The sequence below is a fragment of the Magnolia sinica genome, chromosome 10 (genome assembly GCF_029962835.1).
Source record: "Magnolia sinica isolate HGM2019 chromosome 10, MsV1, whole genome shotgun sequence".
In the NCBI taxonomy this organism is placed as follows: Eukaryota; Viridiplantae; Streptophyta; class Magnoliopsida; order Magnoliales; family Magnoliaceae; genus Magnolia; species Magnolia sinica.
The window spans coordinates 29,065,015-29,137,103 of NC_080582.1; the positions used below are offsets into that span (position 1 = coordinate 29,065,015).

The 72,089-nt window shown below is 38.3% G+C and overlaps 2 protein-coding genes and 3 long non-coding RNA genes across 11 annotated transcripts; 4 read left to right on the top strand and 1 right to left on the bottom strand.

The window, feature by feature from the left end:
* The first annotated feature begins 8,508 nt into the window (after positions 1-8,508).
* LOC131257418 (uncharacterized) lies at positions 8,509-9,864 on the top strand. Of its 2 annotated transcripts, none has more exons than XM_058258279.1 (4): positions 8,509-8,594; positions 8,670-9,134; positions 9,236-9,517; positions 9,628-9,864. In XM_058258279.1, the coding sequence occupies exons 1-4, from the start codon at positions 8,529-8,531 to the stop codon at positions 9,646-9,648; spliced, it is 834 nt and encodes a 277-aa protein (XP_058114262.1). In that variant the 5' UTR covers positions 8,509-8,528; the 3' UTR covers positions 9,649-9,864. The 2 variants fall into 2 exon arrangements, with proteins under 2 accessions (XP_058114262.1, XP_058114261.1); XM_058258278.1 differs by having other exon boundaries at positions 9,236-9,512.
* A 4,977-nt stretch (positions 9,865-14,841) lies between these two features.
* Positions 14,842-17,591, top strand: LOC131257419 (uncharacterized). The gene is made up of 5 exons (XM_058258280.1): positions 14,842-15,153; positions 15,247-15,273; positions 16,786-16,836; positions 16,928-16,986; positions 17,376-17,591. The coding sequence occupies exons 1-5, from the start codon at positions 14,998-15,000 to the stop codon at positions 17,410-17,412; spliced, it is 330 nt and encodes a 109-aa protein (XP_058114263.1). The 5' UTR covers positions 14,842-14,997; the 3' UTR covers positions 17,413-17,591.
* A 2,306-nt stretch (positions 17,592-19,897) lies between these two features.
* On the top strand, positions 19,898-21,765 carry LOC131257420 (uncharacterized). 2 transcript variants are annotated; one of them, XR_009177382.1, is made up of 3 exons: positions 19,898-19,996; positions 20,128-20,217; positions 21,433-21,765. It is a non-coding gene; the product is annotated as an uncharacterized LOC131257420 (long non-coding RNA). The 2 variants fall into 2 exon arrangements; XR_009177381.1 differs by lacking the exon at positions 21,433-21,765 and having other exon boundaries at positions 20,128-20,382.
* Positions 21,766-24,242: 2,477 nt separating this feature from the next.
* LOC131257421 (uncharacterized) lies at positions 24,243-26,085 on the top strand. Of its 2 annotated transcripts, XR_009177384.1 has the most exons (4): positions 24,243-24,330; positions 25,205-25,316; positions 25,399-25,639; positions 25,734-26,085. It is a non-coding gene; the product is annotated as an uncharacterized LOC131257421 (long non-coding RNA). The 2 variants fall into 2 exon arrangements; XR_009177383.1 differs by lacking the exon at positions 24,243-24,330 and having other exon boundaries at positions 24,814-25,316.
* A 28,307-nt stretch (positions 26,086-54,392) lies between these two features.
* LOC131257422 (uncharacterized) lies at positions 54,393-59,606 on the bottom strand. 4 transcript variants are annotated; one of them, XR_009177388.1, is made up of 6 exons: positions 59,407-59,606; positions 59,005-59,158; positions 56,202-56,333; positions 55,857-55,946; positions 55,117-55,185; positions 54,393-54,928 (listed from the first exon to the last, which is right to left on the bottom strand). It is a non-coding gene; the product is annotated as an uncharacterized LOC131257422 (long non-coding RNA). The 4 variants fall into 4 exon arrangements; XR_009177387.1 differs by having other exon boundaries at positions 55,818-55,946; XR_009177386.1 differs by having other exon boundaries at positions 55,857-56,333.
* Between the last annotated feature and the right edge of the window lie 12,483 nt (positions 59,607-72,089).

The window sequence follows — 72,089 nt, forward strand, 5'->3', positions numbered from 1 at the left end:
GACACATTATTTCATCGAAAGGAATCGAGGTGGATAAGGCAAAGATCGATCTTATCTCTAACCTACCTCCACCCAAGAACATAAGGGACATGCGATCCTTCCTAGCACACCGGGTTTTACAGAAGATTCATAAAGGACTTTAGTCTCATCTCTCGTCCTCTATGTAATCTACTTCAAAAGGATGCACCATACGAGTGGACTGAACCATGTCAGAAAGCTTTCACTAAGCTTAAGGGCATATTGACTAGTGCACCCATCATACAGCCACCTGACTGGAGCATTCCTTTTGAACTTATGTGCAACGCGTCTGATTATGCTCTTGGGGCAGTTCTAGGCCAGAGAAAAGATAAGAAACCCTACGTTATTCATTATGCAAGTAAGACTCTAAATCCTGCCCAAGTGAACTACTCGACTACGGAAAAGGAACTCTTAACCGTAGTGTTCGCCTTCGACAAATTTAGGTCCTACTTGATTGGATCCAAGATCATTATTTACACTGATCACGCAGTGCTTAAGTATCTTCTGTCTAAGAATGATGCTAAGCCCCGCCTGATACGATGGATCCTCCTACTCCAGGAATTTGACCTAGAGATAAAAGATAAAAAGGGAGTAGAGAACATAGTGGCTGACCATCTTTCTCGCCTTAATCCCTCTGATTCCCTTGAAACAACACATATCAATAACATGTTCCCCGATGAACAATTGTTCAGAGTCTCCTATTCACCTTGGTTTGCTGATATTGCTAATTATCTTGTCACAGGTTCCATACCGACACATTGGACTGCGCAAGATAAGAAGAAATTTTTCACCAAGGTACATAACTTTTTCTGGGATGATCCGTATTTGTTTAAATATTGCCCAGACCAAATCCTAAGGAGATGTGTGCCAGATGATGAGCATCAAAGTATCATCTCCTTTTGTCACTCACAGGCCTGTGGTGGTCACTTTTCTGCTAAAAAGACCACGGCCAAGATTTTGCAGTGTGGCTTTTACTGGCCCACTATGTTCAGGGACACTCACGAGTTTTGCAAAGCTTGTGAGCGTTGTCAAAAATTGGGAGCATTGTCCTGTCGAAATATGATGCCTTTGAATCCCATTCTTATCATCGAGGCATTTGATTGCTGGGGCATCGATTTCATGGGGCCATTCCCCCAATCTTTTAGGAATTTATATATTTTGCTTGCCGTAGACTATGTCACTAAATGGGTCGAAGCGATTCCATGTCGAACTAATGACCATCGCACGGTCATTAAATTCCTGAAAGAAAACATCCTTTCCCGATTTGGAACGCCTCGAGCTATCATTAGTGATGGGGGCTCACACTTTTGTAATAGACCATTTGAGAGTTTAATGAAGAAATACAGTATCTCTCATAAGGTGAGCACCCCATACCACCCACAGACAAGCGGGCAAGTTGAGATTTCCAATAGGGAGATCAAACACATTTTGGAAAAAACGGTTAACCCTGACCGTAAGGATTGGTCAATTCGATTGACCGATGCCTTATGGGCGTACCGTACTGCTTTTAAAACCCCTATTGGAATGTCTCCCTTTAGACTTGTCTATGGGAAAGCTTGCCACTTGCCTGTGGAGTTGGAACATAGAGCTTACTGGGCGATCAAAAGTTTGAATTTCAATTTGGACAACGCTGGCTCGCTATGCAAACTTCAGTTAAATGAACTCGAAGAAATCCGGAATGACGCTTATGAGAACTCGAGAATTTACAAGGACAAGATGAAGGCATTTCATGACCAACATATTTTATGAAAATCATTCACGCCAGGCCAGAAAGTCCTCTTGTATAACTCTCGAATACATCTCTTTCCGGGTAAGCTTCGATCTCGTTGGACTGGCCCTTTTACTGTTATCACTGCGTATCCTCATGGGGCCGTTGAGATAAGAGATCCGGACAATGGCAAGGAGTTTAAAGTAAATGGACATCGCTTAAAGCCATTTGTCGAGAAATTTGATTCAGAGGACATGTCCATACTTCTGACTGATCCTGTTTACCAGGATTGATCTCCTAGTCTGATGGAGGTATAGGTAGGTTTCCTGTTTTCATAGGAATAGGATAGTTTCCTTTATTCTGTTTTAGGATAGACGGTGAACTTCGCGCTCCTGGGAGGCAACTTAGCTTTTCTTTCTGTTTCATTTTCCTAGTTAGTTAGTTCAATGTTTGTGGGTAACATTACTGCAAACCCTCACGAGACTACAACTCGTCCACTAGGGGCAACCTAGGGGTTTAAAGGCTTGTTGCATACGCTAAATGCAATCGAGAGTACCTGCGAAAGTGGTGTAGGTAGGATTTCATTTTTGTTATTTTTATTTTACTTTTGTTGATTTCTCTCTTGTGCTGACTCGCTTTTACGTTGATGTTTTTGAGAAAGCCTTTTGATTCTTTCGTCCAGGTACTATCTTTCCATCACTCCTCTTATATTTTTGTTGTCCCATGTGCATTGCATGCTTATTTCTTTTACATTGATGATCCATCATATGTTAGGGACAATAGATTACATAATGTTATTGTTGAACATCCTGTTGATGTTAATCATATTGCACCTTTTGACATCCTTCCTATGCTTGAAGCTGTAGGTTGGGTTAACTTATTACATTGGGGTGGGCCTGCATACCGGTCCATTGCCCAATCCATGTTTACATGTATTAGTGCTTTCTCACAGGATAATTTAACTTTTAAAATATCTACTAGAGAAGGGCCTTTTGACATTGATCGTCATTTAATTTCAGCCTTTATGGACATTCCTGTGAATGATGAGGGTATTCTTATCCATAACTTAACTGATAAACCCTCAATGTCTGAAAAACGCATGCTCACTAGAGACTTGTGCAACATGGATGTTCAATGGACACAAAAAGGGAATGCGCTTCCCGCAAGGTATTTGTTACCCAAGTACAGAATTCTCCACAAAATCTTTGTGTTTAACCTGTATCCTCGTTCGGGTAATAAATCTGACTTGACTTCGTTTATGGTTCGTGTTATCCATACTATTTCCAATAGTACTCAGATTTGTTTACCATCCTTAATCTGTCATTTCATTCTTTAGTTTAGACTCCATCCTGGTCATAGTGACATTCCTTTTGCCTATTTAATGACTATATTGGCTACACATATGTTAGTCGATATGCCGATTGATGAGGCACCAATCCATCATCTGATTTTCAACAATACTAATATCAATAAGATGAAGCTGGATCTACTTCCTGAACAAGGTGGTGGTGGTGGTGGTGGTCATGAAGAAGCTGGTGATGACATTAATATGGATGACATTTTTGAGGAACTGGATTCTGACTAAACAAATGTTCCAGATTTTGAACCATCTGATGTTGATGCTCGTCTTAGTGTATTAGAGGATAAAGTTGAGAATATAAATGTAAAGATGGAAAACATGTCTGTTGTTCATGCTTTACAATTAAAGTACATGCGCAAATATCTTAGGCGATTGAACAAAGGCATGCACCAACTTGATCCCTCTATTCCTGCTCCATCATCAAGTTCTGGTTCTGACAAGTTTATATGAGACTTCTGGTCTGTAATAACTTTATAACTTAGCACTTGGTTGACTGATTTTGAGTTGGATACTATCTATATTTTATGCTGGATATTTATTCTATGTGACGCTATGCTGAGTTTCTCTATCACTGTTTTGCTATACTCTCATAACTTCTCATGTTTACTCTCATATATCCCTTTATTTAGTTCTCCTTTATTGTTATTTCCTTTGTCATATTGTGACAAAAGGGGGGAGAATGGTTTGTTCTTAACGATGTGATTGTGAGAGGAGTAGCATTGGTTATGTTACTCAGGGGGAGTATGTTTTAACTAGTTGAATGAAACTGGTTGAATGTTGAATGTTGAATATTGAATATTGATTTGCAGGTAAGCCAGTTGATATGACCTGGTTCATAACTCTTTAACCAGTTGTTTTACTTTATGTTTATCTTGGTTTTATCTTAGTTATGTGTTTTGTCACTAATTTGACAAAGGGGGAGATTGTAAGTGCTATAGTTTATATCCCTGTCTATTGTCAAATTTGTAGTGTCAAAATCACTGTTATATATAACTTGCATTAGTGAAGCTCTCTCAAGGATCAACATTTATGAACAAGCTAAGCTCACAACAAGCAAAGCTCACAAGTACAAGGATCAATCTTGAATGCAAGAACTGCTCACAAGACAAGACTTAAGCTGCAAGACTTCAAGAAGAGTACAAGGCAGTTTGTAAAGAACTCAAGACACTTTCAAGAGTGAGCTACATCAAGATTTCAAGATTGAGCTACATCAAGACTTCAAGGCTCATACTTCAAGGTCACTAGTTCCGAATGTTTCAATGTCCTTACTTCATGGTTGAGGTTTGACTGACCATAGGTTGACCTTAGAAGTAGGTCATTTTGGATACATAAATCGAATGTTTATTTTACATGAGTTTGGTCTGTTCTTCGACTAGTCCTAGGCCTTCTTCGACTAGTCCTAGAGTTGCTTCGACCAGTCTAAGAAATTCCTCGATCAGTCGTGAGTTTGTTACAAATTTCGGATAAAATCTGTTAGGCTTCGACTAGTCCAGGAATCTGTTCGACCAGTCGAAGGAACAGTGTCGACTGCATCTTCGACCAGTCGAAAATCTTTGACTCGAAATCCAGCGTTGTATTTCAGGTTCTTCGACCAGTCGAAGGTGACCTACGACCAGTCGAAGGAGACCTTCGACCAGTCGTAGAACGGTCAAAGCTTATCCCGCCTGATCTTTCAAATATCTGTTATTGCTTCGACAAGTCGAAGAGCTCCCTAGACCAGTCGAAGACGCGATCTGCTCACCTGTAAATAGTACACGAATCTCAGAAGAAATCATCGAATTAATTTATCCATTCAAGCCAATCTTCGTCGAACTTCTGAGAGATAATTCTGTGCTCCATCTAAGCTAAGTGTGCTTATTTAATATTCTCTTTCCTTAGCTTTATTTAATTGATTTTGTTTCTACTATTCCAATCTAATTTGATAAGAGGAATTGTTATTCCCTTTCTTTGGAATCAAAATCAATTAACGCAAGCCCTATTTGGTTTAATTTAAAATCTATTAGAATTAGAACCATTGTAATTGAGTACTGGACATTGAACTTGGACATTCAATCATCTACTCTGATTTGGTTCTACCGAGCTGCTACAACAAAGGAGATAATCAGGTATTTTACATTTAATTGTAAATTCCTTTCTGTTTTGGTTTCTTTCAAGATTTGCCAGAAAAATTTTGTTGTATTGGTTATCTGAGGAGAGCCAAGAAAACTCAGAAGTGGGGTTTTTTTAATTGTGTAAGCCCACAGACAAAGACACAATTATAAAGGTTTTGGGTGAACCTGGGAAAACCTATTTTGTTAGTGAACGCTAATATCCCCTGTGTGAGGATATTAGGAGTGGAGTAGCATTCTGTGTGGTTGTTGTTTAACAGTTGGTGAACACACAAGCAAACCACTATAATCCCTTGTGTTGTGATTGAATGATTTATTCTTCTGATCTTTAATTATTCTTTTGTGGGATGTATGTATGGTGGTGAATGTTGTAATCATTTAATTCAAGCATTGTGAGAATTTTGTAATAGTTTAGAATTTATTTTCTGCTATTCCTTTATCAGCTTGATATTCAATTTCCTTTAAAAGTTGTTCCAGCAAGGTTGCCCTGCCATTTTTATGGTGTATGGCTGTCCCTAGAACAATACATTTGTGATTACAATTTATTTTAATTCAGTTTGTATTTATTTCTGTATTCCTCTTCGGTTTGAGATTTGATACAAAGATCTTTCTAGAAATAAGGTTGTCCTACCATAAACTCTGGTTTTTGGTGTAAGGTTGTCCTTAGAACAACATTTGTATCAACCTCTCAAGATCTGAATTTTGAGGTTATTTTACCTTCTTGCATTGTGATTTATTTTGGCTATCATATTCTTTTTAATTCCATTGTTATAAGTTTTATTGGTATTGTCCTATTCACCCCCCCTCTAGGACATATAGCTAGGCCTTTTCAGTTACCAGTGATATCCTGAAATAAAGAAGTGAATTTTAATGATGATAAGCTGAGATTATACTGTATGCTTATAGATCTCAATGATTAGAATTTTTTCTAATTAATGGAATAATACTTTGAACTTGATTAGGAAGTTTACCGTGCGCTTGAGTCTAGGAGAAAGTAATATCCAACATTCATGAATCTGGGAATTCTCATATCTGGATTATTCTACAAAAATCACTCGAGTTTATAGAAATTGTTCTGAAATTCTCAACTTACTTTTCGCATATTTTGCTCGGGACTAGCAAAATGCTGGTTGGGGGTTGTGTTGAGGGTCAAATATTGCATATCAGACCCAGTTATTGCATGGATTTACAATCATTAATACCGTTTAATAGCCTGATTTAATCGTGTTTGTGATACAGAGTGTATTTACAAGCATGAACTGAAAAATGGTGCTTAAACCATGGATTTGACGCTCTGATGACACCCAAGGCAAGGGACGGACTCCAGGGGACCAAGATCGATGGAATTACATACCAGGGATCCGAGACAATCAAGCCATTCACGTTAAAGAGGCCCGAAATTGGTGAAAAATGCAAGATCACATAGTTCTCGCCATCTGATTGGCTCAAAACTTCATAGATGGCCTGAGGACCATAAATTAACCATACATATAAAATTTCAGCCCTCGGATCACTATGAAAGTACCCCAACTGACAGATCAGCCCATAAACCATTGATTCTGGCCCGCCTGATATCTGGATATACTCCAATTTTGGTCTCAACCCATTAAATTAGATGGGAAACCAGATGGACGTTGTGGATTTACCAAAAGAAGTAAGGTGGGTCCCACTCTACGCGCGTGCATGTGCACAGCACACGTAGACTCACGGCGCACTGAATCAACTAAAGCGGGTCAGCGCTGCTTACCCGCGTCTTCTTCATTAAAATGGCAACTGCCGTTTCATGTTGTATAACGGACGGACGCTGTCCGTTTTGCAGACGCCAGTGGGCCCCACACATTGTCCCAGTGGACAATCCAAACCGTCCATCGTGTAGAGGGCCTCGACTACTACAAAATCTTGCTGAACTTTTGGACCCATGCAAGCACACGTGCGCGATACAGAGGCCACAAACAGGCAGTCCTGCGACGTTCAAAATGATTTTTGGGGTGATTTCTTCTCTGGGCCGCGTCAATGGACGTTCAAAACCACCCATTCTTGACTGAAATTTCATCCTAAATCTAATGGACGGGGTGGATTTCCCTGAAAATACCTCTGTGGGGCCCACCGATCACGTCAGCGCCTGACGTGCGAAAGGCTACGCACGTCCGTGAAATCAAATTTTCCAGGCAGTTGTGGCCCACCATCTTTGATCATATGACAGATTTGAACCGTCCATCGTGTAGGCCAGGCAAAATACTTCCAAAAGACGTTGATTTTACAGAAATAATGCAAGGAACGCGAGAGTTATGAAGCCCCGAACTTGGCTGCTAAAAGGCTTTTGCTGCGCGTGCGATAGCTTCCCAAATCTGATTTTCACCACTCCAAAAGCTATAAAAAGAGTTCCAAACGTGGAGAAGAGGGTATGCTTGAATAGGGGACGTCAGATAGAGAGAGAGAGGCACAGAGAAGTGTTTGGAATTTTTATGTATTTTTTCTTTATTTTTCTTCTTTTTCCTATGATTATGTTAGGCTAAATCCCTTAGCTAGGGCTAAGAGGTGAAGCTTGTGGCGTGATGGGAACTTCTACAGGTTTGATTGAACTGAACTGATTGACTTTGTTTTGATTTAAGAAATTCTTTTAGTCATTAATGGTTTGTTGTGATTTAAATTACAGTAGATCTGTGATGGCTTGAATAATTCCTTTCCTTTTATTTTGATGTTCGGAAACCCTGTTGTTCGCCATCGTCTCATAGACATGGTTGGATGATGGAATCCTTCCTAACACTCATACATCTTTTAGTTGGTTATGGATTGGTCTAAGTTCTGTTGTTTACCTTGTCTCTCAAGCATGGATTTGTGATGGAATCATACTAAATTCTTATACCTTTCATCTCTTGAAAAATATATCAAGTAAGTTCAGTATAATATCCATGAAGCAGGCATAAGATCTCCCTGATCTCTACAAGTGGATCCTCTGAATCCCTAGTTCCCTTTCTCTGAATTCTTTAAGTTTAGATTAATATTTCACCATTATTCCTCAAATCACAATTGATTTAGATTTCATCTTAGCCTAGTTCTAGATCTGGTTATTTTCAGATAACGTACAGGTTTCAGTCCCTGTGGATTCGACCTCGGTCTTACCGAGTTTATTACTACATCACAACCCTGCACTTGGGGTGTGAACAAGTTTTTAGGCGCCAAGAAGGGGAATCAAATCCTCACCTACAGGGAGCAAACCTATGATGAAGACTGTACACCCAAATTTTTCACATATCATTCATAGGGAATTAAATCTACACCTATAGGGAGCAAACCTATGGTGTAGACCAGGGAGGATTTGACCCGAGTAGATATGTTCTTGTTGACACATAGACGCAAGAATGGGATGCCTGTGGATGAGGCCTCAACAAGAGCAATGGTATGTATATGTATCTTCTTATTTTGTTTAATCTTTTAGCAATATCAAATCTAAATTGGTGATTTTTAATTATAGGAACAATTAAATGAACGAACTTCGCAGCAGCCAGAGGCTTCACATAACAGCACTGCGAGGAAAGATATATTCTCAGAAGTCATGGGTGACGAACGACATGGCCGTGTCCACACTTACGAGTTCGGTCCCTCTCCTTCTGATATTTGGGGCACAACATCCCACAGTGTCCAGTCCCAAGGGATGACCTCCAATGCTCAGAAGATAGATGAACAATATGAGGAATTGCATGCTGAAATATCTTCCCTAAGAGAAACTATGGCTGATAGAGATGCTCAAATATCTTCACTAAGAGAAACTATGGCTGATAGAGATGTTCAAATATCTTCACTAAGAGAAACTATGACAACATTGATGGCTGCTATAACGAATCCAAGCATTAATCTATCTACATTATTAGGTGTTTCAGCTAATCCCAACTTAAACCAACCCTCCTCATCATCAAGCCACTTGGTTCCAACCCCTCAGGTAATTATAATATATACATGTATATTTTTATGTGTAATATATTTTCAATTATACATAGTTCGAGCTATATACAAGAATTGACATTGATTTATCATTTGTAGAGAGACTTGGCGAATAAGGGGAATTCTACGAGTTGCACTAATGTGACTCAAGTTCTTCTTAAGAGTATTGTAAGGCCTGGGGATACTGTAGCTAAAGGAATCATTTTGAGCACGGATCCATTGACAAAAGTAGGGGGGCAAAAACTTGGAGTTGGTTTCTGGGAAGTATCTATTCAAGTGGCAATGGTACGTGATGAGGATTTGATAAGGACCCATGGACGATATAAAACAATTGGGGATGCAATTGGAACGAGTATTGCTTGGCCCACTACTTTATGTATGGTAAGTTTTTATTTTTTATTTTTTATTTTATTATTATTATTATTTAAGCAATAGAACTTATTGTATGAGATTATGAATAGTAATTGATTTATTTTTGTTATTTTTTATAGGTTGCAGACAAAAATGGATGATAACTACATGAGAGAAGTTTTTATTAAGTATTTGGAACTGTAAACATCTTTTGTAAGTGGGGGTAGTAGGGAGCTGTGGTTTCAGACTTTTGGATTGAGTTAGACACATCTAAATAGTTTATTTTTATCTTAGTTTAATTATAGAGGGCACATCTAAACTCATCTAATCTCTTTAATTTAATCTTAGTTTTATAAGATTATGATTTGTGATTTGAATTTTGCATTTGCATGTCTTTAATTTAATCTCTTCTATTTCTTTTTTTTCTTTTTCTTTTTTTTTTACATGTGGTCACTTAGTCATCATATTTGTAGGGTAAGAGTTCCTATCATACCTTTTAGTGAATTTGCATATAAGTCTTAGGCTCCATTTGGTCATCACATCAATCTTTATGAATATAATTTTTTCTCAAACCAAATGGAGCTTAAGCCCTTTTTTAACTCCGCCAATGCAACTTCTTGCATTGCCAATCCCAAGCCCGGGTAAAGGAGGAGGGAAAAGGGCGTCAAGGTGAGTTGTGTCATTTTCTTCCATTTTATGTCTTTTGTGATAGTATTCAATTAAGTTTAAGTTTAATACACTCATAAAATGTTTCTTTATGGCAGCCTTACGTTGACTTCGCGAATAGCTATGGCACTGGAAAAATGTCGGAATTAGAGAGTTGTCTTGAGACAAACATGGAGAAGTTTAAAACTGTGAGTTCTCTATCTTGAATTATTTTTCCTTACTTTTTGCTAAAGCTTGGTAATCAACATGTTGCTGAGCTTCTCTTTGTATAACCTGCCATAGTCATGTGAGATTTAGAGGGTTGCTTTCCATTGCCAACATGTTAAGGCTTGTTTTCCTAAAGTTAATGTTTGCCACTTGCCTAAGGCATTGTGCACTCTTAGTATTGATGGAAAAATATCAATGCAAGAAGTGCCCCTTGGGGCCTGTTTGGTTGCCAGGGAATTCATTCCCTGGTTTTTATGTTTCTTGGGAATGGTAGAATTGGTATTTCTCTCCATTATTGTACACATTTAAGTTGTAAAATGAGGTCCTTGACATCTGATTTTATAATCCCCTTCAGTTTGCAGTATCCACTCTTTAGTTTGCCTTTACCTAGAAAACATGCCTATATGATCGCTACAAGGAGTTCATATTATCAACTTTCAGTAGGTGAAAGCGTTTTCCATGGGCGATGATGTGAACAAGCTTTGGTCCACGTGAATAACTTCTGCATACAGTGTTGTAGAGATGGCCCACATATGGTGTCTATCATGGAGATGTGGCTTGTTTAGTGACCCAATCACCAGTCAGCTAGCTGGTGTCAAAGCTCCATGGACCCTACCATAATTTATGTGTTTTTATCTAGGCAGTCCATCAATTTTGCCAGCTTATTTTAAGGCATGAGCCTAAAAATGAAGCAGATCCAAACCTGAAGTGGGCCACACCACAGGAAATAGTGGGGATTGAATTATATGACATCCAAACTGTTCATACAGTTTCAATTATACCAGTAGGGATGAACAGAAAACACAAATATTAGACTGATACAAAACTTCAGTGACCCTAGGGAAGGTTTCAATGATAAGCGTTCAATCATCACTTTTTCCTGTGGCATGGCCCACTTCAGTCTAGGGTCTGTCACATTTTTGGGTGAGCTGGCCAAAGTCTTGGCCCACTAAGATGGCTTCTATAAAGGAACGGATGATACAACTTCAAGATGCACAAAAAGGAGCAGAGGTCACCAAGCTACATACACATTTCTTTTTTCTTTTTCTTTTCCTGGTAAGCCCAATTGAAGGAAAGAAGAAGGAAAGAAAAAGAGTAGAAAACTAGACCCTAACACTACTGACCAACTTTTGCTTCAAAGTGCTTGTTAACATTCCCTTTCTATGAAATTTTGCTTAATGTCAATCTCATGAAAGTAACAAGATTTCTATGTAGGCACATAGAAATCTTGTTACAACATTCCTATACATGCAATAAATTCCTGTCTGACGGAGCTCACAGTCATGGCGGAATGCAATAAATTCCAGGTTAGTTTGAACATTATTGCTGGCCATTAAAATAGGCCTGTCATTTTTTATTTTCCCATTTATCGGTTGGTAAGTTGGCACAGAAAATGCTTCATTTAATTGTTCATTTGTCGTTGGTTTGATATCAATCTGTCAAGGTCTACGAAAGATCCCTAAGAGATGAATTTCTTTTGCTTTTGTTTGGCAGTCACCACCGTTCTTCACCTTTGCCAATCAAGCAGGCCTAGACATGCTGGAGACAACACTGTTGGCTTTACAGGACATAGCACTGGTTAAGATATTTGATGAGTCTGGACAGAAAGCTCTATGCTCCAAATTTGCCAAAAGAATGCAACAGGTAATGTCAAGCTCCCCTTTTTCTCTAGAATTCCCCCCCAAATCTGCATCTTCATTCCTCTGTTAGATGAGCTTAGGGAGCTTTTGGGATGCTTAACTGAACTGAATGGCTAGCCACACTTATACCATTGGTGGGCATCCTATAATGACATGATGTTTAGGTTACTAAAAGGCAGGACACACTTATACCATTAGTGGGCAGAACAAGACATGATGTTTCTTCTGTTGATCATCCTATAATGCCTATTTGTATTCGTGTGTATATAATTTTATTCTGCTTTAATGGTTATTAGTTTAGAGTACATTTGGTTGCCACTAAAGTGATTTTTCTTCATATTTCATAATTTACAAAAACCTACTAAGAGCCTAAGAGTAGAAATTCCAAAGTCATAAATTTGTTTTTCTATGCCTGTGAAATGCTCATGAGCCAAATGCAGCCTGAATGACTTTCTGATGTAAGATGTTAGAAACTATTCATGAAATGTAGGTTCCAGGGTGTGTTTAGCAGTTCAAAGAGTGGTTGATGGGTGCATATATATGTTGATTTCACTGTACAGGTTCTGATTTCAATATCGAAAACCAATCCCATTCTCCAACCATCCAGCTAAGATATTGTAGCATGGCAACAGTTATTGGACTGTGTCTGCGAGTTAAGCTGATGCGCTATTTCCCTCTAATTGTTGCCTTGGTCCCTTGTTGGCACTAGCAGTCTAGTCCCCATAAATAAATAAATGCGGCTGCTGTCTCAGCTGCTCTCTCAAAACATTTAATTGGCCTAAATAATGTGGCTGCTGTAAATGGGACTTAAACATTCAAAGAGTGAAACAGATAACGACAGGAAGAATCAAGAACTGCTTTATATGGAGGACTTACTGAACTAGGAACTGCTGTAAATGGCGTACTGATTCTTCTTGAAGTTAACTTTGCACAAAAGTATTTCCTTCATCGATTCCCATGAAGAGTTGTAGCTCTGACAAGAATCAAGAACTGCTTTATATGCAGGATTTGATACTGCAGTAGCAGCTAATACACCAACCAGTTCACCAGCAAGAGAACTTCAGGACTATTTTCGTCCACCTATCCATACTCAAATTGAATTATAGAATTACTGCAAAGGTTTCTCACCGTCCCATCATAACAGATAACGACATCTCTAAGTGTGGCCATTAGATTTTTAAACAAAGTTCCTGGTTCAGTAAGTCCTCTGGAAGAACGGTCAACACTTCCCTGGATGATATGGAATGGACCAACTCTTCATAGGGGTCAGACCTTGAAAAAAGGAGCTCTTAACTAACCCAAATGCCTCAGAAGGATAGTCAACACCATTAACAGAATACTTATTTTAGAAGTGGAAACTCATATCCTCAACCAAACGCCTTGACTAAAACTTCCCTCAGTCATAAAGTTGAAGCCCCAAAAAGCCAAGTTGTTTAATAACCTTACTGATAGCTGAATCATTTTTAGAATCTATCAAATTACCCAAAGCAGATAACTTTAGAATACGAGTCACGATAGGCAGTTTTACAGTTTTCGGGTAGCTTTCCACTTGCAACTCTACAAGTTCATTGTAATTTGATCTCAAGTGAAGCAGTAAAGGTAATATGTCTTGAATCTTCTTCTTTATATCTTCAGTAACAGCCTTGGGAATGTCAAAATCATTCAAGCCAGCACTATATCCTTCTAAAAAGAGAATCTCCATCAGTAATGGCTGCAACATATTAAAGAACTTAACAACCTCTTTTGTTCCCTTCTTGTCAAGAACAGAAGTAACAATCTCTGTGAATGATGACTGCGGTAAATCTCTATTGGAATCAATCCTCACCATTTCACTTTTACTGATTAAATGCCTCTCCCCAAAGTAGCAAAAAAATGCAGGTAAAGCACTATGTACTATTTGCAAAACAGTCCACAGAGGACCTATACGGTGAGCCTTAAGCAAAGCAGGTTCTGGTAAAACTGGTGAAACACACATAGCCAATTGTTGCGTAGTCACTTTGTTCAAGAAAAAAGTCCTAAACATGAGTTTAAGTGACAATAAACGATCATGCACCAGTTGTAAATTCAGACTACCACTATGAGAACTACGGATTTGCTTTTCAACACTAAACAACTCCAAAACTTCTGCCTTTGCTGTAAGGTGGACACCACATGTTCATCAACAGGAATTGGAGGCGAAGCCCATGAATGTATTCATCATCAACAAAAATTAGGAAGCGAACCCACTTTTTCTTCATTGACATTTCAGAGCAAACCCTTGCAGATCCTCTTTGTCAACAAAAGCTAGAAGCACGCCCACACACGTATCTTCTTCATCAGCAATTTCTTCTTCATCAACAAAAAGTAGGAAAAGACCCTTCAACATGTTTTTCCATCAGAAAAAGCTCACATTATTAGTATTGACATGCTTGAACAGTAACTACTTACATCTGAAGTGTACGTCCTCACAAAAATAATACAACCCTTCTCTGTGAAGGGGAAATTTGATGACAATGGATGCTCACATGTGCGTGTGTGTGCATTGCACATCTTCATCTCAATGCTTAATTCTCATTGTGAATTTTTACTACATTCAAGGAGTAGTTGCAGAAATAATTTTCAAATGGATACAAAAAAGGTTGTTGATACTCGTGCGAAAGAGGAAGCAGTGAGAAGGTCACTCACCATGGATTCCTTGTTGCCTCTCCCTTAATGTTGTTTTGTTCTCACCCTTTTCTCTCTCTTTATAAAGCTTTGGTTATCTTTAAAAGATGGGGAAAAAAAAAGGAAAAAGAAAGAAAGAAAGGAAAAGAAAAAGAAGAGATTTTTTTTTTTTAAAATGCAAGCTGAATCTTCTTTTGGTAATTAAAAGATAAAATGTCTTCTTTACATAGCCAGGCAAGGAAAAGCAGATTGCAAGCATTATAATATTGTATTAGGTTATAACTTTTTTCAACATGTTAATGGTCACATACCTTGTTGGTTCTGTTTATTATATGCAGTTTCTTAGATGACTTGATGCTCGTTTGTTCCTATAGAAGATCTCATGTGCTTGTTAGCCTAAAGCTGCAAATATTATTTTCCATAGTCGATGCACCAGCATCGCATGGGTTCCTGAAAGTGAAGGCACTTTTGTCGTTGCTCATGCCGATGGAAACTTATGTGTATGAAAGAGTAAGTCCTAACACTAGCCAATATCTGGCTTTCTTTTAACAGTTTGTGAATCTGCATGGACTGCATGATACTTAAGTTTCTTATTTGTCTTAGAACAAGGATTGCATTGGCGATTCTTCATTCCCTGTCATCAACGACCAATCTTAGTTTTCTGTAGCACATGCACGGTCCAACAAGGTAATTTGGCCCTGATCTTTTCCAGCCATTTTGAGTTGTCAAAATTTATCATCAGCCCTGGTGCATCAAGTCAAATGAGTGTCAGTCAGACAATTGTTTTTGCACCATGCATCTAGGTACTAATATCTTTTGACCTTTCAAAAAACAAGCCTAGATTTTGTTCTAACTGAATATTAAGATGCATGTTTGCATATTTAGGAATAATAAATTTTCCCTTAATGGGGCCTAAAAGCACATATCGTTGACTCAGGGAAACATGGAGAAAATTGTGGATCCATCCATCCATCATGATGCGTGCATACACACACTCACAAACACACCTCATCCATCCATCTGTGCAAGCATACATACATCCATCCATACTCCATCCATTCATGCATGCATATACACACATAAAAACATGGATTTCATCATACAACCATGCACCCATTAAAAATTGTAGTGCACTTTGCATTTTGCACATGCGCAGAGTAGTCGCCCCCTCGTGACCTTACGCACTGAGAATTTATTCCTCATTGTGGCAGGCATACACGAACAAGCTGGAGAACAAGGTTTCACGTCTGGAAGAAGAGAATGAAAGGCTCAAGAAGCAGAAGGTGGGCATTTCATCTCTCCTTGCAATTTTTTTTTTCTAAATGGGGTTGCAGGACCATGCAGACTTGGTTATATCTAAGTTTTGGTCGGATATTGCCTGAGAATTAGATTGTGTTTGTTTTCCTTTCGATTACACTTTAAGGCATCTTATGTTAAAAAAGCTAGGATTCAGTGGCCTTATTGTTGTTTTTTATTTATTTTTCATTAGTTTCTCATAGCAAGTTGCGATTTTGGTTCGTTTCCTTTTGCTATTGAAATGCTAGGAATTTACTTAGCATTTAGAAACTGCAGGTTGCTCCTTGTTTATTTTTCTTTGTTGGATAGACTTGGTAGAAGAGAAGTATCTTGTCCCAGCTTCTTAGGGTCTGCTTCAAGGATCTTTTTTTTTCTTGGTTGCCAAAATTATATTCCTATCTAGGACCCTATCTTGTGCGAGTGAAAAAGCCATCTTGTCCATTATCACCACCTCTATCATGGTCTTGTTAGAGTATCTAAGGGCTCGTTTGGCCGGGTGGATAGGAAGGGATTAAATGGTATTAGGATGGATGGTATGGATTTCTAGGTAATGATGGTGTTGTCAGTGGATTATCTTGAGATCCATGGGATTGCTATATCCCTGGATTGCTATATCCAGTCTGTTTGGCACGCCTGGCCAATCTGGGGATTAAACCTTCCCATCCCTTCCAATCCCATGAAGCGAACATGTCCCAGGCAAATTTGAATGGATTAGGGTGGATTGGATGGGATTTAAAGGTAATGATGGTGTTGTCAGTGGATTGTCTTAAGATCCATGGGATTGGGATCAGATCACCGACTCTGTTTGGCACGCCCGGCCAATCCCGGGATTTAACTTCCAATCCCTTCCAATACCATCCAATCCCTTCCAATCCGACCGGCCAAACGGGCCCTAAGGTAAATTAATGGAATCTTATGAATATAAAGGAACTGAATCAATCATATTTATCATCTACATTCTGACTGTTGAGTTTTCTTATTTCTTCAGGTTTTGGATGCTTCTTGTATATGCCTAACTAGCAATGAAATCCACTTCAAGAATATCAGGTGATGACTTTTGTTTGCTTTTTCTTTCTAAACTTTTTCATACTTTGTGTGTTTTTCTTACTGGTTTTCTTTTACAAGGCCAATTTTTGTTTCCTTTGTTGCTTACGATTTGCAATACCTCCCAGCAAGCAATTGAGTAGGGGTTCTATTGTGGTGCTTGTAAGCCTTGTAGCACCGTATAGTTTGATACAATGACAATTTATTAATGTGATTGAAGTTCCAATTGAAGCCAAATCATTAAGAAAAAAGAAAGAAAAGAGAAGAAAAGTTCCAATTGATACAATGATAATTTTTTTTTACTATGACACTTTCCCAACTATAGAGGTGACTTGTGAAGCTAATTGTCCTTTTATTTTCTTGTTTATCATGGGCCTTGATTGTTTATAAAGGTTCAAGTCTTCAACAAATAGAGGCCTAGTTCTGTAGCACTCTCCAACTCCAAGCAGTATAATCTCAATGTTGTGCCACTTACCAAATCAGCTATGCTTCTCAGCCAATTGCAGGGAAACTTCCAAGGGAGGAATTTAGGCTCATTGCAAGAAAAGGGCTTACATCACACATAGTGGACACGTGATCATGGCCAGTGAGGATTGATGCTGTAGACATTTGGGAGAAGATGTGGCTAGGAAAGGAAGACATTTATAGTTTGTTTTGAAAACTTTAAATAGACTGTTAATTGTTTTGTTGATATTGTGCTAATTGTTATCTTGATGAATGTTAGATTTTTGGGTAATTCAAATTCTTGTCATTTAATCAAAGGTTTTTGATAGTTAGATCGATAGAGATTTGATTGTAGGACAGCAATTATAGGAAAGGATTAGTCAGAATCAACAAGAATTTATGTGAAAGGATTAGTAAAGAATCAGTAGGAATTTCTATTATCGCACTTTTAGCGGCATTTTTTAAAGCTTATACCGGCGTTTCTCAAAGGATTGTAAAGGATCAGTTACATCTTTTAGCGGCGTTTGTAGTATTAGCGGCATTTCTCACAAAATTTACATGCGTTTCAAATACTTCTACCGGCGTTTTTAAATTTTTATCGGCGTTTTCTCAGCGTTTGTAGGAGTTTTTAGCGGCGCTTCGTGGAGTTTTAGCGGCGCTTTTATATTTTGGCAGTCACAGAAGAGCCGGTAAAGTCGAATGTTGGCGGCGGCCGTATTAGAGACCGCCGGTGAAAGATATAGCGAGGCCCCTGTTAGTGGCACGTGCCGACCGCCGGTGATTCTTATACCAGCGGTTTTTTGACTTTTAGGGGCGGTTTTGGCCGCCGGTAACGGTCATTTTTCTTGTTTTATGTACTCATTGATAGCCTTATTGGATTAAACTTAATTCTGATTTTGGTAGGCACCCAACTCTCTAGTCGATTTATGTTAATTAGCTATTCTTTCTAACACATAATATCAGTTTTTAGCTGATTATTTGTTCATAACTTACAAAATTGTGATTATATGGAGGAAATATCTGCTTTACGGACAAGAATCTGATACGGAGGGTGTCAAATAGCCCAACCTGCTTTTGAGGTGGGCTCAGGCCAACCTAGAAAGATAGTGAGTGGTTCGCGCTGGCTAGAAATGGGACACTTGAAGTGAATAGATCAGTCTTGGGTTAACCCTACCCGACCTGCCTGCCCATATAGGTTATCAATGGATTGGGCAAGAGGACCTGACCCAACCAGACCTAAAATTTGATACAATAGTATATATATTTTTCCCACTGTCTGGGCTAGGTTGTTCATAGCCTTAGTATTGCATTCCATTCTTAAACCTAAGATGGGTCGTGGTGGGTTAGTTTGGACCAATCTAAGTTAAATGGGTTGGGTCAGGTCGAGTCGGGTCGGGTCAGGCTTGATGAATTTTTAAGTGAGTCGGGTGGGGTAAGAGGGGGTACAGGATCAAGGGTGGGTCATGGTTGTGCCAAAATTCTTGGCCCATTTAAGGTTTGGGCCGACCCTGAACCCAATCCATTACCACTCCTAAATGGAATAGCTTAGGAATTCAAATTGCAACTATGCTAAGTTTCTGTAGAAATGAGAATGTGCTAAAAATTGGTTTGCATTAGTAACATCTCGACAGGTTTATGGCTTTTATTGGGTCCCAAACGTCCAATTATCTAAACTGCGACCCCATAATTAGATAGGTGGTTTACAAATAGATGGTTAAGACAAAACATGCCTTATATTCTCCTCAATCATCTAATCCCAAGGCAACGGTGGAGTGGTTAGGATTGTATGATTGGTGTGATTTATGGCAACATGGGCCATTGGATTTTGGCTTTCCTAGGTGAACAACAATAGGCATCATATGGTTGAGTTGCTGCACGTGTAGATCCACTGCAAAGCTTTGTGACCTAGGCTTAATAGAAAACACTATTTGTGGGGCCCACCAGAATGTGTGCATGACATCCAATTCTTCCATAATGTGTGCGTGTTCTTATGTTCTACTTGGAACCCAAAAAGCAGGCCAATTTAAAAACTTACATGGGCCACACCATTTAAAGTCAAGCCAAAAACCTCTAAAATCACATGGTGCTGCCACTACAACAAAATAGGGCTTAGCCGACTGATGGGCTTACCCTTTGCCTGCAGCCCATTTTAACGGCTGTGGGTAAAGGGTCCCTTTCTATTAAAAAAAAAAACATAAAGCCTATCTATTTGCGCCGTATCTCCCTCTCTCTGCCTCTCCCTCTCCCTCTCCACTGCCTCTCGCTCTCCTTCCCTCTCCCTCTCCCTATCACACGCTGTCCTTCTCCCTCTCTCTCTCTCCCTCTCCCTCTCACTCTCGCGTGCTCTCCCTCTCCATCTCCCTCCTTCTCTCTGCCTCTCCGGCCCTCTCCTCTCCCTCTCCCTCTCCCTCTCCACTCGCTCTCCTCTCATTCTTTGAAGTTTCAAGTATTCCTTCATCTCCACGGCGGAGATCGGAGGAGTTGGTAAAATAATTTTTAAAAAAAACCTAGCTCTCTTTTGCTCGCTTTCTGTGAGATCTCGATCTTCCTTCGATTCCATCATAAGCAGGTGATTTTCCCATCTCTGCCCTAATTTTTCTGTTTTCTGCACTGGATCTTCTGTAGATGCATTTTCTTGCTGTGATTTTCAACTTGAGGCTATTTTCTGTGCACTGAGGGTTTCTGTATTTGATTTTGCAGAATTGACAACTGGAAACATGAACATATACGGCAGTTCCTGAGAGAGAAGGTGAAGCCTGGTGCATCAGCAAGCTAAGATTTGAATCTCAGGTTCTGTTTCTCCTCTCTTAATTGCTATATAGGAGTCTCTGTCCTATTTGATTTAGTTTCAATAATTAGATTTACTCAAAATTTCAAATTTGCAATTATGATGTTGGGGTGTAGCATCTTAGCTTTCCATTTCATTATGGAATATAATTGCACAGATTTTCTACTTAGGATGATGCCACTCTTGCTTCAAACCGCTCTGATTTCTCCAAGGTCATTAATGTCTTTTCCTGTTTCCTACTTCGTTTCCAACTCTCCTGCTTGCTGCTTTTGGTAGGCTAACGATGCAGAAATTAGCCAAAGAAAGATGAGTACCATGTTCTTTAGGGGAAAAAAAAAAAACGAATTGTAGTTCAAAGGTTTCAAAGGTTTGATGTCTCTACAGTTTCTAAGAAATAGTGAGAATTCTCAATCTCTCCCAATGCAAACACTTCAAGCTTTTATTTGTAGAGATCTCAAGTACTTGAGTATCATCACATGTTAACCGTTGAAGGGCTGTCAAACACCATTTGGTTAAAGTTGCACAAGGGACTTGAAATTTCAGTTGGAGATTTTGCTGTCATCCATGGGACGTTGAAACGAGCATGATAAAAAATTGATCGTCCTTTGCCTTTTTTTTTTTTTTTTGTAATGTGATCTACAGTTATTCATTTATATAATTAGAAACACACTATCCAAACATAGTACAAAATATTGGCTGTTATGGTAATTGAGTGATAAAATATCCACCAGTTTGTGATGTTCCTCTTATGCTAGATACAAACAATAGCAGTGTTCGATGGTCTTGGTATCATTATAAATGTATGGTAATTGAGTGATCAAATGAGAATTCTTCTCTAAAAATTGAAATTTTTTTAAGGCATGGAACTCAACAGAAATTTAACTAGAATTCTAAAAACTCAACAAAAATTAAACTGGAATTCTAAAAACTCAACAAAAATGTTTCAAAGAGAAAAGGCCATTGACAAAATGGAAATGACTCTTACCAAGTGTTTGCCTCACCGTCATCTCATGCACATGCCAGTCCTCCTGACTAAGATAATCCAAAGTCCTTTGATTGAACGAACTCCTTCATCCCATGTCCATTATAGGTAATGCACCCTGATGTTTGTAAACATTTCAACGACAGTAACAGTCACATAGTTTTTTCTTTTCTTTTCTTTTCTTTTAAGAGAACAACTGTGAAACAAATTTGACATGGTTGTTGCTGCCAAACAGGGATATGAGGTGCTGGACAGAGTTCCATGACAAATCTAAATCGGCAAAAAGTTTTTGAATAGGTAAGCTGGGCTTGAATTAGAGGCCTAATACCTCTCCACAGTACACACAAACATTTAAATGCAGCACAAATGCATATGGGGACATCATAGTTGTACAAAAAGGTAAGAACATCAGTCTGATCCATTCATTAGATGGGCCACACATGTAAGATTGCTGATTATTTTAAACAGATAATTGTTTTTGTGCGTGTGGCTGCCAGATGAATGAACCTACCTAACTTTTATCCCGGGTGATCTTCACAAATGGATCCAACCTGATTCACAGCTCAAATCTCGAGTTTGTCCTTACAGGCATTTGCATGTATTTATCTTTTAATTATTCCTCTACTTATTTATGTTTCTTTGTTGATTGTGCTAAGCTTATATTATAAATCAACAAAATCAGTATTTTAGCCTTTTATTTTAATATTTTTTATCCATGATTATACATGATTACACTATTTGAAGGCCATCAATTGAGGGTTAGGATTGTCATACACCCCTTACATTTATCTTCTTCTTTTTTTCTTTTTTTTAATCTTTTCTTCTTTATGAGAATTCACAAAAATCAATAGTATCAGCAAGAGAAAAGAAAACATAGAAAATGAAATTACTAATTCTAGCAAAATCCAATGAGAGAGAGAGAGAGAGAGAGAGAGAGAGAGAGAGAGAGAGAGAGAGAGAAATGGATATTTTAAAAAAACAAAAAAAACAAAAAACAAAAGGAAAGGCATCAATTTCTAAGAATTGGGAAAAAAACTAAAACTAAGTAAAAAAAAAAAAAAAAGTCATTTCTAAGAATCCAATTAAATAATCAAACACAACCCACAAGAAGGGGATATTCAAGAAAAGCATCAATCAAGGCAAACAAATGGAAAAGAGAAAAATGAAGGGGGAAAAAACACCCTAAAAGAATCCAATAAAATAACCAAGCACACACACACAAAAGATATACAAGGAAGCTATCAAAAACATGAAGCTTCAAATTAACAACCATAAAAGAAAAATGAAAAGCAAAAGAAACAGAAATTTAAAGAGGGAAAAAAATCCAAACAGCAGAAAAATGAGAACCACAGGAATCAATCAACTCAAAATACAAGTACCCATATACAAACTCTAGTCAATGTATACAATATATGTACACATACACATACATACCAAAAGCAAAAACAAAAAAATTGGCTGAAGAATGGAGTTTATGGATACATATATGTACCCATCATATATACATAAATGTGAAGGCAACGCAAGAAACAGGGTCTTGTCAAGAATGGTGTATTATAACTCATACGTATGCATACACATCACACATACATACATACATGTCAAAAACAAAAATAGGAAACTGGGTTTGGTGAATAATGATGTTTTACACATACATACATGTACATATCATTCATAGTTACATGTCCAAAGCAAAACAGGAAACTAGTTTTGTGTAGAATAGTGTTTTACTCATACATATATGTACACATCATGCATATATATCCCAAAGCAAAAACAGGAAACTAGGTTCTGTGAAGAATGGTGTTTTACACATACATACATGTACACATCATACATACATATGTCAATTCCTTTTAACAATCTTAAATGCCTTTAAATTATAAATATTAAATATTGAAAGGAGGGTTTTGCTAAAGGTTGGAGAAGAGTCAAAGTTTTGGTTGTAGCAATTTTTCATAACATTCATGTTTTATTGTCATTAGTTATCTGACCCAATGCCTGATTCCTACTTGTTGTAGCTTGGTGGTCATTGGTTGGATCCTTGTCGCGGTCACATTTGTCTTGTGTGATGTATTTCTTCTTCCTCACAAGTGAGTGATATTGGGTTATGCTAATTATCTATAGACAATATTGGCATTTACAATTTATTCAGAGTTGTTATATATGAGAATGAAGTTGCTAATTTTGATAACCATATGATGTATGCTTTGTATGTTTATTGAGTTGACTTATATTGCAAGGTCATATCAAAATTTATGCAAATCCAGTGCTCACGTGAGTCACAATAGGAAAATACAAATTTGGGCAGTATGCTTTATATGTATTACATTTTTTTTCTTAAATTATTATTGTGACTTATGATTGTGATTTGTAAGTTAGATAATTAGTTACCCGTTTGAGGATTTCTATGTGGCCATATATAGATATGGTGTGTTTTTGGTGGCATAGAAATCACTTAAATTGTCCTATTTTGGACAGTTCAAGGTTAGATGGATAGTATACTTTCGTATAATATATTTAAATGTTCATGCCTGATCCGCAGTCCATCTCCTCGTTTCTCTCTGGATATGTTTCTTCTGTTCCGTATCCAATGCCAAATATCTTTACATTACTTTAGATATTTGGCATCAGAAAGAAATGTAAGATCAACTTATCTGGAGAGGCATGAGAGATGCTGCCGAATTTTCGGCATAGATGTTTAAATGGGAATATGAAAGTATTACAATTTATCCAACCTTGGATGGGTAAATAATTTAGGATTTAAGTGAGCGGTGGTCCCTGAAAGGTGGGAACCACTATTATGACCATGACGAAGCTGTCTATTTCTTATGGACAACAATATGGGTGGCCTAGCCATTTGGACAGGTCCGTGTTTATGTATTAGCTTGAAATTAATGGAGCAGACCCGGATGTGCGTCGAAGCTATCCAGATGTTGAGAAGGGGTCCCTGGAAGGTGGGAACCGCTGTTATGACTATCTAAATCTTTGACAATAGTGAATCATCAAGTGAGTCATTCTAGTTAATCTTTCGTAGGAAGCTTTGTCAGGCCCACATTGTATTTCCATCAACTTGTCTTTTGAAGTGGCTGAGGAACATAGTGATGGATAAGAGTTGGATTTGTATGTCAAGGTACCTCAATAACTTTTAGTTGTTATGACCCATTGGTTAAGATGCATTTTTTTAACATGTCTTCCAATTTCATTGGATGGTTTAGGGTGAGCAACGAATACTTAAGTGGAACTATGAAATTCCTATATTTTGCATTTGCAAATACAAGCAATAGAAGGAGGATCCTTACTATTGCAGGAGATGTAACTTACTATGCTGTCTTGACAGACATCATTGAACTGGAATATTGTGGTGATCGAAAGGTTGTATTATTTAAGTATGATTAGGTTGATGTTCTATCTCAGCGTAAGGGTGTGAAAAAGGATAAGTTTGGGTTCACTCTTGTGAATTTAAAATGGCTATGCCATACTGGTCAACAGTTGTTTAATGAACCATTTGTGTTCACATCTCAAGTTGAGCAGGTGTTCTATGTGCAAGACTCCGTCGAGAAAGATTGGCATGTTGTAGTGAGGACGAAACATAGGGATTTGTCTGAGATGCGTGGTGAAGAGTCTGCAGATGATGTTGACACCAACTTAGAGAGTTCATCATTCAATGATCAAAGTTTGGAGGAATCAAGTGATGACATTATTAATTGGGAAAGGATAGATATCGATGGTACAACAATTGTCACACCTTTACTACCTGCCCAAAAGATGGTAGAGGACCAAACAGATGATACCGATTTTTCTAATCCCAATGGAGATGACATTATGTATAATAATTTATTTCTTATGTACCATATTGCCCTGGTATATGAAAAAGAAATTCAAATGTTTTTTTTCATGTGATTTTGTTATTATTATTACTATTTTTTGAAATTTAAATGTCTTTTCATTAACTAAAGATGAAGAATATTTTATTGTCATACTGTCATATTGCTAGACATATACAGGTGTTAGACATGAGGCGCATTAATCGTACGGCTAGGCGATCGATAGGTCCTATGACTGATGCGAGACCTAGCCAGCCTCAAGTGACCCAGGCTACAAAGGGTCCCTCTAGTGGTATGTTATGCATTGATTATTTCATGTGTTTTTATGCTAAGGAACTATACGAGTATCCATATTAATGTTGTTGTTTTAACAGATTCATAGGGTGCGATAAAAAAGAGAGGCCACACACGATGCCTCGAAGTTTGCAAGATGCGTGAAGGACAACGAATTCATATTCCCATCAACACCAAAGGACAACCTGTTGGTGACAATGTTAACAAGTTGACAAACTTCCTAGGGACTATAGCACGCAATGGGGAATATGCACCCCTTACATTTACTGATTGGAGGGCAATGTGAATGAGAAGAAGGATGATATGTTGCGACTTGTTATGGTAATGGTAACAATGCCTTCTTTTTTTCATTTTTCAATTTTTTTTTCTATTTTTTGTTCATTATGTGATTGTTTAGTTTTAACATGTGATGCAGTCCAAGTTTGAGTTTGACGCGGATGCAAAGAAGTGGGTGTTACAATCAATTGGTAGAAAATGGAAGGATTGGAAAGGTGAATTGAAAAACTCCACTATTCTCCTCATGAGACTGATGAGGAGCGGCTCGCGGACCTTGATGAGCGGGTTAAAGAGGATTAGTGGAAGGCACTCATTCAGTTTGGAACTCTGAAGAGGGGAAGGTATGTGATAAGTAACTATTGATTGCTTTATATTTTAGAATTACACAATAATCTTTTATTGATATCTTATAATTTACTCTATCGGTGTGTTGACATATATGCTCGTACTAAGACAAGTTTAGAGAATCGAAAAAGATAATTAATCGGCCACGCTGCAGGCTCAAAGAGCTTTGCATGGATACATGCGGAAGAGGTAAATTTTCTTAATCACTCAATCAACCATGTTGGTCTATTTCTTATATATAACTTACTTTGTTTTGTAGGTTGTGACAGCTATGCATTGAGCTAATTAGAGGGATCTCTCTCTCTCTCTCTCTCTCTCTCTCTCTCTCTCTCTCTCTCTCTCTCTCTCTCTCTCTCTCTTTGTTATTTCTGAAAAATTAATTGATTAGAGAAGCTATGATGTTTTTAGAGAAGCTATGTTGTTTTTAGAGAAGCTATGCTGCTTTTATTTTCCATATACACACATACGTAACACACGCACACACATCAATTGCCTGATGGTACTGATAATGGCTTACCTGATTAGCAAACCCATAATTTTCTCCACTTTACTTTTAGAAAGTAGCTCACGTGATGCTAGTAACCACAATAAAAAAAAATGCTAAAAAGACTTCAGCTACAAAAATCTCATAAGAGCTCTCGGTTTCTGACATTTTTCGACGCGTGCCTAAATGATCATGTATTGTCTTTTTTGCATATACAGGTACTCATAAGAGCTTTGTGAGGAATCTGCTGAGAATCCTAAAAATACAACTCTTTACATATTTGTAGTGGGATTCCATTGCTATGTTCTTGAATTATTTAGTAGTTTTTCTTGACTAATCTACAGAGATTTATGTTCTGATTTGTTTCAGCTTTTCATCTTCTTATGCGTAACAAAATGTACACATATTTCTATTATGATTTGTTTTGATTTTTTCTCTGTTTATGTGTAAAATATTTTGATTTAAATATTAAGAACTATTTAGTGGCTTGATCTCAATCTTCCGAACATTGGGTACGTAGGCAGCCATTCATATTAGACTGTATCGGTGTAGCCACAATTTTTTTTTCTCCCTTCTTGTAGTGTAGATGCATTTTCATCAGGACTACTTGGCGGTAAGAGAGGTGGATGTAAGTTCTCGAAACCTTAAATTAATCTTGAATCATCTATATCTTTATCGCTTCATTTATATGTTGTCGTAAGAGTCAACTTATGTCGTAAGGGTCAACTTATGTCGTAAGGGTCAACATATAACTAGGATGCCCTCCATCTACATGGTGGAGACAACTTATGTATGGTTTGGATTTCATAGTTGACAAGGTGTATATGACCCCTTGTAGGACTGCATGTGGGCTTAGAAAAGCGCCTGTTTATTGTTACCAGTGGAGAAGACATTTTACTCTGGGTCTAGCCTGGACTTTCTTGTTGACAGTGCAATTAATATTGTCAACTCAGCCACTAGTATGCGAGAGTGCAGCTGCCACGGTCTTCTGCATGGTATGGTTGTGAGATTAGAACTGCTTATGAAGGATGAAGCTCTGCAAGGCTACAAAGCTCTACAAGGCTTTAAATAAACCTAAAATGCCAGCTGGAATAAATCTGTGAAGTTGTTGATAGCTCTATAAGGCTGTTACCAAACAAGCCATCTCTGTTACAACTAGCTTCATTGGCTCCTTATTACAGTGCCTACCATGAAACTAAAATGCATACCTGGTTAGACCCAATTTTTATCTTTTTATTTTTTTAGCCCTGATTTCTAGTGAATACTTTTTTCATTGGCTTGTTGATTTTACTCAGCCTATGTAATTGATTATTACATAGTAGCTGTGGGAGTTTTGTGCTCACATTGCCAGTCTTAGGCCTCGATAAAGGAGAAGGGTTGCATCAGGTTGGCAGCCAGCGTGAAACTTTTTCCACAACTTTATCATTGATTAAGTAGTGGCACTATATTCAAATGATCGTACTGTTGTTTAATTTGTTGCTATGGGAATTATCAGCAACTGAAATTTCTCTTGAGAGTGTGGTCTCTTTACTGATTGAATCTTGACATTTTCTTATTCTAGGTGTCATTTACCAAATTTATATATTGGAATGGAATACATGCGGACACAGTTTTAAACTTGCTGGACAGGTGAAATTCATGCTTCTGGACATCATGCAGTTGTGATTTTATAATGGTAACAGATTCATAAATTTGTTTAGTTAATTCACTGTTCACTTATTTTGTGGATTATGGTCCTTGTACAAGTTGATGGGGAAGGGAGATGCCTAAAGGCCTTAATATATATGTTAAAATCTTTAGTACACAATGAGTTGAGATATGTGGTGAGTCAACTTATCCCAGGCTCATGAAATGCATGTCAAATGTTAGTTTCATTCGAGTAAAGGCGAATCAGGGGATTGCCTAGTGCATATTATATTCTTTCGTGTATTTGAAGGATGAGAAATAAGTAGCTTCGGTGAGCTGTTTGTGTTCTAATTTCTAAATGAAGTGAGGGTGGTATGTTTATGAGTTGGACCTGAAGTTGTGGATGTTGGACTGCAAAAACAGGTTGACTGGGCTAGTGCCTGGTTGAGTCATGCTGAATTGTACAGAGTCGGTTAAGTTTTTTAGCTGAATTGACACTACTCATCAAGTCATGACTGAGTCAAGCTGGCCAGTGAGTTTCTGTGAAACCTGGCTCTTGGAATCTCTTTGAACTGAGTCCACTCAACATGGTTGAGTTGACCCACCAAGTTTTAGTACTATGATCTCTAGATGGATGGCTCTGATTGATGCATCACCTGCTAAGTGTGCCATGGATGGAAAGAGCAGTGTATGTTCTTTTAACAAATTTTTTTTTCTCCACATGGAGTGCCCGATGCACACAGAACAAGGAAACACCTAGGTATAGAAGCAAAGAAAAACCACCAGCATCTAGATCTATAAAAGACTCTAGTTGTGGTTAGATATTTTAGCCCCCACAATTAGGTTCTGAGGTTCTTATATTCAAAGGATGTGGGGGAATCTCTTTTAAATTAAGGTTAGGGTTATATTAGGAAAGTGAAAATGTGGCTGCTGCTTAAGGGTCAACTCTGATTTCACCCGGAATTGCCAACCAATGGCTCTGCTTTCACCGACGAAAGCCAACGTAGGCTTACGTTTTACCCACAAGCAACCTCTCCATTCTAGTTTTTTCTTGTACCCTGGTGGTCCTTTTGACTATTAGTAGTTCACTACTTGGGAAATAATTCAAATCATAAATGAATGTTCCCTCTTTTTCTTTTTTTTTTCTTTTTTTCCTACTGCCATTTATTTTGTATATTCATGCCTATTACTTATTTTGGAGCTAATTTGTTCAATCTCCATTCGATAAATGGTTGTCATGGCTTTTCATGGAATGCATGTGTCATATCATTATTCGGGATTGTCCCAGCTATGTTGGCTATTGAATGCGTCTGTTTCTTTGTGCTTGTGGTGGTGAGTATCTTCTTTGTTACATCTCATATATGACGAGTGAACTGTGACATTTTGTTTGAAGCTCAACTTTAGGGAACTATTTAGGACCACCTACAAATATTCAACATTGAGACGAAGGCAAAAATTTATTAGGTTGTTTCATTTCTCAATTAGTTTCCATGCCTGAGCAGGTGATAATGTCATCCACTTTAAACTTTATTAGCTCACTTTTCTATTTGTTTCATAGGTTGTTTCATTTCTTAATTAGTTTCCATGCTATATTGTTATATTCACAGGTTGTGTTTTGGAAGTGGATTACGCCAAAGATGTTAGGGCTGGTCACACAAACATCAGTGTATCATTGGTCAATAGAAGGTAATATTGCATTTTTCTTTTCATACAAGGGTTCTTTTGAACTACATTCAGTTTCTCGCTTTTCTTTTTTGATAGATCAATTTATATTTCAGTTAGGAACTTCCATTACATTGTTGAATTGCTGGCTTTAAAATTTACAAAACTTATTTGTAGGTGATTCAGAGTGTATAAAGATTTGTTTCAAATATTTTGATACGTAACCATGTGCTAATATTTGTTATATGTTCTGTACTTTAATTCACAGAAACTATTCAATTAAGGTTTGATTTATTCACTATAGGCATTGTCTGCCTATAACATGTTAGTTAAAAACTGAAATAGGAAGAAATTTCTTTTACAGTATATGCCTAGGAGGGCTTCCATGAATTTTATTTATTGCCTATCATATACCTAAAATAACTAAGAGTTTCCCTGTATCTTATTGGGGTAAGCTGATATGGATTCAACACTGTCGTATCAGCTGATGTGAAATTGATTTTCTGAACCCCACTCAGTAGGCTATGCATCTACCGTGGCTACGGTAACAATGGCTACGGTCGTATTGTGGGGCTAGTCATATTTAGCTACGGATTTTATTCGTAGCTTTTGACCATTTTTGCAACAAAAACTGATGATTTAGCGGCGTCCAGCACAACTGTCAGTAAAGGTCTTGGCCGCCGGTAAAGCCTTTACCGACTGAGGCTTTACCAGCTGTTAGATAACCGCAGTCAAACGATTTACCGGCGGTTTTCTTGGACTTTGCCGGCGGTTTTGACAGCCGGTAAAGGCCAGTTTTCTTGTAGTGTGCCCACCTGAGCTTTGGAATGATCTACCTTTTGGGACGTCCATTTATCCTGTTGGCATTCCTGTTCTAAAGGGATTGGATGGCATATAAATGACATGGTGGACCAATAAAAATCTGAAAGTTTTTAACTGTGCCCTGGAGTGTGGCCCACCTGAGTTTTGGATCAACCTGATTCCTGAGTTCCCGGGAGAACATGAGGACACTACAAGAAATTAGGGCAAAACCGACTGTTGGTGGAACCCTTTGCCGGCTGGAACCAAATCCAGCTTCCGTAAAAGGGTCTCTATTAAATCAAAATGCGAATGCTTTGATCTCATTTTCGGCACTTTTCCTCTCCCCATCGCCGACTCTCTCTCTGCGCCTTTCCTCTCTCTCTCTGCACCTCTCCGTCTCTGCTCGATCTCTCTCTCTCGGCCCCCGTCCTCGCCCTCCCGCCTTGAGAACCTTCATCTCTCTCTCTCTCTCTCTCTCTCTCTCTCTCTCTCTCTCTCTCTCATCCTCTGGCCAGATCTGGTCCTTTTACTCACTACAAACCGTTACAGATCTAAACCCCTCTGCGGTTTAGGGCTTTTGCATTCTATTCCCTTCCCTTCCCTCTCTTTCTCCCTCCTAGGTTTAGGGCTTTTGGATGAGATTCGACATATGTTCTTCAGTGATGGAGGCGATTATTAAGATGTGGTGGCGTTGAATTTGTAACTTGCATTTCCTCTTCTTGTGAATTAATTTGGTGAGACTTCTTTCCCCTTATCACTTTCATTTCAGTGTTGATAGTTACATGAAGTTAATGTAATCATATGAAAGTTTTGTAATTGATCAAGAAAGTAAAAAAATAATATGAATTTCTATTTTTATTTCACTAAAGCATTTCATTATTTTTATATGAAAATCTGCATGCTAATTGTTTGAGGAAATGCCTCAACCAAGAATGTTCTTGTGTTAATCATGCTAGAGGTCCTGCGTTTCAACTCTCTGTAAATGGGGCACAAATCACTATATGGTTGGATGAACCCATTGTATCATCCATCCAGTTGACCCTTCTTTAGTGGACCAACACATAGATTCACAATGACTGGGGAATTTTCCCCTGTTGACCATTTTTGTTTTCAATCATCTGTTCGATCAATTGGCCAGGATGATTATGTTAGTTTGACTTTTGAACTATGGTCAAAAGTCAAACTGAGGGCTATATAATTTGATTGGTCTGTTTTCACATGAATGTGTGCTATGTGTATGGTGGATGAGACAACATAAAGTGAAGAGTGCTGGTGAATGGCCTGGATCTCCAACTGAGGTTCCCAGAGCAGATTCAGGTTCGGTATCCATCTCTTTGTCAACTGAATGTGTCTCATCTAATGTTCTGGTACTTGTGTTTCAATTCTGCTCTTTAACTCATCTCAGCCATCAGTTAGCACCACTGATACAACTCTTTCTTCTGGCAATGGAGCTTTGGATCCTATGGATATGTCTCCTTGTTCTACTAACCACTTAGATGGCATACATGATGACAACACTTACACAAGATTTACAAATCAACAAAACCTGGAAGAAGGGCATCACCAGAAGCCGCAAAGATGTGGAAAGAAAATGGTTTTACTAGGTAAATATACAAAAGGATGTACTAATTGGCTGAATGTTAGCAAGTTGTTAATATTACTTGGAGCATAGTTCAAGAGCTTCTACCACTTCTTTCGAATTCAGTGCCATTTGCCGTTTATCATCAATATCTTCAGGTCCAATGCCCTGGGTTCTGTTGGCTTTATTTTGTGTGCATCTGTTAGTCTACTCTTTTTAATGGTAATCTGATATGATTTCCATTTTAGTTGGTCTTTAGCTCTTTCATTAGCTGTGTCTATAGAAACCATCTGCCAGTGAGATTCAAATGTTGATACCATAACCTACAGATGTGTGAGATTTCCTAGTAGATTAATTTAGCACTATTTGGATATGTAAATTAACTTATGAGCTGAATGTTTTGCTCAATGTTGTTTAAATCCTACAGTTTTCTGTTTAGATCCTATGATCTAATTGAAATCTCAGAGGGGGCTGAATTGCCTTTAGGGAAGATGATGAAACGTCTGAAATCCCAAAGAACAAAGAAAACGTCTGATGGACAGCCCGGATCTCTTACAATGTGCTATGTTGGAACATGGGCAGCATCTGCTTTTGTTGTGATTCTGATTGGGGATCTGTATAATATAAGGCAGGCCAATTGAGTATATTGGTAATGGAAGAAGTATAGATTTTTTTTTTTCCATAATATATATTCCCCTTTCTTTGAACACCTTCATGTTCTTATATATATATATATGAATGTAATGTATAAGTATATAAGGCAGGCCAATTAGAAAAGAATGTATGGATGTCGTGAATCCGACTAAAAACCATCATGTTTGGCACTGTGTAACTGTGTCTCCAGTAACTATACACTTATCAGCATCCAAGACTCCAAGGTACGTGGATTCTAAGACCTCTTTCTGATTTCTTTCTGATTACTGTGGTTGCTAGTTTCCTAGTAGTTATTTGGATTTGCAGTTGTGGGCCGCTTTCCTGATGATGATATTGAAGAAATTGAAGATTTTAGACTTGGGAAGGTATAATGTATTTATTTGGTAGTGCATAATAGCTAGTGACATAAGCTAGGGATGGCAATACATTGGTCACGGCTTGGGCTCCTAAACTTGGCTCAAGGACCCATCGGCATGCTCCAATCATCAAGTGGGTCATGGTTATACAAAAGGAATGAATGATTTAAACATACTTGAAATTGATCTGTCTGATCATCAGTGAAAGTCAGTGGGCCTACCTTTTTCATTTTTCTTTCTGTCTCTCATTTGGGTCCTTTTCAATTTTCTCTGATGTTGGTGGGTTTTGATGCAGGTACATAGCTTTGATGAATATGAAGGGATTGAGGTGGCATGGAACCAGGTGAAGCTGTATGACTTCTTACAGAGCCCTGAAGATCTAGGGAAGCTTTACTGTGAAATCCATCTCCCATATAGGATTTAAATCTTTTAAAAAAAAAAAAAATTTGAATCTCAGTTCCAAGATATATTTTTGTTTTCTTCTTGCAATGCAGAAACCTGGCATTCAATCGGCTGAGTCAGAATATTCTATTCTCCTTAGCTTCCTTGAAATCTCTCTGTTATTTGTAAGTTCTTGTAATCTATGAGCATGTTAAAGTCTCTGGTTTATGAGTAGCCAGTTCATATTTGCCAACCGATCTTTTTTCCAAGTGCAGGAATTTGAGTCACAATTCCCTCTCCGGTTCCATTGGGGACATATTTACTGGTCTGAAGAATCTAAAACAAATCTAAAACAAATGTAAGTATGCTAATGGGCTAAGTTTCTTCAATCTATCTAATTTTTTTATATTGCAATGTGAGTTGATACCATTAACGATCCATGGTTAATTCTGTCAGTGACCTGCAGAGCAACCAATTTACTGGATCAGTTAACTTCCTGGCTGGTCTCCCTCTATCATACCTGTATGCCTTGAACTAAGTGTCTTACTTTGTATGGATTGTCTATTCTTCAACACTTTTTAAGCCTAAGTACAAAGTTCTGATTTTAACTACTCTTAAGTTCAGTAGTGTATTGATTTTGAGATGAAAGGCTATTGTGATTAGGCCTTTCTATTCTAATAAACATATTAGTCAAGGCTAGTAATAAATCATGTACTAATCATATGTATTAATGAGAAAATAGATTTGTGATGGAATAAGTTTGGTGCTTTCTTAGCAACGTATTAATGTGTAATGTACGGTACAGTTTAGTGTTGGAGAGTCCACTTCTCTCTTTGGTAGAAATGATTTAAGGGCATGCCTGGAAACAACATGTCCAAAAAATCAAAAGCGCCTTATAATGGATTGCTTATGATTCTAACGAATCACTTTCAATAGATGATCCTAACCATCCATCCATGGCATACAACTTGGATAAGAGATGGTCATAAAAAAACAGATGGCTACTTTTTAGGTGGATAGGATCATCTGTCTGGTGTGATTCTTTCAGGGTGTCCCATAGGTTGTAAGTTTGTAACTATGGACAGTCCAGATTCATTCCTTGAAGACAGTTGCCTAAGCAGAAATTGTTGATGGCACTGTATGATGGATGATAGATGAATTTTTATGATAGTGGTTGGTTTATTTAGTTGATTTTGTCATAAGAAGCTCAGATTTTCTATAGTTTAATTTTTAAGTTTATTCTGGGTACTTGCTAAAGAAGCCAAAGGAATGCAGAGTGCATGGATTTTAAAGAGGTTTGCTAGATCCGCTTGCACTTCTACAAGCAGATATGTGCTAACCTTACACGTGCAGGACATCTGAGCCTTGTGTCAGGGATGTTTGCTGGCTCCACATGCACTTCCGCAAGTAGATACGTGCTAACCTGGAAAATGTGCAGGACATCTGAGCCATGTATCAAGTGTGCTCTACCATGTACATAACTGTGAGGATGGTTAAATAATCAGTTAGGCCACATAGATGAAAATGGTGGATGGTTTAAACAATCTTGGCAATTTTTTCTAGTTTGTCCATGGTTTTAGCACATGCATTTTTTCTAGTCAACCAAAGGTATCTATGTCAATGTTTCTCCGCAAACTTATTGCTTCAGGCTTCAATCTAATGCTTTATTGATCACTTCATTTGTTTATCCTCACAAGCACCACATGTAGGATTTGGGACTGGATTTTGAACTATTTGGGGCTGGCTTGTTAGGCCATGACTATTCAAAATTTTAATTTGCCCAACCTAGCTTTTAGAGGATGGCTTGTTTGGGTTGTTAGGCCATGACTATTCAAAAGTGTAGCCCACCCGATGATCAAAATCAGCTTGATTTTGGGCCACAACATGTACATGGTGAGGCCCTCCAGATAAATGACATGGATCTCACGCTGATGTATCATATTTGCTTATTAAGCGGTTGCTTTAATGTGGTTTTTCTCCCATATTGTTGACTTGAAAGATGTGTTACTGTAGGGGAATAATCCATATGCTGTTAGTGTATGTATAGCATTCAATGTGCAGATGGTTGCCTCTAATATTTCAATGTGCAGTTAGGAAAATCTTTTTCCTTGGGCCACCCAAATGCCAAGATTAGTGTCCTCCATGCAGCCCTGTCTTTTGAAGCCCCTAAATTATTTAAATTGTGTGATGTGCAGAACAACATAAACCCATTGTAATATCTCTTTGTGCAGGTTCTGGACCGTGGTGAGAAGATTGAGCTTCTGGTAGACAAAACAGAGAACCTCCACTCACAGGTGGTGAACCTCAATGTCATTGAGGTCCTGAACTTGCTGAAGGACTCCGAAATATTGGTGCTGATGCCTTTTACTGCTACACAGCTCACCAAATCTCGACAGAAGAAACCAGTCCCTTGGAAACAATGGCAATCATTGGTAAGAAGGAGATCATTGACATTAACCAAGGTATGTTAGCCGCTTAGATTTGTGTTTTTTTTAAAAAAAAACACTAATACATGCGGGTCACCTTTTTTTTTTAAAGAAAGATTTTCTCGATGGCTATGGATTATCGGTGGCCATGGGTTCTATGGCTACGAATTTAATCAGCAGCAAAGTTTTAAAGAGCTACGGTACCAATGGCTACAGTCGTGCTGTGGGCTAATCATATTCAGCTACGGATTTTATCCGCAGCTTTTGACCATTTTTCAACAAAAATTGATGATTTAGCGGCGTCCAGCACAACTGTCAGTAAAGGTCCTGGCCGCCGGCAAAGCCTTTACCGACTGAGGCTTTACCGGCTGTTGGCTAACCGCAGGCAAAGGATTTGCAGCGGTTTTATGGGGTTTTGCCGGCGGTTTTGACCGCCGGTAAAGGACAGTTTTCTTGTAGTGGGAACTGAATGAATGGATGTCATGCACACATCACGGAGGACAAAAGGTACAATATACTTCATAGATTTTTGTGAAGTGCACACCAAAATATCCCCACCATGTGCATGGCATTTGTATACAATAATCACGACCATTGATTGGATGGTTTATCATGTTGATAGGCCAAGTGATCCACACGAGTTCATTTCATAACATCTTTTCTCTACTGTAAAATTGCTTGCAGCAACTTAATTATTGAGATGATCCGTCATTCAAAAACCTTACTAATATGCCCATCCTAACCATCAATTCTTGCCTTTCTCTTTAATAGGAACCATTTGACCCTTTGTTCTCTTACTATCAATCTGAAGGCTACAAATCAAAAGTTTGAAAACCTTGGTTTTTTACTTAAGTTTAAATTACAATGGACCATCGGCTGTCATGTCAATTAATTTCAGGAATTTTCTTTTACCTGATAAGACAAAATCACCCAAAACAATAAATTTTAGAAGTCAACCCACATTCTTGAACTCAACCTTATTTTTACCACCTTTTCATCAATTTTCATTCACACACATTACTATTTTAGGTTACAATACCTGAGTCCTTGCAAGTTGCAGCACCTGATTTATATTTTCAAAAACACAGTTTTGCTTGCCCCAGCATGTTGAATATGTAAAATCCACTCCACTCACCGAGTTCTTTCCTCGATTCTAGGATCTGGAGCAAAGAATCAAACAGATTCACAGCTCAGGTGGGCCACACCATAGGGAACAATGGAGATGGAATACAAACCATATGTTTTGTGTTTTGGGCTACTATGGTGTTTTATCTTTCATCAAATCCATTAATCAAGTATAACTCACTTGGATGAAGTGAAAATACAAAAATCAACCTGATCAAATATCCAACAAGGCATATCATGTGAAGTAAGAGGTTTTAGGAGCAGTTTTACATAAAGCTGGGCAGGACCAACTCGACCCGAACCGAATGCCAGGGTCAGGTTCAGATCGAGAAACCCACCCTGATCCATATCCCGACTGAGTCAAGTTCAGGTTGCATAGTAACTCGATCCAACCCGATCCAAAATCCAATCCGGTCAAGTTTGGATGAGGTTAACTTTTCAAAAAAGACAAAAAGAAAAAAAAAATGGTTTTGGGTGAGGTTAGCAAAGACCACACTTGTGTGGAGCCTTACCAATCACATGCACCAAAATAGCATAAGCGCGTGACATAAGAGCTTTTCATCAATGTACAAAACAAATGGATGTCTAGAAGAAAACTGTATCAGCCAATCCATTTCTTTTGTATAGTCTCCGACCTGAGAAGCAAAACTGCCTGATTTTTGCACAAGAACATCAAATCAATCTACGAGTCATCAGTTAAAACTCGAGTCTGAGGGTGCACACTCTATATTCGAATTTCAGGGTGTGACGGAATGGTATTAGAGAAAATTTTTCTAATTAAATGACATGTGGGTTATGGTTGGCGAATAATTGGTAGGTTTCCTAAAATTAGATACCTTAATTTAGGCATTCATTGCTTGGTAAATAAAAAATTAAAAAATAAAATATTAAACTCATTAGGACCTTTTTCAGGTCTAGGACAACGTCTTCCCACAATTTCAAGGTCTGGGGAAGGTATTTTTAATTTTTTGACAATTTTTCACATTGTACATTGAAAATCTGGATCAGTTTAGTATCCCTGATCAAATTATTTATTTTAAAATTTCTGAATTTTTCTATGAGTCATGTACATACCCTTGGACAACCCCATAAAATTTTATGATAATTGAATTTGTATAAAAATTATAAAAATTAAAATAGTAGGCTGTAATGATAAAAACAACTATTAGACAACATGATTTTTCCCCCTTAGCATAGATACAAACCTAAGTAAATGTAATGATTTTGATCTAAACCTTTTATAAAAAAATAAAAATAAAAATCCACTAGAGAGTTAGTGACTTATGTTCTAAATTTCAAGTAATTCTAATTTACAGTTTGAAGGTTAAAATTCCATAAATGATGATGTGTCTGTCAGTCCAAATTTGAAATTTTCAGCTATTCATTTCGAGAAATGCAATACATAAGATCATTGATTGTTGTGATGTGTAAAATTTAGAAACCCAACCTAGGATTTCTGATTGATGATTTTAATGTGGAGACTAACTTTACTTAGAGTATATACATAATTTAAAAATGTGAATGTAAACTTAATTGAATTTTAAGGTAATATAAGTTATAGCGTCCTGCTGGACAACAATGGACAACAGAAAACACTCGAATTCAAAAACCCATAACTATTTAAATACAACTCCGATAAAGATGATTCAAAATCCTAATCAAAGATAGATAAGTATAAATTAAATAAAAATAATTAAAAAATATTAACTGATAGTCACTATAGTACTGATTCGGGGAGTTAGTGCAAATTAGTTAGAATTCATCTGTTTTGGATAAATTTGACTATGTGAATTTTAAAATTTTCTATAATGAACGGAATAAGGTAAAATTTTACAGAGACACAATGAACTTATAATAAGATATTCATAAAAGTTTTGAAACTAATCTGAAATCTCAAAGTAAAAGAAAATGTGATAAAAATAGTAGTCATCAAACCGATAATCAATTTGTCTAAACCGGTGTCATGTCGGTTCAGCTAACAGAGTTTTTAATTTTGATTATTACCTTTAGTTAAATTAATATGTTTATTTAATGTACTTTATTTAAGGTAAAAAATAATTAAGTAAAAAAAAAAACCATAAATCTCTACTAAATTCCAATATTTCCATCTTATAGGATCATAAGCACATACCTGGTGAATTTTTTCTTTACTTAAAAAAATATAAAAATAAAAATTTAGGTTCCCTTTGTAAGTTTATTGAAATATGATCGGAAATTATGAAAAATGCGAATATGGACCCCATGATATTTTAAGAATTTTTGCTCATCACATTTTTGGTAGATAATAGAAATCACCTGATTTCAGGAACTCATAACTAATTAAGTGCAGGTCCAATTGAGGTGATTCAAAGTCCTGTTCATAGATTGATAAATTGAGTTTAAAAGTAATATATATAAATTCATAATTTTTCAATATCAAATTTATTTTTTAACTGATTAAAAAATCATTTATTTTTAGACAACCCTCACTGTCCGAAATTTTGAATCTTCTGTAGACCTTAGTTTCTGACAAAATTTTGCATATTTATAAATTTATCACTAGAAAAATTAAGAGACCATTCCAGCCTATGTAGCTATCGATAACATCAGCGTAATTAATGTCATTACAATTAAAAATAAAAATAAAATTGAGATGCTAGTTTTCAAATCTCGAGGACGAGATTTTATTTTAAGGGGGGTAGAATGTAATGCCCGTATTTTTTTAAAAAATAAACTTTAAATTTAAAATTTTTAATTTTAATTTTGAGTAGAAAGAGATCCACCAATCTCATCATCCTTTCTCCTATCTCTCTTTCTTCAAAATCTTCCCCATATCTCGTAGTCTCCTAATGAACCCTCTCTCTTAAAAGGGAACATGTGAGAGCATGAATCGTACTAAAACTCAAAGAACCAAAGAAAGAAAATTGTAGAAAAAAATGAAAGGGAAATGGGAAGAAGAGTTTTTTTTTTTTTTAATATAATCTTCTTCTTTGTTTTCTTTCTGCAGTAGTAAATTTGGCATTGATATACATATTGGACAGATTAGATAAATCAAACATTCATTGTGTAGGTCTAATTCATCCATGTGGAAACGTACACTGATGCGGATGGCTTTAGGGCTGATGTGCAGAAGGTGAAATTTTTTTCATGATGGACATGACCAATATGATTTGCACAGTTCATGGGTGTTTTAAGACTCAATTATATAATATTTTTAAGAATCAGACCAATTCAAAACTTCAATGGACCATATCGATCATCAATCTACCAAAATTCTTCCTTAATTTAACAAAATTGAATTAAAACCAGAAGAGTAATTCTCAGTGCAAGTTACAACTTGGCACAGAGAATTATATGACATAATATGAAATGTGTGATTAAATCATCATCATTCATTAGATTCTTTTAAGATTAAAATAAATTAAAATCCTAAATTCTAGAATGATCAGATCATTGGATGGGCTGCATTGATTTGAAGAAATTGTAGATAATGAATCATGTGTTGATTCATTATATAGAACCATTATATGGTTGAGATCTAACTTGACCATGACTGATTATTAAAATTCGGATATCAGATGATGATGTCATCTAGATTTGATGATCAATCTAACCATTTAGTGGGCCGCATTGACCAATCAATGTGATCATTATGAACTGTAACTAATTAAGGTATAGATGGTCGGATCAAGATGATCATCGATCATCCCTTAAAATTGATCAAGTGACAATCAATGATTAGCTTTGATCCATCTACCAAAGATAATTCGAACTTTAAATTATCAAAGTATATAAATCTCTCAAAATTTATGTAAATTATCACAAACTATATAAAAATTTAAAATTTTAGTTTTAAAATAGAATTTTTCACAAAGTCAATGGTTACTGGTATAATATTTCAAAATATTAATGCCGCCTGAACTTTGAGAAAATTCAGCTTTCAGGATTCTTACTGAAAACAACTCGAATCTACAGAAATTTTAGGGGACAAATTCTAACGGCACCTAAATGTTTGAAATATTATTTTTTAATTTATAAATTCATTTAAAAGAGACATATTAAATGGATTTAGATCAATCAAAGGTGGGCCCCATCACGTGAATGAGTAAGATTAAAAAAATAATAATAATTTTCATTTATATAATTTTAGGAAATCCCAATTCAAATTAAATCATTGGTTCATGAAATTATCTCTACCTCATCAAAGTGAGTGATCCCGATGTGTTTTCCCTCCATTAAGTTAAAATAAATTGATTGTTTGATATGTTGTATACTTACCCTAATGTAGTTGTCATGTACTATTGTTTGATTTGGATGAACGTGTGATTTATGTATTAATATAGTAATAATGATATGATTTGATTAATATGTTAGTATAATCAATTATCTGAGTTACTGTATTTATGCAACATATATGCTGAATTACTAATTGGACATGAATTGAATGATATAATGATATTATTGAATAGTATAGGATTGTTGATTCAAATTTGAAAATTAGAATGATCTATACAATACATGATTCACGATTACTACTTTGTGCATCTATCATTTGCATGCACAATACGTGTTGAATTTCTGGGGGATCTTCTCGCATGATATACTTGGTAGAATCGTTACCAGAAGCCCACTATACTAATAGAAGCCTACTCAATGAGTAGATGCGGGCCTTACATATGCCTAGCAAATGGTAGAAGCCTGCCAAGGGGCAGATGCAGATTAACGGGTTTCCAACTAAAGCAAGTGGACAGATTTCCACTTGATGCATTGATACATTTATACATTGCATAATATTTTTTTTAAAAATTCTTAACTTATATTATGTATGATTGTTATTCTATTTTAATTTGATGTGAAGAACCATGTTGGGACTTCTCACTAAGCTCATCCAGCTTACCATGTATTGATGTAAAATCATATAGATGTGATTGAGGGTGAGCCGGTGGCTCAAGAATATGAGTATGTGGTCGAGTCGGAAAAAGACTTAAGAAAGATACGTGGCCCTACTTGACAGAGGAAGAAGTTGATATCCTATACCAACCATGATTATTATTTTAATTATATTTGATGTTCTTAAATTGTTAATTATTTCTTTCAAGTTATTGGACAAATATTTACTTCATTTCATAAGACCCCAAATATGGGAGGATCCTTAACTATATTCATAACTGATGATTGGAATGGATGGTCAATTTCTTTTTTATAAAATGTTGCTGAGTATGAATGAAACTTAAATATATGGTAGAACTACTATCTAGGCGAATTTGTGTAAGCAAAACTACTAGTTTAAGTACACTTAGTATACAACTCGTGAACCAAAACTTGGGTCTAAAGGTGTACACTCTGTATCTGAATTTTAGGGTGTGACACGAATGAAGTAGACCTTAAAAGTCTATAAAAAAAATATGGTTTTGAATTGTTGAAATGTTATTTCAGTGAGAAAATGAAATTAGTTTATATTCCTTCACTATGAGATGTGTGATCACAAGTGGTATATGCATTTTCTACTTGATAAATAACTCATGATATAATATTACTTACTAAGCATTAGCTCATGTGGATTGTTGTGATACTAATCATTCAGGGTTTCGAAGAGATTTCGACTTCTCAGTCTTCATAGAGGGAGGCGTCACCCTTTAGATAGGTCATTTGACAATTCCCTAATAAAAATAAAATAAGGGTACCTCGCAAGACGGCTCATCGATTTAATCTAAGCGACATTCAGATTAAAAAGATTAAGTCAACAGAGGGAACTGCTTGCAGACTCGCGTCTCCAGAGTATACCCCCAAGATCTTTCGCGCCCTAAACCCAGGGACGAACAACTTCTGTGATGCCCCGAATCCGGCACTCGACTTCCATTCACCAAGTCCCGAGTTCGGCGCACTACAAGGAAGATTTTTCTTTTACTGAATTTTTTTATATATATACATATAATACCTGAGCATGAAGATCTATGATCAAATTACCAAGCAACACTCTCCATCATAAGTCTCAATGGTTATAAGTATAATGCTTTACAAAAAGATACGTAATGTCAACATTGCCAAATCGAAGAATACATGCAATGCATCGAGAAAGCTAAGTCTTCTAAGCTACTCCAGCTCTGAAAAAAATAGAAAATAGGAAGCTTAGGCAAAAAGCCTAGTGAGTACACACGTGTGTGCAGTGTGTCTTATATGCAAGCAAGATAAATATGCTATAAGGAAATCATACCACATCCATAACCATATTACATGCATCTGTAATCACATCATCATCATCATAATGTCATGCCATAATTATACAATATCGAAAATAATGATAAGTCCATGAGTCATACAATATCAAAATACGCAATATAAATCAGCTATGCAAATGAGGAGTTATAAAGAGCCAAATATCAGATGTCGAGGATGCAATGCAATATACAGTTCCTGATGAGTTCACAAATACCGTCAGCCGTATCTAAATACTGAAATATAGTAACCTGAAATGTTAAATATTACTAATGCAATGTAATATGTGGTGCGAATGAAATGACTATGCTAGAGTGAAGTCGAGATAATAGTACGTAGTATCGCAGACTATGGGGTCTATCACAAAGGACTTCTATCCAAACTAGTCCTATACCTAATTTGGATAGTCAGACTCAATGTGGTAAACTCCTGATCTCAGGTTAGTCACGCGCCCCAACCGAAATCCTGGCTATTGCGAAGGTACACGTAACAAATAGTTGCGCACCACTAGCCCGAGTGGATAGTGAATGAATGAATGAATGAGTATGCAACTCCTGCTCAATAAGTCCACATATCAGTACAGTTCATCTCTGGGATCATCACCGGGGTTTAGTGCACTCCAAATGGCACTGCCCCTCTCCCAGCAGCACAGTTCAAGTGAGCGTAAGAAACCTCACTATCCGCCTGGCTAATAGTCTGTCAAAACCTATCCAGCACGTCGATAGCGGACCCATTCACGAGCTGGTCAAACTCAGCCTAGTAATGTCCCCTACCCTCGGGCGAGTAAGGCCACACCCCCTCCCAACCAACCACGACACAGCGGGAGATGCGGCCTCTTGGTATTCGGCACTCGGGCGCTCATGTATCCACTCGGTCTCGACGTTAGGGCGTCTCCTGGCCGTGGAGGTTTAGAAATTTTCACCCAGGGACATCTATGGCGCCCGTATGCTAGAACTAAATTTTTCCGGTGTCCCATCTGGCCATCCACGATATGATTGTGGAGGCTACGTCCCTGATGTCGCTAGGGCACACAATGCAAGATGTATGAATCATACAATCCAGTCATGCATCAATCCTGCGCATACCGTGTGCTCATGTGAGATAACCTCCGCCTATCAGGGGATCTCATAACAACATGCTCAATGACATATGCAATGATCAACCACATCTCATAACAAACATGCAGATGATGCGTATGAGCATGTATCATAATGTTATGCTATCATGTACTCATAATCGGCATCGTCAAATAGAATTGGTGAGAATGGGCCTAACAAGGCTTAAGGGAAGGTCACAATGTGGACATTCAACCATCATTACCCATCAATGTGGACATTTAACCAACATTGCTCCCAAGGAGTGACCCACATAAACATCAATACATACATCATGGCGAAATCACACATCACGTTGGTCCTTATATACATCGCTTTGGGTCTCTCACAAGGGCCACACATTCATCCCATTAGGCCTCAGTCATGGGCCGCATATACATCACATTGGCCTGTATCATATGGGCCTTACACATCGCTATGGGTCTCGGCACATGGGCCATAAATACACCACATCAGGCTTCACAACTCATGGGCTTCAAATACACAATAAGTGGGCCCTATACATGGGCCTCAAATACATCACAATGAGCCTCATCTATGGGCCGAAAATATATCTCAATGGGCCTTGCCCATAGGCCACGAATACATGGCTACACCAATTATGATCAGTCTTATACTATAACCACTTCACACGTCACATAGTTAATGACTCATATTTGGTGCTGCATAGTCAAGGGCCATGAGCCACATTTCATCGTACCATTCACGGTTTAGAGATCACAGCATATAAGATCCAGGGCCTTGATAACATTAACTTGGGTAACATAATCCTACATCACATTCAGTTTAGTGTACAACTTAGTTATATGTGATTCAAGTGGCGATATTTATATCGATAAACACAAACCTACATTGTTAAATGGCCATCAATGCCACTTGATTTCATACGGTTAGGTGGCCTTGTACGTATTTCACATTCATACAATTAGATGACTACATATACTACATATACTCCACCATTGCCTATGATTAGGTGGCTATATATACATTAAATACCTACATGATTAATGGACCAAACAAGTATATCACACCCTTACACCACTAGAGTTTACATATTTGTTATAATTAAACATGTTTTAGGGTTTAAACACAAGTCACATGATCCTATTACTTAGGGCCGGACTCTAGCCAAAGTTCCAAGTGATCAAGGGTTGTCCACAATCAGCCCATTTAAGGGATTAATCATCATTAGTTCAAAAATTACAATACCAGTTCATCATATGTTCAACACATGGAGATTACAAACTCTTGTCGAAGAGGCCCAATGGTTGGCCTAAACAAGGCGACCACTGATGGGCCCACACGAAGTTCACTCAAAATAGGCCTTAACATTCTTAGGCCCACACATCAATGGAATTTACAATGAGTTCTATGTAGTGGAGCTCATAGGGCTTTCCCATGAGGTTAAGTCATGTGTGACCCACTTAAGACTTAGGTCTGCTTTGATTCTAGTCCAAATCATAAAATGATATGAGGAAGTAGATGGTCTGCATAGATTAAATAGATACACCATGGTGGCCTTATGTTGGATTCAATAGTTAGGTCCTTATTCTCACATCCTTATATTGTATGGTCCAATTCAGGTTGGATTGACTGATCTTTGGGATAATGCCCTAAAGGGGACCCGGTACATGGGCTAGATGGGTTGAATATCTAATACATCATCAAGATGGCCCGTAACAAATTTTTAATGTTCAAACCTTGCTCCTTTTGTAGTGTGGCCCACTTGATAGTTAGATCTATCTTATTTTTCTTCTCAAGCCTTAGGACAAGCTCACCAAATGGATGGATGGTTTAGATATAACATATACCACATGATCAGACCCATAAAATTACTGATCTATTCAGCTTCATAAATTTATTTTTATTTTTATTTATTTATTATTATGTTTTTTTGATGGTGTGGGCCACCTGAGTTCTGTGTATGGCTGAAATTTGGGGGTGGCCCATATTTAAACGGGACTCGTTCATGTTACAGGCCTCAAGGTGGATGGACCTGGATGTAGGGCGAAAATCACCGTCACTGTTTGTGGCCCACTTTGTTGTTTATATATATATATATATATATATATATATATATATATATATATATATATATATATATATATATATATATATGACTTTTTTTTTAGGTGGGGCCCACATCAAGACGATCCATTCCGTCTGCCGAGTTCCCTGGCTCGTGACAGGTCGAATAAGCCTAATATTCAATATGTTTGACATAGAAACATCATATTGGGCCCTCTAACAGTCTATTATTATTAAAAATATTCCTTTTTATGGTATGGCCTACCAAAGATTTGGATTGGCTTCATTTTTCAGTCAATGCCTAAAATGAGCTGGGAAATGGAATGGAAGGTGTGGATCAAATACATACACTGTGGGTGGGGCCTATTGTGGGACAACAGCCCCTATCCCTTAAATCAAATAGATGGGACGCTGCTGCCGCAAGTAGCGTCTCTTTCTTCTTCTTCTTTTTTTTTTTTTTTTTTTTTATACACGTGCACGTTTGTGCACTGGTTTGTGTGAGTTTGGCCATCCCAATGGGCCAATGGTTAGATGATAATTTGGATGTCATACAAACATTTTGGTGGGGCCCACTATCAATGGGTCCCACATGAACTCTATAATAAATTGATTTTATATGTTTTCTTCTATGCATCCACACCATTAATAGCATCATCATCATTATTGCAATTATCTTCAGCATCAATCATACTATCTTCATCATCCACACCATTGGTGTCAACACTCGTCACCACTAATAATCATACAAATAATCAAAAAGAAAACAAACCAAGAGTGGAGTGGGTGTACTCACCTTGATGAATTAGATGGATGGTTGAGATAGAATTGATGGTTGAGATGGATGGAAGGGATGGGATTGATAGAGTTAATGGCCCACCAAGATCACTCATCTCTCTCTCTCTCTCTCTCTCTCTCTCTCTCTCTCTCTCTTGGAAAATGGTGAAATGCTAATGGATGGAGGAGTATTTATAAAGAAATGGATAAATTTTTAGTTAAGTTAGGCTAATGTGATTAATATTAGCTTAGATTAAGATTATGGTAATTAATTCATGCTTTGTAATTAATATTGAATTAAAAGAGCATGGGATGGCGTGGTGTGATGATGTCATGTATAGTGTATGGAATGGAGAGGTGTTGACTTGAGGTGTACGTGAGAGAGGGAGGGGCATGGGTGTGTGATGTTGAGGGTCGAATATTGCATATCAGACCCCAATTACTGTCTGATTTTACGTACACGATAATGCCTAATATTATAATTTAACCGTGTTTTTGCTGCAAGATGGAATAAGGAGCTTTGATTGAAAAGAGAGCTTAAAGCATGGATTTAATGCTCCGATAACACTAAAGGCAAGGGACGGACTCCAGGGAACCAAGATCGATGGAATTACATGCCAAGGATCCGCGAAAATCGAGAAACTGAAGCTCAAGCGGCCTGAAAGTCAGCCAGAATGCAAGATCACGGGGTTTCCATCATCTGTTCGGCTCAAAACTTCGTACATGGCTCGAGGACCAAAAACTAACCGTACACGTCAAATTTTAGCCATTGGATCCTCATGAAAGTGGCGAAACGGATAGATCAGTCCATAAAACCCTGATTTGGGGCCCACCCGCTGTCAAGTTACTCTTCAATTTCGATCCCCATGGTTCAAATGAAATAGGGAATAAGATGGATGGTGTGGATTTCTCATATACATCGATGCAAGACCCAGTTACATGGTGCATGTGCACGCACTGGACCAAGAAATCGGGTTAGCACCACCCGATCCTTTTCGCACCCGAAAACGGCGGACGGACGTCGTCCGTCCGTTCTTCGCTAGTGGGCCCCATCCATCGTATATTTCTAAAATCAGAGCCGTCCATATGCTCCGCAGGGTGGCCAAAACCTTCGCCTAGCTGTCCTTTTAGTCCCATGCACACACACACACGCAGATTGCATGAAAACGCAGGAATGGACGGTGGGAGCAAAGATCGCATGGGCCACACAGAATCCAACATGAAGCCAGACAATTCTTATTGGTTTTTCGACGTAAATCGAATGGTCGGAGTGGATCCTATACCTGGCATCACGCAGTGGTCCGCCGACCATCACAGCGCTAAAATGCGCAGGCTCTGTTTCGCAACAGAGCCTGCGGTGGAATGTCATGGGCCACCCTCTGAAGTGATCGGTCCGATCTGAACTGTCTAGTGGACTCCAAAGGGGCCTGTAACCATCACCTAGGTGGAAAATTTTCAAAATACAGTTTGAGATCAGTTTGGATTGTTTAAACATCGGACGAACGGCGGCGAGATAGATCAGACGGATCACATCAAGAGACAGCCAAAACCATCCATTTCCAGTTATTTTTTCGACATTCATTCAATAGACGGAGTGGATTTATTAAAGTAAAAGCGATGTGGGCCCCACCATCCGAACAGCGCAAGTACGTTACACATTCTGTTTACGCAGTCCGGAGAAATCCAAAAATTCTGGACAGCTGTGGCCCATCATCCTTGATCGGATGAACGATCTGAACCATTCATGTGGAGCCCACGCTAGCCGAGACCCCAGCCATGAGGAAATTTCGAAGCCAAGCCTGTACAGCCATCCCGAAAATAATCAAACGCAAGGTGTTTTGGAGCTTCTAAACTGCGTAAAACAGAAGCCTTCGGCACCGACTCCAGCAGCGGGAGGATTGCGCCTAAATACTTCTATAAAGGAGGAGGTTTGGACGATGGCAAGGGGGAGAAACGGAGGAAAAACAGAGGGATCGGTTTGGCTTGGACGAGTGCACAAGAGAAAGAGTAGCTGGAGTTTGGTATTTTTTGTTTATTTCTTTTTCTTTTTATTTTATTTTGCTTTGTTTAAGGGATCTAGCCGCATCATGCCTGTGTGTGGCTAAACCTCTTAGCTAGGGCTAAGAGGTGAAGCTTGTAGCGTGATGGGAGAACTTGATGCATGTACCTTTTGTTTAGATTGAAGAGATCTTTGGTTTAATTTTATTATGGGAATATTTGTAGTTTTTAACGGCCTGTTGTGACTGGAATTACAATGGGTTTGCAATGGCTGTGAGTATTTCTTTTTCCTTATTTTGATTATGGCATTAGGAAGCCCTGTTGTTCGCCATCGCCTCCTGGGCATGGTTGGATGGCGGTACCCTTCCTAACCTTCATAATCATCTGATTGGTTGGTAATTAGTATAATTCTATTGTTGACTTTGTCTCCTGAGCATGATTTGGTGATGGAATCCATTCTAATTCAAATACCTTTCATCCTTTTAAAGTTATATCAGAGGAAATTCAGTTTAAATCCCATGATTTTGAAGCAGGCATAAAGATCTCCCTGATCTCTACAAGTGGATCCTCTGACTCCCTAGTTTCTTATCTCTGATTTCTCTCAAGTTTTGGATTAATATACCACCATTATTCCCTCAAATTCATACGAGTTAAATTTCATCTCTTTCTAGTTCTAGTTCTACTTAGTTTCAGACAACGTACAGGTATCAGTCCCTTGGGATTCGACCTCGGTCTCACTGAGTTTATTACTACATCACAACCCTACACTTGGGGAGTGAACATGTGACATCACACACATGGGTAGAGATTCTCTCACCCATGTATGGCATGTGCATGTGTGTATGACATGTGTTGTGCACATGTGTGGAGTGAAGTATATGGCACTATGCGCACATGGTACACTAATTATTCTTCACAGTGTATCTCACAAACAGAGTATCGTACAGATGCACGGGTTGTACCTCCACAATCGCGGCGACGGGGCGGTCGATATGATATAGGTTTCAAGGTCTTGGGGTTCCGGTCAGTTGGGTGTGTACTATGAACGGCCAATCCATTTCTAGCTAAGGGCGTCGATCATCATGTACATAAGCATAGAAAATAGTACAGAATGGATGGGGTGTTACAGGATCCCACCACCAGATTTTGAAGATCACTGTAGATGGTTTAGTATAGATGACGATGACTGTGAATCTCATTACAGTCATGTTTAAGCCACAGTGAAAATCTATCGATAGTTTAGAATATTTTTATTTGATTTATTTACTTGATTTATCCATTTAATTTTGGGAATAAGTGTTGGAGACTAATTTAGCTATTGCTAAACTTATTTATTGAACATTATTTATCTATCTATTTATTTATTTTTAGATTGTGTGCTTTGAAATATATGCTCATAAATACAAATAATTATAATCCTCATCATCGTGCCTAAAATTATCAGTGTGATACAAGCATTAATCAAGTAAGCCAATTCGAGGATGGGTCATAGCCCAAAGACTGCAGTGGCGAGCAACCTTGTTCGCATGATCCATTGTGAGTTTTCTTTTTCCAATGAATGTCCCTCTGCTGGTTATATATATATATATATATATATATATATATATATATATATATATATATATATATATATATATATATATATATAGGGAAAAGGTACTATGCGCTCGACCTCACGATAAGCTCCCGTGAGGTCGAGCTGTGTGGGCCCCGCCGTGATGCGTGTCGACCATCAACACTGTGCATTTGATGGGTCCCCTCTAAATTATGGGATATCCCAAAAATCAGCCGTATATGGAACTCAGGTGGGCCATACCATCTAAAATCATGTGAAGACACCGTTAAAACATATAAAAGCACTTGGTGGGGCCCACCTGAGTTTTGAATGCTGCTGAAACTTGGTCTGAACCCTCATCCAAGTGGGACACACATACTGGATGGGCTGGATTTGCAAACTACATCTCGGTGGGCCTAAAAAATGATTATGAATGTTTTAACAGTGCACAGCCCCTCCCCACTTTTGTATGTGGTGTGGCCCACAAAAGTCATGGATTGACTTGATTTTTGAGACCTAGGCCCACGATGGAATGGTGCATCCAACTGATGGGGTAGATGTTCGAAATGCATCACGGTGGGGCCCACACAGCTCGACCTCATGGGACGGACTCGTGAGGTCGAGCGCATAGTACCTTTTCCCATATATATATATATATATATATATATATATATATATATATATATATATATATATATATATATATATATATATATATATATATATATATATATATATATATATATATATATATATATTCCGTAAACTGCCCATTTGCGGCCAATGGTTGGATGGACTCCATTGTTCGATCACCTTGGCCTATCAACATGATGACCGATCGGATCAATGGTCATGATCATAGTGTACAAGTGCAATACATTGGTGGGGATATTCTGGTGTGCACTTCACGAAAATCTATGAAGTACATTGTACCTTATGTCCTTCATGATGTGTGCGTGACATCCATCGTCCATCACGTGCACACCACATGTTCTCTCGGGAACATAGAAATCAGGTTGATCCAAAACTCAGGTAGGCCAAATTATGGGGAATAATTAAGAGCTTTTAGATTTTTATTGGCCCACCTTGACATCTATATGCCATTCAATCCATTCAGAATATAAACCCTTAGGAGGATGAATGGACGTCCCCAAAGGAAGATCATTCCGATGCTCGGGTTTGCAGCACCATGTGATTTTAGAGATTTTAGGCTTGACTTTAAATAGTATGGCCCACCTAAGTTTTTGAGCTGGCCTGACTTTTGGGTAGAGCTGGGCATCAAGTCGAGTCGGACCGAGTTAGGGATGACCTGACTCGATCCGGTTTTGAAATAGGCCTTTCCCAAACTTGACTTGACTTGGTACGAGTCTAGCATGCCTAAACTGATCTGAATCCGAGTATGGCCTGGACTAATTCGGACTGAGTCTAACACGGTAAAAAGGTACCGAGTCGGTTCGAGTTGGCGCTGATTTGGAGAGAGAGAGAGAGAGAGAGAGAGAGAGAGAGAGAGAGAGAGTGGTGGTGATGGCGGTGGGCTTGGAAGAGGAGGGTGGGAAGTAGTGGAGAGGATAGAGAGAGGGGAGGGTGGTTGCCGGGATTGGAAGAGGAGAAGGATGAGGGAGGAAGAGAGTGTTTGGGATCGGGTCGGAATTTTTTATTTTATATATATACCCGAAACTGAGTCGAGTCAGTTTCAGATCGAGTCGAGTCTGACCGGATCAAGTTTCGGGTCGAGTTGCTGGGTAACTTGAACTCGACTTGGGTTAAGTTCATATTAGGTGAAGCCTACTCAATTCGGACCGACTCACCCATTTGGTTCGGATCAAGTCAGGTCCGAACGAGTCAAGTTAGTCGAATCGAGTTGCTGGGTAACTTGAACTCGACTTGGTTTAAGTTCATATTAGGTGAAGCCTACTTAATTCGGACCGACTCACCCATTTGGTTCGGATCAAGTCAGGTCCGAACGAGTCAAGTTAGTCGAGTCGAGTCGTCCAGTGCCCAGCTCTACTTTTGGGTGCCAAGTAGAACATGACAAGGGCCAGTTTGTGGAAGAATTGGATGTCATGCACACAATTTGGCGGGCCCCACAACTTGTGTTTTCTATTAAGCGTAGGGTAGAAAGCTTTGCAGTGGATCTACACATGCGTAGCAGACTCCACCATATGATGCCTATTGTTGTTGATGGCCAGAATTGACAGCCTTGGAAAGCCAACATCCAACGGGTCATGTTGCCAAAAATCGCACTGATCATACGATCCTAACTGTTCAAACTGCGGCTTGTGATTGAATGGTTAAGGAGACAGGGCTTGTTCTGTTTTCACCATCTATTTGCAAACCGCCAATCCAATTACAGGGTCACAATAGATGTGCGGTTTAGATAATTGGTTGTTAAGGACCCAATAAGAGTTGTAGACTTGTAAAAATGTTACTAATGCAAACCAATTTTTAGCTCTACTCATTTCAACGAAATTTAACATACGTGCAATTTGAATTCCTGGATTATTTATTCTATTTAGTAGTAATGGGTTGGGTTCAGATCCAGTCAGGGTCAACCCAAACCCCCAATCCATTTTGCTAAATGGGTCAAGAAATCTTGCGCAACCATGACCCTCACACGACCTTTCACCCTCTGACCCAACCAGACCCACTTAAAAAATCATCAAGCACGATCAAACCCAACCCGACCTAACCCATTTAATTGTAAATGGGTTCAGCTGACTGACACAACCTAACCCACCACAACCCAACTCAGGCTTAAGAATGGTAGACAATACTAGGCCATGAACAATCCAGCCTAGACAGTGGATACATACATATGTAAAAAAATAAAAATAAAAATAAAAAAATCACACTTTTATTCTTGCTTTTGTTTTGAATTTCGTCTAGTTGAGTCGGGTCCTCTGGCCCAACCTATTGATAACCTATATGTGCAAGCAGGTCAGATAGGGTTAACCCAAGCGCAAATTTATTCACTTCAAATGTCACATTTCTAGCAAAAGAAATGGTGTTTCATAAGCCACACACATATAATAGAACCTGTTTACACATCATGAGCGTCTCAAAGTGGCATATTTGTGTGAGATCTAATCCATCCATCGTGTGGACCCAACCATTTAAATGTGCTAATTTGTCTCAAACCCAACTCGAAACCTCAACCCAAAGACCCAGTGGGTACCTGACACTGATTGGATCCAGGTCTAGGTCTTTGAGATCTAGACCCAAACTTGAAAGGGCCTGAACCTGTTAGCTTGGGTATGGGGTACACTAGGACCCAACCCAAACCTGACCCGTTGACAGCCCTAAATCCCAGTTCTACTGGGTCCCTTCCCAAACCAAACCTTAAGAAAACAGATGGAACCTTTCAACACCAACATTCCACGTTCAACGAAGAAAAGGCCATGGAAAGCCAATGGCTAGGATCTTCTAGTAAGGGGCCAGCTATGCATTTTCTATCAACAGTAGGATCCATCATAACAACCACATACATCCCTGAACCATGGGCCCCACTTGTGCAAGATGAAAATCCAAAGCACACTCTGCAAATTAGTGATGTAGAGTATGAAACCTAAAAAATGAAAAGAAACTACTTCTAATTTCAATTTTTAACTAGGGCATTACATGCAGACATGCATACATGAAAATACGTCAAACATCACATAGATATTATTTGTGTAATTTGAAGCAGAGAAATGAATATTAGCACATTGTACCATATTGAACAATTGGTTGCAAAAGATACAGATATCCTCAGCTAGAAAATATCATCCAAACATCTCATCACTGTCGAATCACCATTCCACCATTCTCCACATCCGTCTAGTGGTCATCACCATATTTCCTAAATCAAATTTGTAAGTAAAACCTGAAAGTCAAATGCTAGAATTTGTTTGCTTGAATCGATAAAAGTAGTCGAAGCATATAGTTATTTCAATTGGGTGTTTGGATGCCTGTAACCTTTTAAGTTGCAAACAAGTTCCATCTGAAAGTAACCTTACGTTGTATTGTAACTGACAGTGAAATTTCTTATCCAAACGCCGGACCAACCCCTAAAACTAATCATTGAGAAAACAGAAGTTCCTAGTGCATTGGGTTGAAGCGTCGCGATAAACTTACAACTTAGAAAGTAGGGCTAGCAGTTGTGGGATAAAAACTTTAATTTGATAATTGCCATAGATGGCAGATGCGCCAAAAACTTTACAGAATGAAGCTTCTAATCTGACGGTCAATGTCCTACAAAGACGGATAGGAAATGAATATAAATATTAATTGTCAAGGAAAAAGGTGGCCAAAAATTGGATGGCAATGAACTTCTGATTAGATTTGGTTGGGTCATAACAAAAAGAGAACTTGTAAAATTATAGAAATATTACTAACACAATCCAAATTTAAGTTTGGAATGTGAAATTACTATTCTTAACTGATATGGCGTTTCAAAGAATGGATTGACTGCAAGCAAATCCAAACGTACTGGCTCCTTGAAGAGTTCCCTACGAATGACAAAAATTACACTACTGCAATTAAAGAGTTGCACATGCTGTAAAGGAAAATATCATATACAAGGATTGAACATATCAATACCAAATTAAGTAACCCTGAAACAGTAATTTGCTAAGCCCACAGGTTGCTGTGCCCGTCCCACATCTAGCAGTACATGACAATATGAAAGATGTACATGAGATCCCAGCTTTCCATAATTCCATTAGATGAACCAGATTGATTGGATGTTCTTGTGCAAAAATCAGGCAGTTTTGGTTCTCAGGTCGGAGACAGTATACAAAAGAAATGGATGGCTGATACAGTTTTCTTCTAGACATACATTTATTTTGTAGACAGTGGTCCATCTGATGGAAAACTCTTACCTCACACTCTTATGCTATTTTGGTGCATGTGGTTGGCAAGGCTCCACACAAGGTGGTCTTTGCTAATCTCACCCTTTTTCTTTTTTTTTCTTTTCTTTTTTTTTTAAATTTTTTTTTTAAAGTTAACTAACTTCACCCAAAACTTATGCTTTGGGTCCAAGAATCAGGTTAGTCATAGATCTGGCGAGCCAAACCTATGCAGAAGAAGTGGATAGTCAGCATTTAATGTAAATGTGTGGCCATCAGATGAGTGGACAAACCTAAATTCTGCACAAGGAAAGCCATATAGTGGCTTGCACCTGATGAGCAGCTTTGATCATGCATCCATGTAAGCATTATGGACCCCCAAGCCTACACTATAAATAGTTGCTCCCACTTTGAATAAGCATCTTACATCCAGAGATAAATACATTAATACAAGTCAAACATTACGGGAACTCTTCATTGTACTGAAGAACTGAAAACATCATCCAAATATCTTATGCTATTCAAAAATGAGGAAGCCAAAATAGGAACCATAAAACAGAACAAACTTTCAGTGGATTTCTCCTCAAACAAAGTCACAGTTATTAATTCCCTTTCTACAATCACATAATAACAATGTTTTGAAAATCAAAACTTGAACAAAAAGTCTTCTCATTTACCTTCGTTTCAAACATATAATCAAAACTTATGATGCTGAAGACATGGGCAAAATAAGTGTTGCTATTTAGATGATAAACTTGGCCCACTATGTAGGATCCATGTCCTTGTTGTCCACTTCTAGGCATCAAATACTGCAATTCCAATAGATAAAGACACATCAGAAATGAAAAGAAGAAAATCTATAAGCTTTTCTCAGAGCATAATTTTCCATGGAAAGTGTGTAATTGTTTCAATTTCATATAAAGGGGGGGCCAAGGAAATGAATTAAATTTATTTGAGAGACAACAAAAATGTGATATCACTTTAGTCTGAGACAATGTTCCCAGTAACAGTACTGCTACAAGTTTCAGTGGCTAGAGATATGGAAGCAGTATCAATATTGCCAATAATATCAATAACTAGAAATATACGAAAGGGAAACATGGGAAAATAGTGGAATTTTTCTGTGAAACTTCAAGAGATGTAAAATACACATATTTGAATATTTAGAAATAAAAAATTACAAAAAGAATGTATACGTAGTAAGTTTTCATTTAATGGGTCCTAAAAGCATTTGCTATCGTAAGAAACCAATTCAACCATCTCATTCCTCCCTTTTATCCATCTATCCATCTAACCATCTATCCAAACATCCATCAATATTTCAAAATATTGACAACACATGATATTTTACAGAGAAATCCTCGATAACTGGAAATGCAACGAAAGATTGTGGTTTTGATATTGCCCATGTTGCAATAATGATAATATCGCGATATAATTGATATCATTGTCTTTAAACACTGCGTACAACCATGCACCTATAAAAAACAGTAAATGATTTTTTTTAATAAAAATATTTTTGGCGATATCGATATATAGGCAATATTATAAAAATATCACTGATACACTGGCAATACAAGCGAGATGTGGAATTTACACAGTCGAAAATATTGGCTATACTTAGCGATACATCGACAATACTTGGGATTTTTTAGACTACTAGTGTTATTGCTATTGCTACTAGTGTTAGCGATATCGCCGAGTTAGAGATATAGATAATATCAGGGATATTTTGATAATATCAGGATACTCCGAACAATGGTCTAAGATACTGACGCAAGGGAGGACGTGAGGTCAAGCACCATCTTCATCAAGAAGATAATTATTCTGAATCCACGAGACTTCTCTAGACTCCTCACAGAGACTTCTCGAATCCATGAGGAAAGCAAGAAAATAGAAATAAATTTTAATAAATTTGAAATTGATTAATGAATGAAATAAAAACGAGTTCATGACCCTTTAAATAGAGATTCCAAGCAATGGGAAAGAAATCAGAATCAAACTACAACTAAAACTCCTAGAATTCACGACTTACTACAAATAGTAAACTCACTATTTATAGACGGTTGTGATGTCAACTAGTGCTCATGGATTTCAACCAAAAATAGTAAGTGTCTTATTTGGCTTCACCAAGTTTTTCTCCTAATTTTTCTAAGCTCTTTTCACGTTGGGCGCAACTCCTAAAGCCCAACAGATGAAGAGTTGTAATCAAACTAAAACTTACTATTTATAGTAAAAACAGAATTAAAATAGGGAAACAACCATCCATCTGGCGGTGTTTTGCAAATCCAACTTGGGTAACCCGGCATAGCCAGGTTGGTTAGCTAAAGTAGCTCGTTCTACCCAAAAATCATATATTTTACGTCCGATAACTCATTCCAGAATGTGAGATACGCCTGATTTAAGGTCCGACGGTCCGGATCACTTTTGTCGTCGACTGGGCCTTTTCTGATCCATCTCGGCTATGTAACTGTCCGCGACCCTCTCTACACCATATACGGCAACTTGTGAAGTCATATGATGTGCTTAGAATAGAGGAACTCCAAAATGGGTCTTGCTGCACAGAATTCTTGGGGTGTGGGGTCCCTGCTTTCGGTGATCCTTCCATGGAGTTGACTCACCTGATTTTTAGGCTGTGGCATCAACAAGTGGGGACCCACCTGATGAAAAGCTTGGATGTTGCACATCTTCCATACATGCCTATGTTGGCTTGCACAAGCTCGAGACTTTCCAACCTCAATGCATTTGTGTAAGCATTCGATATAATGATAATTAGTTGTTGAGGTCCATTCTTGGCTCAAACAATTATGCACAAGGCAAGTACACATGATTGCATATTTTGAAGATTTGAAACATCCCAGTGGTGGACCTTTGACCCTTGTGTGGCTGGACGGTCTAAAAATCACATTGGCAATTGCATCCTTATCATCCGAATGGTGTCCCTCAAATAGGGTTACAATAAAAAAATGGTTGAAGTTTATCAAATCTATATGGTGTAAAAACACATAAGGATGAAAGAAAAGTTTCAATGGTCACCACAGTGCTACTTTTATGCAATGGGGCATTAATGTTATGGTCTTCCAACCATACAGCCATGTGGGCCCCTTCATTAATAGAGAAAGAATGGGCTCACAAGTGAGATCCACACAAAACGTTCTGTTTTTGAGGTAATTCATCCAATAGTTTTGGTATGCATGACATACAACAGTTATTACGCAATGTTCTGTCCAGAAGATTACAGAGTACTATTTTGGTTTTTGGTTTGTACAAGTGGGCCCATTGTTCAGTGACCCAAAATGCTGACATTGTGGCCCCCACTATGAACGGTGCACCAAAAATATGAAAGGTAGCCCTGTTTATAGAAACTGAAAAATTAGGACAATAACATAGCGATAATGAAACTAGAAGTTAATATGGCAATGATTATTGTTGACAACATCAATAAAGAAGAGAGATAAAACAACAAGAAGCAAATCTCACCCGCTTTGCTTTGGAGAGATCATGAAATTGCTAGTCACAAGAACACCATATCCACATCTAACTCGTGTATGTTAGTGGAGGGTACGTGTTGAATCTTATGCCAATCCTCTTCCTCTTTTTCTCGAAGCCTCGCTTTCAATTGTTGAGGCATGTCCTGCAATATCAATTTTCAATTTTAGGTCATCCAACTATACCACCACGTGGGCCAAACATTTCTTGTTGAGCCATTTCATCCAACAGTTAGCATGCATGACATTTTACACAATGGAATTTTTAGTTTTTAAAGAAAATAATAATAATAGCATAGCAATAAAGAAACTTAGAATTTAAAATGGCCACAAGTATAGTTGAAAGTATGAATGAAAAGGAGAGAAATAAAATGAAAGAAGTAATAAATCTCACCGGCTTTACGTTGCAGAACGAAAGTCAATCTTTGATTGGTGGTTGTGACAACAACAACATTTCCATATCTGAATATTTATCTTCAGAACCAGCTGCAGCAAGTTTCAGAGGAAGGAGCTTCTGAAGATATATAATAGCTTGGACATAAGGTACTCCATATTGCATTAGCAGAGAGCTCTGTCCTTCTCTTTGTATGGGGATTTTTCCTCTCCCATTTCAAAAGTAAGGTTAAGTATTACAAGTCCAACACAAGTAAGAAAACTAGTCAGACCCAGATGAAGAGGGAGGTGGAATGGATGGATCTATCTGATGTAATCCCTTGTTTGTGCGCCTAAAGTACTTACGCATATATTTCATTTGGTTATCTTGGGAAATTTTCAGTCCATTCACTTTCTCTTCTAGTGAGCGTAGGCGCTCATCAAAATCAAAAGGCTGAAAATTAGGATCAACCTCAGGATCATCTTCTTCAAGTTCATCAAATATATCATCCATCATGGAGTCTGTGGGCAATGCATCTTCCTCTCCAACTCCCTCAGCTTCCCCATCCGTTTGACCAGGTGCTAGCTTCAAATTCATCTTTTTGATGTTGGAATTGTTGAATGGGAGAAGTGCAAGAGGTGCTTCACCAGTTGGCATGACCACATTACAGTGTGTAGCAAGAACAGTCATCAAGTAAAAGAAATGTAACTATGACCGGGGTGAAGATGGAATTGGATGATGATATGACATATCAAAGAGGGAAGACAAACAGAAATGCTAGACACTACGGAATGCAGAATGCGAACCATAAAACAAGTTAACTCAGCTTTGTCCCGGATCTGGGATAGACATTGGAAACGAAAATACGATGCAACACTCTGTATTCGGGCAACATATGGTTGGCCCGGAGTGCATTCCCAGACACCCATTCCGAGTCCATGTTGCATAGTCTGCGAGTTAATGTCCGTTTCTCAGATTCAGTAAAAAAAATTTTTAGCTAAGACGGAAATAGGAACACCGTCATCATTGACATTCACATCCAGAAGGTTAGCAATAATATATCGATCAGCCTTATTTGGACCTTCTCTGAAAGAGATTGTGAAGGTCAAATCTTCAACAGAGACCTCGCTTATACAGGCATACATGGCCTGCGCAATGGAACAGTATGCAGGTTCGCCCCAATTCAAAATATTTTGCCGTCCTACAGCGACAAGTAATGGAATGATCTCAAACTCAGTAAGATGATTTGAATTCACTGGCCTTTCCACTATGATCTCCCGTTGACAAATACCCCGCACATAATCGGGATCATCACCGGGAGGCCGTAGGGTTCTAGCCCTAATAGTAGATGTCTGAGAGCTGGAAGCTCTTTGTTTTCTTTGGACAGCCTTCCATACTAAGATGAGACAAGAGCATCAAGCAAAGAAGGTATGGGATGCAAACCCAACAAATTTTTACCTAGAAAACCCAACAAACTACAATAGAAGTTGAAATAAATGCAAGATTCAAGCAAGATGAGACCTAAAGATGCTAAATCCAAAAGGAAATTGAAAATAAAGCACTTACTTGCATGAACCGAAGATGGGTTCGATGGGTCGGAGAAGGGCTGAGTGAGGAAGAAGAGGTTTTTGGAGAAAAAATCACTTTTTACCCTAAAAAGGGATGTTGGCCTGCGCACCACGACCGGTCGAGCATGTGCTCGACCAGTCGTGAGAGCACAAAATTTACATATTTTTTAACATTTTAAAATAAAATAAAATTACACAAAAATACACAAAAATATAAGCATGTAATCATGAAAATTTCAAGAAGAATTACACATACTAATATCCAATTTCAATTTGGAAAACCTGTTTCTATCAAATGGTTTAGTGAATATGTCAGCAAGTTGATTTTCAGTCTGCACATAGTCTAATGAAATAATTTTCTCTTCCACTAATTCGTGAATATAGTGATACCTAATGTCAATATGTTTGGTATGGGAATGCTGGATGGAATTCTTAGAGATATTAATTGCGCTAGAGTTATCGCAATGTAGAATCATTGTGTCTTGCGCAATCCCGTAATCATTCAACATTCTTTTCATCCACATAAGCTGAGTGTAGGCATTTCAGCTACAATATATTCAGCCTCGGTAGTGGATAGGGATATGAAACTTTGTTTATTGCTATGCCAGGAAACTAAACAGTTTCCAACATAAAAGCAACCACCGCTGGTGGATTTTTCGATCATCTATATTCCCAGCCCAATCAGCATCCGAGTATCCAGCTAATTGAACATTAGTATCATGTGGATACCATAGACCTAAATTAAATGTACTTGCAACATACCTAATAATCCTCTTGACAACAATCAGGTAAGATTCCTTAGATTCAGATTGATATCTAGCACAGATTCCCACGTTGAATGCAATATCAGGTCGACTCGCAGTTAAATATAACAGACTGCCAATCATACTGCAATACAACCTAGGATCTATGATTTTACCTATTGCATCTTTAGATAGCTTAAGAGTTGTACTCATAAGAGTATCAAAATGCTTATCACTTTCAAAACCAAACTTCTTAACCAAGTTTAGAGCATACTTGGTTTGAGAAATGAAAATACCATCTTTAAGTTGTTTCACTGGTAAACTTAAGAAGCAATTCAGTTCTCCAACCATGCTCATTTCGAACTTGGACTTCATCAACTCTGCAAACTCAGTAGACAGGTTAGAACATGTAGAGCCATAGATAATGTCATCAACATATATCTACACTATAAATATGTGTTCATTATTTTATTTAACAAATAAAGTTTTATCAACACTCCCTATTGCAAAGTTATGGCTAGTAAAAACTTAGTCAACTTCTCATACCATACCCTGGGAGCTTGTTTTAAACTATAGAGTGCCTTTTTTAGGCGATAAACATGATCGGTGTGTTTAGGGTCTTCAAAACCATTTGGTTATTCTACATAAACTTCTTCATGTAAATCACCGTTCAAGAAAGCACTCTCGACATCCATTTGATAAATTTTAAATTTTTTAAAACAAGCAATGGATATGAATAATCTGATGGATTCAAGACGAGTTACTAGGGCACATGTTTCATCATAATCGATCCCTTCTATCTGTGTATACCCTTATACAACCAGTCTTGCCTTGTTTCTTATAATATTCCCTAACTCATCAGATTTATTTTTAAAGATCCACTTGGTTCCAATGATATGTTTATCAGCTGGTCTGGGAACTAAATACCACACATCATTTCGAATGAATTGTTCAGTTCATCTCACATGGCTACAAACCAATTTCATCAGCAAGAGCCTCTTTTACATTAGCTGGCTCAATTTGGGAAGTAAAACACATATAATTGCATATGTTTTCTAATTGTTTTCGTGTACGCACACCAGTGAGAGGATTACCTAGTATTTGATCAGTAGGATGGTCTTTAATTGATCGAAGTTCAGTGTTGACTTGACTAGATTAAGAGTCAGGTTTATCTATAAAATTGACTTCATCATCTTCTGAACTTAGATGTGGTGTATTCAGGTGATCATCAATAACCACATTTATGGATTCCTGAATGACACCGGTCCTTTTGTTGAGAATACGATATGCTTGATTGTTTAGAGCATACCCTAGGAAGATCCCTTCGTCACTTTTAGTGTCGAACTTCACTAAATTTTTGCGGTTACGCAAAACATAACACTTGTTGCCAAAAATTCAAAAGTATTTAACTATCGGCTTCTTATTAATCCACAGTTCATATGCTATTTTATCTTTTGATTTTCTGATATAAACATGATTTATTATATAGCATGCAGTGTTCACAGCTTCAGCCCATAGATTTTTAAGTAACTTCTGCTATTCAACATAACATTGGCCATTTCTTGAAGCACATAGTTTTTCCTTTCAACAACCTCATTTTGTTGAGGTGTCTTAGGTGCAGAAAATTCATGCGATATTTCGTGATCACTACAGAACTTCTTAAAATTGTTATTCTCAAACTCCGATCCATGGTCACTTTGGATTTTAGAGATATTCGTTTCCTTTTCAGTTTGGATACGCTTAAGTATCATTTCCACTTCATTAAGAGTTTTAGACTCCTCACTCATGAAAGCTACCCATGTATATCTAGTAAAATCATCCACAATTAACAAAAAATATTTCTTTCCACCTTGACTCTCCATTCTAGTAGGTCCAATGAGATCCATGTGGAGGAGTTTAAAGGGTTTAGATGTGGCAAAAGAGTTCACTTTCTTGTAACTACTCCTTGTTTGTTTCCCGATTTGACATTTGCCACAAATTTTGTCTAACTTCAATTTGGGTAGACCTCTTATTAGATTGGCCTTGCTCAGTCTATATAGATTCCGGTAGTATACATGTCCAAGGCATTTATGCCATAATTCGGTCTCATTTGTTTAGACCATGTAACACAATAATTTAGACGAGCTAGAATCACTTACTATATAGCAATTCTCAGATGTTCTACAACCATTCAATGTCATACAACCTTTCTCATTAGAAATCTCACATCTTTGATTAGTGAATTTGACACTGTGTTTATTATCGCAGATTTGAGAAAACATTCTCAAAAGGAGGAAGATTGAAAAGTTGAACCGTACCCTGGCCAATTATTCTGCAGTTGCTTCCATCACCAAATGTGAGTAAATCATCAGTCATTTCTTTGTAGTTGGTGAACAAATCTCTATCACCTATCATGTGTCTAGAGCAACCACTGTCTAGGTACCACTTTGATTGACTCGAAGCCTTGAAAGCAGTGTGGGCAACCAGAAATGTAACCTTAGGGACCCATTTCGTTACCAATTTGGGTTTTGGAGCACTGTTGGTTTTCCTTCGCTTGTAATTGTTATTAGCTTTACCATTCGAGTTAGATTTCAGAAGCTCCTTAAGTAAATCCACAATCTTCTCAGCTAAGGGGTTATAATTCTAATTTCTAATATTAATATGGTTGATATTAGGTTTGGTAGCTTGAAAAGTTTTAGGATTTTTAAAGCTGTTTTAATTCAAGCTTTTCCCTTTTGAGTTGGAGGACTCTCCTTTAACAAACTTAGGAGATGTAATCTTACTTTTTAGAGGCATATTTTTATCATATCCCAGACCCGATCTATCTCCACATTTTCTTGATCCGGTTAGTAATTTTTCTAATTTAGGGTCTTCCTGGGCATACCTCCAAGTATCCTTTGAACTCAAGAGAGAAGAGACTTTCAGTTTTAGTTTCTCATTTTCTGATTTTAGGTTTTCAAATTGAGAAGTTTTGAAATCTAAATCACATTTAGTTTTTTCAAAACAATCAGAAATATGTGACTTTTCTAAAACTAAGTTTTCAAAATCCTCTTTTAATTTTAGAAACTTTTCTTTTTGAAGTTTAAGTTTCACAGCAATCTTACAACTCTCCCTGTATAGGGCATTGTAGGCATCCTGAAGATCGTCTTCATTTTTAGAGTCACTCCTCAGATTTTTCATATTCTGATGTATCACAACTATCTGTGGAAGTGACTCTAGCTAGAGTCATTAAGGCCTTGACCTCACTAGTAGACTCAGGTTCTGAATCATTCAACTCAGAAGAGGCTTCAGAGCAGGATGATTCATCTCATGTGGCCAACATGCCTTTCTTCTTTGGTTTGTCCCTTTTTAGACACTTGTTTGCCAGATGCCCGTATTCATGGCAATTAAAGCATTGACTGTCTTTTAGTGATTTTCAATTTTTAGTTTTACCCTTTTTCTTTTCAAAGGGTTTTTGAAAATCAACTCTCTTTTTACTTTTGAAAATCTTATAAAACTTCTTGGCTAATAAGGCCATATCATCCTCTGAGTTTTCACAATCAGAATTATTACTATAATCTTGAGAAATACATTTAGATGATTTAAGGGCTATAAACTTACCTTTTGGAGCCTTGAAATTCAACTCGTAGGTTTGTAGAGAACCAACAAGCTCTTTCACCCTCATATTATTCGTGTCTCTCAGTTCTTAAATGGATGTCACCTTGGAATTGAATCTCTCAGGAAGTGATCGCAGTATCTTTGCGTAAACTTTACTTTCTGGGATGCTATCTCCAAGACCCCACATTGAGTTGACTATGTTATTCAATTTAGTATAGAAGTCCATGAATGACTCACTTTCTTCCATACGTATTTCCTCAAACCTAGTGGTGAGACTTTGAAGTTTTAACTTTTTTACAATAGTCGTACCCTCGTGTGTCATTTCTAAGATATCTCAGGCTTATTTTGCAGTATCATAAGATATAATTCTTTTGAACTCATCTAGTGATAGTGCACAAGTGATTGCATTTAAAGCTTTGGCATTAGCACTACTCTCATTTTTCTAAAGAGTAGTCCATGTATAATATGGTGTTTCTTTAACGAACTTAGTTTCATCGATGCCTAGAACTTCAGACGTAGGTAGGTTCCATCTAGTCACTGTGGCTTGCCACACGCTCTCGTCGATAGACCTAAAAAAGATCTTCATCCTGGCTTTCTAATAAGCATAATTAGAGCCATCAAATGGTGGTAGCCTAGTAATAGAGAGGCTATCAAAATTTGACATATTAGGAGCTCGAGATCGCTTAGCTTAAGAAATTAATCCAATGGAATGAGCTATTAGTCTCTGATACTACTTTAAAAGAGCGAGCCCCAAGTCCGAGAGGGGGGGGAGGGGTGAATAGGACTATGCCAAATAAAAAATAAATGTCGAAATATAATGCAAATAGCAGGAATATGAAACAACCTTAAATGTACAAGTATTGAGAGGTTAATACAAACATTGTTCTAAGGACAACCTTACACCAAAAACCAATGGCGTATGGCAGGACAACCTAATTTCTAGAACGTCTGTAAGTATCAAAAACTCAAACTGATATAGAGGCAAAGGAAATGAATCAAGCTATTACAACATACAACACATGTACATGAAAATAAATTACAGCATTCACCACATCACATACATCACCATCATCATCAACCAAACTCCGAGAATTATAGACGTTCGTGTGTGTACACCAATTGTTCGCAAACAGCCACACAACTACTCCACTCCCAATATCCACAACCCATGGGATATTGGCTTTCACTAAGAAAGAAGGTTTTTCAAGGTTCACATTAAAACCTTTACAGATGTATTTTTCAATGGGCTTACACAATCACAAACCCCACGCACTGAGATTTTACTGGCTGATCTCAGTCAAAACCACAAGAAGAGATTTTCCTGGCTGAATCTCTCAAACCAAAATACAGAAAATTAAATCAATACTTATCTGAAGAAAGATCTTCGATGTAGCCTGTAGAACTACCTCTTTGTAGATGAAGATATTCAATGTTCAATTTCACAGAAGAAGGGGTTATAGTCTATATGTATTTTAAATTAAATCCAACCTTAGGCTACTTGGATTCAATTTCTTGGATCTCACAAAAGATTAAATCAAAATCCCCTTTTTATATCAAATAGAATGGAATCAAGAGATCAAGAAATTAAATAACTAAAAAGCTATTAAAATGATTTATAAATACTTCACAATAGCTTCATAAAAGTAGGGACTAATATCTCAGAGTGGTGACTTGAATTGGCTTGGAATGAATGAAAAATTCTGAGAAATGTCCTCAATTTATAGGCAACAATTCAGTTTCCTCGACTGGTCTTGGGTTCAGCTCGACTGGTCCTAGAAGAACAAAATTTCAAATTTTTTGGCGCGATCAGATAAAACAGATCCTCGACTAGTTGAGTATATAAAAATCATGTTGCTGGAGTTCGAGTCGAGCCCTACTCGACTGGTCAAGCAAGTCTCCACAACCGGTCGAGCAGGACACTCGATTGGTCATATACCAACAACCTTATCTGATTTAAATTAGTAGAATTTTGGACTGGTTGAGAAAATTCTTGGACTGGTCAAGCCAGTGCCTGGACTAGTCGAACCAAGACTAAGGCTAGTCGAAGTAAAGCCTAAATTAAGTACAACGGCCCAAATTAAACACGTAATGTTAATGACCTAATCCTAAGGTCTTTGGTCATGTATGCCTTAAATGTGAGTATTTAACTTGAACCATCGGTCACTTTGGTAGATAGGACACTTTGAAGTACATGAAGATTGACTTTGAATTCATGAACTTGTCTCGAACTTGTGTCTTGAGACTTGAGCAAAAGTACTTGAGCTTGTACTTGAGACTTGAGCTTGAAGTAGTGTACTTGAGCTTGAAATTGATACTTGAATTTGAACTTTAAGCATGAACTATAGCTTGAACTTAAGCTTGAACTTGAGCTTGAAGTTTGAAGTAATGTTGCACTCGAACTTGAATACCTTGACTTGGTGAACTTCAACTTGCTATCATAGTTGAACATGCATACTTGTAGCATATTAAATGTCGATGTAGATAACACAACGCTCATCTTCAAATGAAGGTGAACTTTCCATCTATTTGAACTTGAAGGTGAACTTTCCATCTTCCAAAATATGTAACACCCCGTTCACATGATACACGAGTGTTACCTTCTTAAGTCCACACTAATGGAAAATAACAGAGTAACTAGTTAGTTGAACACAGTGCATGCAGGATGTGAACTCCAGCCAGCATCAAGGCCATCCATCTGAGGGCCCTAGGAGCTGAGACAGAATCCCATGGCAATCAAGAAGGTAACAATTAACTAATTTCCTTAGAATAAACTAGTCTTAAGTCAATTAGCATAAAGGTAATGAACAAACACCCTACTAGCTAGTCTTCGTGGAATAGTAGGTGACAAATCAAATCACCACTACGCTTGGGCACCACCTTTGGCCATTGGGACTAAAAATCAAGTCAATCCGGCCATTAGATCGGCTATATTGACCACTAGAAGGTTTGAAGAGTATGATATGGCCCACCTGGAACTCGGCCCCACCCCAAACTGGGTCGAGACCCTTATATCTGGCCCCCAAGATAAATGGATGGTGCAGATTCACCACAAACATCAAAGTGGACCCCGCATAGGGTGCAAGTGCACCAATCATGCTCGTACATGACGCGCACTAGTAGCGTCTACCTGGTCAAACCAGCTTTGACCGAGCCCAACACACAACCCATTCCAAAACTTCCTCCCGCCAACGTGACATTCAAACCTGTTGAGTTTTAGACCCCAAAGTGGGCCACTTTCTGAACGATCTAAACCGTTTAAAAGATTCAGGTACCCTGCCTCAACCAAAACCTTATAGGCTTTCGAACCCACGCAAACAGACGGGGGAGATGGGTTGCAACCATCCAACACATCGCACATGGAAGGTATCCATGAGATGGGACCCATCTGGGATTGCATGGGCAGCTCAAGATCGGCCCGATCAAGCCATCCCATCCATCCATTTCAGCCGCAGGACTGCGCCCTCTCGTTGCCAAAAATGGCCGGACAACCATCTGCTCAAGGAAAGCAAGGGAGGGCATTCCTTTTCGGGAAATCAATGTCGATCGTCCCCTGGAGCGCATGGAGAGATCCGACCGTTGGGAGCTCTCCCCCCATCTCTATCAATGAAGGTCCCGTAGACCTCGGGATTCGCACCTAAACGAGAGAGAAAGGAAGGGAGAGCAACACGGGAGAAGAGAGGAGAGAAACAGGGGGCTAGGAGCTAGCCAGGTAAACCATTTTCCCCCAGCTTCTTGTTGTTTCCGTTGAGCTGAAGAGGGCACTTGAGTGACTGGAACTAAGCCCTATCAATGGCTATATTCCGGGCCAAAACAAAGACCAGAGAATGGCTCGGAACCAGCCTTCATTTTGAGTTGGAACCGTGCCGGTTGATGGTTGCATGTCAGGCTGGAAACAGGCCAAGCAATGGCTATTTTCCAGGCTGAGAGTCAGGCCAACCAATGGTCATTTTCCAGGCTGAAAATAGGCCCAGCAATGGTCATGTTTTCATGTAGAGATATCAGGCCATACAGTGGCTCTGTTTTAAGCGGGAATCAGGCCAAGCAATGGCCGCGTGTCAGACTGATAGCAGACCCAAATAGTGGTCATAGTTCGGGTCGGAAACCAGCTAAATGATGGCTGTGATCAGACCCAAAATGAGGCCAGGAAACAGCCTTGATTCAGACCCACCAACCCGGCCAAACTATGGCTCTGTTTGGGGCCGAAACTAGGCCAAGTCGTGGCTCTGTCTCGAGCCAGGATCAGCCCAATTGATGGCCAATCTCTGGGCCTGGATTGTGGTAGAAAATGAGCCCCATCAGGTCATGCGTTGGTGGGGAAACGACGCCAAGGTGGTCCTGTTTCGAGCTCTCAGTTGGCTTCCAGAAAGACCGAATAAAAAAAGGACACTCAGAGGGCCATGAATGGTATCGAGATCAAGGTGAACTGTGAGCTGAAATTAGCCTCAACTGGGCCGAAAATTTTGGTAGAAAATGGGCCCTAGCTGAGCCGCTAGAGTCAGGCCTCAAACTGGGCCCTCAAAACATCTCGGTAACAACTCCTAAAGTGGGCCGCACATGAGATCCCAGTGGGCCTCACCACAAGACCGGGTGGGCCGCACCCCGTATAAACTGGTGAGCCGCACCTGTGTTTGCAGCTCAGTGGGCTACACCACGTCGAAATGGGTGGGCCACACCATCTGAAGCAGTGGGTCCTACCTGAGATTCAAATCTCGGTGGGTTGTACCACATACATCTATGGGCCGCAACATGTATGAAGCTTAGGCAGGCCAGACCACGTTTGAACCAGGTGGGCCTCACCTTGAGCCAAAACGACAGTGGGCCCCACATCCAATGGACCGCACCATACCATCAGGTGTGCCACATTTCGGGACTACAGTGGGCCGCACTTGAAACCTAGTCTCAATGGGCCGCGCCATGTTTCAAGCACAGGTGGGCCGGACCATCAGTCCAGCACTGTATGCAGGGATGGGTCGTGCCCATTTCAAGTAGTCCATGCCACACAGCGGACCGCACCTGAGGCATATCTCAGTGGGCCACACCATAAATCACTGTGGGCCTCACCATATGTAAAGGTAGGCCACACACTATGTGGTAGTAGACTAGCCCTGTTGGGCCTATTATTGGGTCCAATAACTGGACTAAAACAGGCCCAAGTGGGCCACCTTATTGGACGAGTGTATGGTGGGCGTGGTCACTTTGGTTCAGGCCCAATCTCCTCCATAGCAAGCCCTATAAACTCCATACACCTTCAATGAATTAGATTCCTTGGAAATTCTTATCTAATGTGGACCTTTAAATTGGAAATGGCAACTAAGAAATCACTCGCTTAACATTGGGTGGCAAGACACTCACAAAGGCTTGGATCGAGGGACACGCTGCTATTTGTTTGGTGATGATTCTCTTCCCCTTGGGCTTTCAATCCCTAACTAAATTAAGGGTAGCTTTTACAGTTATGACTAATAACCTAGGAGCATAGAAACATTTAATGATTACTCAAAATTTATGATATACAAATGATTTGCTTGTGATTGAGTTATCCAGACACTACTTCAAGGAATGATTTAATAGCTTGGAAATAGATTGTATTTATTTGGTACATTTATTTTGATAAATAATTCCTATGATCTAGAAATAATTGGCTTACCTGATGAGACTATTTAGCATAGTTGATTCTTAAGATTGAAAGCATGCTCTAGGTTTGCATTCATACTTGGTTAGCTCACCTCGAACATGTGTATTAAATTTATCCAACTAATTCAACTTGTCATTCATTACAAGTGCAATGTGTTAGTTCATTTAGTATGTATTTTGAATTATAAACTCATGATCACATGCCTTGTAGGAATACATGCATTGCTCTCTACTTCTTATTCATGAGTAAGATCCATGCTATTGTTTATGATACACACATAGTTGGAACCTCTCCATGGGAAACTCTAACTAAGGAGAGTCCGTGCTTAGGGTGTAACTAGACTGGCTGCGATACAAGTAGACCCCCAACATGTAGGTTGTGGTCGATGGCATTTGATTTTGGGGTTTACCATCTGTGTGATTTCACCTATCTGACTATGGAATGAACCTTACAACATTTATAAGTATTGTTGTTTACTCGTCTTTGAATCATACATGCCGTCATGTTTTAATCGTCGTACTTAACGATTTCGACATTTCATTCCAAGTCAGTATTGGTGGTAGCCCCCTTTACTTTGGGAATTGATTGACCACGTGTTGGTAGGTCCTACACACACCCTAAGGCAGTAGTCGCATGGGCCGGGGATGGTGGTCATGGGATACTATGCCCGAGCCGTTGGCCTATGTTGGACCATGAGCTCCCTGTAGTGACCTTGAGCCTATATAACCTGCTGATTGTAAGTGGACTAATAATGGTTTGGCTAATCATGCATACATGGCACAGACCAACATCTATTGCTATCGTACGTGATGTACGTATTTGTCCGTCTAGATGCTTTTTCCGGGACAATGATTGCATGGGTAACGAGCCCAATGTCCATCTGGATATTTTTTTCCGGGACAATGATTGCATGGGCTCTGCCCGAAAGCCAACTGGATGAGCATCCCCAGTTGATATGCATACATTCATCCATGCATTAAATAAGGCTTGCATATTGCTCTGTTTCGTATGCTATGTCATGTTATACTATATCTTGTCTGGAGCGGCGGTGTGTAATCTTGAGGAAAAATCACACTAAGCTGGTCACTCATTCATCAATGTTCAACCGTACAGAGGACGTAGGTACAGGAGTCGATGAATACACAGCAGATCTGGAAGCAGTGGCGGTCGAGGAGGAGCTCTATG

Bases quoted from the DNA above. Each gene is read 5' to 3' on its own strand.
- LOC131257418 (XM_058258278.1), top strand. From the start codon at position 8,529: ATGTTCTTGTTGACACATAGACGCAAGAATGGGATGCCTGTGGATGAG. The intron at 8,595-8,669 runs GTATGTATATGT...TTTTAATTATAG, and splicing joins AGGCCTCAACAAGAGCAATG to GAACAATTAAATGAACGAAC. The intron at 9,135-9,235 runs GTAATTATAATA...TATCATTTGTAG, and splicing joins ACTTGGTTCCAACCCCTCAG to AGAGACTTGGCGAATAAGGG.
- LOC131257419 (XM_058258280.1), top strand. From the start codon at position 14,998: ATGCTCGTTTGTTCCTATAGAAGATCTCATGTGCTTGTTAGCCTAAAG. The intron at 15,154-15,246 runs GTAAGTCCTAAC...TATTTGTCTTAG, and splicing joins AAACTTATGTGTATGAAAGA to AACAAGGATTGCATTGGCGA. The intron at 16,837-16,927 runs GTAAATTAATGG...TTATTTCTTCAG, and splicing joins CCGGCCAAACGGGCCCTAAG to GTTTTGGATGCTTCTTGTAT.